This window comes from Tupaia chinensis, unplaced genomic scaffold, assembly GCF_000334495.1.
Source record: "Tupaia chinensis unplaced genomic scaffold, TupChi_1.0 Scaffold149501_1, whole genome shotgun sequence".
Lineage (NCBI taxonomy): Eukaryota > Metazoa > Chordata > Mammalia > Scandentia > Tupaiidae > Tupaia > Tupaia belangeri.
The window spans coordinates 39,824-92,707 of record NW_006209345.1 but is presented as its reverse complement, the minus strand read 5'-3'; the positions used below and the strand labels follow the sequence as shown (position 1 = coordinate 92,707).

Genomic DNA, 52,884 nt, shown 5'->3' with positions numbered 1-52,884 from the left:
TCCCCCGCCACCGGAGGTTATAGCGGAGGCAGAGGAAGGCGTGCCCCAGTTCTAACCGGGTGTGGTTGAAAGTGCACTGGCCTCAGGGTCACAGGCTGTGTCTGGGGGAGGCTGTTGCAAGCAACGGGCACAGGACCTGGCTGGCTTAGGCCTCAAGGGACCCGTTGGGAGGGTTCAGGGTTCCTCGCAGCCCTGAGGAAGCGTGTAAGGGGAGGGCGGGAAGGCTGGGGCCAGGCGGTTCTAAGCCGGAGGTGAAGACGCGGAGCTCAGGACAGCTCGTTCCAGTGGCTTGTAGGCTGTGGGGTCTGGTTCTCAGAGAGCCTCAGTTTTCTCATCAGTCCAGGGGATCTTCACCTTGGGGACGCTCGCCTCGCGAGATTCTTGTGAGAATGAAAGCAGGCGCTGAATGTCACAGGCTCTAAGCCACGGGAGATCTTTACAAATGTCAGGCTCTCCGTCTGGAAGCTGGGGCTGCTGGGTCTTAGTCCTTCTGATCCAGCTGAGGGATTCAGGTAGCCAGGTTACCCTGTGCTGAGTTTCCCTTTGCACAACCCTCAGGTCACTCAGCTGGGAGGGAGGCCCACTGTGCCCAACTCCTAACCCCAGTCCTGCACAAATGACTTAGGGGGAGCAGGGAGAGGGGGTGTCTTGTTACCAGAAGCAGATTCTGACCCAGTGCTGGTTCCCAGGGCCCCGAATGGGTCCTCTCACCTCCAAACTGGCTTAGCCAGGGAGCTGCCTGCAAACCCTGGCTCCCCATTGCTGCGGACCTTGACGAGCCTGGTTCCAGGCCTGTACCTCACAGGTGGTCGTACCCCGGGGGGCGCAGTGCTGAGCGTGTGGAGAGCACTGGGTTGGCTCACACCCTGGCTCCCCATTGCTGCGGACCTTGACGAGCCTGGTTCCAGGCCTGTACCTCACAGGTGGTCGTACCCCGGGGGGCGCAGTGCTGAGCTGGGCTGGCTCACACCGTTTCTGCCCTGTGCTGCCGCTCGGGGTCCTGCACAGACACAGGTTGGTGGTCACCTTAGGCTGTGGTCCCCTCCTCGGAGTTTCGGGGGCTGTGTGCGCCCCTGCCAACTGGGCTTTGGGACCTGGAGAACATGTTAGGTCTGTTCTGCAGTCCTGGGCAGGGAAGGCTGCGGGTGGCAATGGGAGGACTGCTAGTCCTCCGGGAACACCGGGACCAGGTGCTGGCCGCCAGATGCAGGCGGCACGCACGCATTACCTCCACCTGCAGTCCTGTAATCCCCGCCCTTCCCTGCGCCCCGCCTCACTCAGGGCCCACAGCCCAGCTTAGGCCTGGTGGCTGCAGGCAGTGCTCCAGCCCACCCCCATGCATGGACACATGCTGCATGCTTTGAGCAGACGTAGCAGCACATGGGGAGAACGGCACAAGGGTTCCTAAGAACCCTTGCTCTTCTCACTCGCCCCTGCAGATTCTGAGATTATTGACTGTATTTTTCACTGAATAGTCGGGATATCCAGCTGACTTGTGGCCTTGTCCCCCCACCTCCACCATCCCCATTGGGCCAAAGGGCCCCACGATCGTTCACTACTGCTGCAACTGCCCTGGCCCCACAGGCAGAGCCGCGGTTCCTAATGTTTCTCACACCCTGGACTCACCATTTAAGGTGCCAAGGCTGCCCAGGGAAGTTAACACAGAATTCTCCCTAAATGGAGCCTGCCGGTGCTGAGACAAGAACAAGACTGTCTTCCTTACACCTTTTCTCTTTTAAAATAAAAACAGATGTGTTACCACTCATTTTATCTGACGGAGGACAGGAATCGTTTTTCTGTAGTGCGTGGCCTCGATCACCAAAAACAAACGTTTCGTATAGTTTTACCAAAATGTGAAGATGCTCGGTACTGCTTTTATAGACATTACCAACTAGGGCCACTGGGGGGCGACGCAACACAGAGTCTGAAAGCCTGGGACTCCATCAAAATGTCTTTTCTCTTTTTCCATGAAAATTCTCCAGCATGTTTTCTATTTTAATTAGACAAAAATACTGAAAGTGATACAGTAGAGAGCACTTTTAATGGAAAATTAATTGATAACACAATATTATTTCAATTTTCTTTTTATTTTTTAACTTAAACGACTGTGTCTATTCCACAGTCTTTATGATGAGAAAGGCTCCAGAATCATATCTAGATTTTCTCAACATTTCATGTCTCGAATCTTTTTTTTTTTCTTTACGTTGTGCATTGATATGGGCTTCTCAGTTCAGAAAACAAGGCACTAGAACTAGTTTATCAGCTACATTAATACATTGAAGATATATTTATCCTTTCATTAAATATACAGCATTTGAATACAATATGGTTTTATGCAGATCAGGTTCAAAACACCCAAGGCACACACTTTATGTTTTTCCTTTTTTTTCTTTTCCGTATTTATTTGAAGGCTCATATTAAAATTTCAGAATTGCTATGGACAGAGTTCCAGAGTCGAAGCCATGGACAGTGATGGTTGTAATTTTTAAACATAAAACGGTAAAGACTGGGCAATGTAGAAACATGTCATAGGAACATTAAACGAAATCACTGATACAGCGTGGATAAAAACGATCCGCTCTGCCGAAGTCTGAGAGACAACGTTTGGAAATGATCCAATCCCCCACAAAGCACGGGCAGTCCCGAATGCATGCAGCTGCTGTGGTCACCCAGCCACAGTGGCACTGTCACCTCCTCGTGTATACATGGGTATCTACAGACACATTCCAGTTCACCGGTTATCAGAATGCCTCGAATCAAGTTCAAGTGAAAGAAAAACCTTCCAATAAAATTGTTTCTCCCCCTAATAAAACCATTCATGTAGGACAGTCTAGAAAAAACCATCGGACAGTGAAGTGGGGAGGAGTGCCAAGGTTTGGGAGAAACTGCTGGACCGTGAGGCAGGAGGGCGTACGGGAGGGTCAACTACAAAACATATGCGGATTTGCTTTTTCCTGAACGTGGAGACACAGTGGCTGCTGTTCAAATGGAAAATGTGCCAAAAAGAGAAGAAACTTCAGGAACTAAGGACAAGTTTTCACTTAGGAGGCCCAAGAAGGGGTTCAGTGTTAAGTTTCCCTAAAGCCAAGGTACAGCCAATGTCTTCCTGGCTCCCTTTTGCTCCAAGCCTGAGCCCATCACTAATCCAAACCATCCTTAGGCTGATGCCAATCAGAGAGGCTGCCCGGCTGTGAACTCCCATGGCTTATGCTGGAAAATAACCAGCCGGGGTGTGTGTGTACAGGGATAAGAGGTGGTCTGTGCTCCCAGGAGAAAGGTCCAGATCAGGCTTAGCCTCCAAGGTACCCTTGCTGCCACCCCAGAAAGAAAAGAACAGCCCAGCCTCAGCTCCGTGCTTGCAGGAGCACACATCAAAGCCCGTTTTTGACATTTTACAAAATTCGGAAATAATATGCGTGTTTCCATTTAGACATTGAGAATACTTTAAGGACATGGGACAAAGGCAAACTAGTTCAACACAAAGAGCATTTTTACTCTTCTAGGAAAAGATATTATCTGGTCGATTTGGTAGAGGTAAAGCTGGCCTACGATGTTTCAAATAACCTACATTAGATTGCAAGTTTGGCAACATTTTGTTTAATTCAGTTTTCACTGTTTGCAATCAAAACCACAACCTTAGTGCAATAGTATATTTATTATTATTTTTTTTTTACAGTAATTTTGGTTGCCATACAAGAGATTTAAGGATTGGGAGAAAGTGCAAATTACAGGAGCTTATTATTATTTTTTGTTTGTTTTTGTGTGTTTTTTTTTGTTTGCTTTGTTTTGTTTTTAATAAAGTCTAAAAAGAATAAAAGCACAAAAGTAACAGCAACATAGATAGTGTGAACGCGTGTTGTTACACAAACTATAGAGTGAAACACATCAGTATTTAAAAAAAAATAGTTAATGGGAAAATCAATATTTGTGGCCACGCACAAGTCATTGCCAGATCGACTGGGTCATGTTTGCTTGTTTAATAACTCAGAAGAAAAAAAAAAAGTCACCATTTTATTAACTAAAGTACCACAAATAATTCACTTTGTGATATGTAAAGTTCAGCAAATCAACAGTCACATTGAGTCCTTTTTATAAGAATTAACTTAAAATGTGCACAGACACCCTGGGGAAGGTATCTTGGCAGGTTTACATAATTTACACCTTGAAAGGTTTTGGTTTTGTATACACAATATTACAGAAACTGGGCATGTAAATGCAGTTTATTTAAATTACAGTATATAACAAAAGTTGATCTTAAAACCTGGAATAATATTAACATGGTTTTTTTATGAGCAGTTTAACATTTGTTTCACCATTAAAGAGGGTCATGGAATAGGGCCTGGTCCTGACAATGTCCCAAAGGGGGAGAACAGTGGGTGACTATTCGCGGGAGGAACTATTGCTTTCTGTAGCAAAATGATCAAATCGAGTTAGAGACCGATTCATCTTGGCAACAGGGGTTTACTGGGGTGGTCAGTGCAGGTTCTGCTAGGTCCTGTTTGTGCAGTAAGACAGTGTCGAAATAAACTACGTCCTCAGCTCTGGAGTCTTTCAGGAAGCTGGCCTCTGGTTAGTGGCATGTGGCTTGAAAGGGAGTAACAGGCGGCTCTCACTGACTGGCTGCCACAGTTCAGTAAACCCAAAGCCACTAAGTTGCCACTGGTCCCGTCCACCATCTCCTGTCCATGGCATTTGCCTGGCATTGAACACAGAGGCGATACCAACCACAGGCAAAGGAGAAGAGAGCCATGGCCAAGTGGAATACTCACTGAGCCTCTCAATGTCACCTGATGGAAGACAGATTAATGGCTGAATCACCTTTTTTTTTGGGGGGGGGAAGAAGTATTGGTCACCCTCAGCAGGCCACCTACAGTATCTTGGCTTGAAAAATGTCTCCAGAGTAAGTTCACCTCACGATGGAAAAAACCGAAAGGACACGGGAATAAAGCGCCTTCATATCCAATTGCTTTCTCCTCAGACTGGGTTCTAAAGACTGACCTGCAAGAGGCGTGCAATAGAATGAGGTCCTAAGACTCCGTTTCCAAATCAGAGGTGTGTGGCTGGAAATGCATGCCTCTGTGTGTGCGTGCGTGCGTGCGTGCGTGCGTGCGTGTGTGGCTTTTGTTTTTGGAGAAACTGCTGCATTGTGAATTGTAACCACTTTTGAAGAAATAATTACCCTTCAATGACGAAATTCTAGCAAAGATAGAAAATATAACACAGCTCTGCTGGTTCAGATGCATCCAAGTAAGGTTGATTTTAAAAAGGTCATACTTTTATAATTATTCCACAGAAATAGTATTATTAAATCACAAAAGTTTTTTTTTTTTTCTTTAACTTTCTAGCACGGAAGTGGCACAAAGGCTGCCCAGTAGACCAGCCACTTTTGTTTTTTTCTTAAAATATTGTGCTTATAAACTATCTGTACAACTATTTAAACTTGCAGTAAAGAAAGAGATTTTAAATTGCTAAATGTTACGTGTTCATTCTAGAGCTGTTCCAGACCTAATCAGACACTTGGTCGTGAGCATAAAGAAAACGAAAAAAAAAAAAAAAAAAGATGTTTTATAATTAGAGATGGGCTGGGCTAGTTCTGAAATCATAATAAAACCAAAAAGCCTGACATTTGCGTACCCTTCCAAATGCGGGAGAGTGTACTGGAAGCCTGACTGGGTGTTTTGCGGCCCATGTGAGATTGGTGACCTCCCTTGGAAATCAGAGGTATTGTCACAGGGGAGGAGGGACTCCAGGAACCAGAAAGGGGCAGGGCTCAAAGCCTTGCCGGTGAGACAAGACCAGCAGCCTCGGAGACCTCCTTGCCTTCCTTTCTTCACTGATCTGTCACCCTTATCCCCAGCCCACCCTCTGTTCTCAACCCTGCGTTCTGTCTACACTCCACACCACTGGGTCCTCTAAGAACCTGTTGCACTGTTAAGACAAGCTGGTGGGATTCCTGGACTCCCTAGAGAAAGGGGAAAAGCCCCCAAGTACCATCTTCCCTGGCCTCCAGGAGCAAAAGGGCTGTCTCTTTAGAGACGCTCACCCCAGGCTGGGCTCCGAATGAGGTCGCCGTGCCCCGCCCAGCTCCTGTGAAGACACCGTCTCACTCGGTGGCAGCACACGGCCACCGTGAACCATGCATCTTGTCCTTCACGTCATAGTGGATGCTCACCTGCTCTGCCCGTTGCAGAGCTCAGCACACCTTCAGTGAAAAGGAATTCTGAGAGGCAGAGAACCCCTTTCTCTCCACCCCGGATAGGTACTCCTGGCAGACAACGCTCTTGTCCTTGAGACCCTGGATACAGGCAGCTGCACGCTTGGCTGCTTCCCTTGGCCAGGTCTCCCCTCCTCCTTGGAATCGTGACTTTGTGCTTTGACTAACTCCATGTGACATCTGTTTGGCCACCTTGGAATTATGCTAATAGATTTGCAGAAATAAAGAAAGAAAGCTAAGCAAAGCCGAGCACGATCCTATGCAAACTCCCACCGCTGCCAGGAACCTCGTGGCCAAAGGGCCACGGATGCACATCACAAGAGGAGCCGGGGTAGGGACTCTGTATAGGAAAAAAAAATTTCTCTACCTTTCAGGCCCGAGAAGGGGCACAGGACTGACACGCCCGGGAGCATCTCACTGCAAGCAAAGGACAGGAGAGAGGAGCGGTGAGCATCAGGTGTCCTCTGGGAGGCCACAGGACTGAGGAAGGGCCTCCGGCTGGGCCTGGGGTGGCGAGAGCTGCCCGGAAAGCAGAAGAGGGAGGCCTCAGGAGGTATCTGGAGTATACTGGTGTCTGCCTACAAGAGCAAGGATCCCGTTTGAAATGGACGGGGAGCCTCTCAGACCCAGCGGAGTGAGGTCACCTGCATGCGGGGAGACAGGCTGGGGATCTCTTTCCATGTTAGAAAAACTCTCCCCTTGTCCCGTTTGACAGAAACTACCCAACAAACCCATGGAGAGAGCTGGGGGGGGGGCTTCAAGGCCTTTGCTCAGCCACATCGAGGACATACTCAGCGTTTCTTTGGGTACCAGGAGACAAACCCATGGAATGGGGTTGGCGCTCACAGGCGTGGCTTGGCCATCCACTCATGTCCGTATCAGCCCATCTCTATTATAACAAGAAGTCTATGGAGGGAGAGCAGCCATCCTTATCTGTCTAGCAGCTGTTTCAAAGCCCTTTCTATGTTCATTCTGTGCCCGACTCGAGTCACCCCAAGATCGATCAGGTCTTCCTTCTGGAGGTTTGGTAAGTGGCTGCCGTCGATCTCATTGTCCATGAAGGTCTCTTTGTGTTCACCCAAGTTTAGACTTTCCAGCCAATCTGCCACGTCTGGTTTAGTCCACAGGTGGACAGGTTTAGTTGTAAAAGGCTTATTTGAGATTGGCTGTTGCAGTATCGAGGGGGATGGTGACCTGCTGCGTCCCGCTGGGTTCAAGCCAAACAGGTCCCCAGAAGGGGGCTGGCTTGGAAGGCTAAAGACATCTGAGAGAGTGGGAGAAGGAGATGCGGCGGCAGCGGGCAGAGGGGCGGGCAGGATCTCTTTGTTCATCTCTGTGGGCGAGACCACAGGGCTGGGGGCACGTCTTGTTCCCGAGGTCCTACTTTCATAGTCGGGGGGCCGGCTCTGCAGGGTGATGGGCTGGGAGGTGCCGGGACGAACAGTGAAGGTGACTGTCGTGCTCCGTGTACCTGAGACGCTGCTCATGACCTCCGGGCTTCTGAAACAGCAACAACAGAGACAACCGTCACAAGTGGGTCCCCACATCAAACCAGCACGATGCCGGCCCCCAAGGAGGGTAGGGAGACACCCAAACCACACCAGAGTGTCCAGTGTGGCGCTGGCAGTGAGCAAATGATTTGCCATGCCAGGGTGGGCAGAGGGGCGAGAAGAGCAGGAGGCAGAGGGTCCAGAGGAGACCCCAAAGCACAGCAAGCCAGACCACTCACCTAAACCCCGGGGGGAGGAGCTGGATGGTCGGCCTCTGCCGGGCAGGGGCGAGGGGCAGTGGGGCTGGCCAGTGAGGCTCTTCTAAGGGCCTGTCCCGAGTAGGATGTGCCTGGTGACCTCACCAGCACTTGAGGTGACAGGCCTCCATGCCAGGAGGAGGGAGACCCTCTCTCTCAATTGCCGAGCATGGCTCTGGCTTATTGGGCTTGAATGAACAAGCACAGGGCAGGACAGTCCCCGGGCTGCCCTGGTTCAATCAGGGGCATGCGAGGCTCAAGGCCATCCACAAACCCGCAGAGTGAGGGCTATCAGTCACTGTGTGCTGAGCATGCTTCGAGGGGCTGCTTCACAGGCGATGCCCCCTGCCAACGCTGACCAGGCTGCTTTGATGCAGGATGACTTTGGGGTGCTCCTGTGTTTTTCTTTCTGGTCCCTTTCTGTGAGACATCCTAGTAGGATCAGTACTCTTTACCAAAAAGCAGAAGTGTGAGAGGAGCCCTTTTCTCCCAGGGGTGGCCATGGGTGTCCTCGGGAGTCCCTTGTGCCCCGTGGCTATGGCTGGGCAGATGAAAGGCTTGGAGCTGGAGTGGGGACAGACTCCATTCTTGTAGGTCCAGTCTTTCCTGGCCCCAGCGAGGTGGCTGGAGGACTCCCATGGTCAGGTCACATCTCAGTGCCAAGAAGTCCCCAGCCCTCACACTCGCCCCTACCATGGAGGAGGTCATCTTACACGCCACCCCTCACTAGTTCTGGCCAAGGCTCACAGAAGACTTTTCACCACACCCAGTGGGAACACAGCCCCTCTGGGCCCTGGTTCCTGCTCCGCTGTCCCCGCCCCTACCCTGGGAAAGCCACAGCCACCGGGGAGAAGTGCAAGGAGGTGTGTGTCTCTTGGCTTGCCACCTCCTTCACATGAGTGTTGATAGACCTCTGACCCCTTCTGGAAAGCTCCATCCCACCTAGGTCTGTCCTCAGGATCTGGACCAGAAAGTGCCTGCTGGGGTCCTGCTTGCTGACCACCAGCCCAGGTGTGTTTTAGCCTGTGAGGTACAGCAGGCCCCTCTCCCTCCTAGTGGAGGGAGGTCCTGGGTGGACTGCTCTGGAGGGCATGAGGGCAGTGCAGGTGTGACATCTGGGCTGTGGATGATGACAGACTGTCACAGTGACTCAGGGAAAGCACCATGGATGGAAGGAGGGAGCTTCCAACAGCTGAGGAGCTGCCACTGTGGGGAAGGCTTCTCGGAGGACAAGACCCTGGAGTCCTAGCACTTCTGCTGTGGCCACCTGCCAGCCTGCCTCTTGGTGGTCTTTGGAAATGGAGAGCTGGACAGTTAGAGCAGCATTCCTCACAGAAGAGCCCGTAGACCCTTGGTAAATGTCACCCAGAAAAGGGGTGGGACACCAGGGTTCCTGGGCTCATTGCAAATCTATAGAGCAGGGTTGCAGGGATGGAGACCGGGTGTCTGCAAATGAGCCAACTCCCCCCGATATTCTGATAGACTTAGGACTTCAGAAACCACTTGGCTGGGCCCTGGGTTCCTTCCAGGGTGTGCCTAAAAGCTAATGGGGCAGAACCTGCATAGGAGCTAAGCCCGGCCTGGCCTGTCTGTCTTTCTTCTGTCTCTGGTCTTTCTCCTTCGTTTTGCTGTTTCTCTGCATGATGTGTATTTAGGTAAAACCGTAAGTGGTTCCCTCGGTGCTCCCGGGCCTTAGAACACTTCCCCACTTGACGTTAACCATTGTTACTCAAGTGTAGAAAATCCCTCGGGAAGGAAGGGGCAGATCTGAAAAGGGATTTGTGCGGTAGGCTCAAGCTTTGATCATGTCATGGGGTGGTGTGTTTCCAGGGGCCACCATCCACCCTGAGTGCTTGCACGGTTTCCTGGGGGGGCAGTGCTGGGGACCCAGAGCAGGATTTGTGACAACAGGGCATCCCCACCTAGAACCTGCCTCCCATGATGAGTGGTACTGGTTATGCCGGCCGGAACGGTGCAGTCCCAGGTGAGACTTGGAGGACTCCCCAGCAACTGCCGACTTAGCTACTCAAGCCAAGAAATGGGAGTCCGGCTGGGCTTCACATCCAGGCCGGAGGGGCCTGCGCCCTCCAGCATCCAGACTTAGGCTATCGAGACAGAGGTGGGTTGTGCATATACAGGAAGAGCCGGCAGGTTCCCTGTCTGGCTCGAGAGGAATGGAAAGACCGACCTCAGGTCCTGCCTGAGTGAAGGCTGGGGCTGTGGGGACTGCTGTCCTGCAGGACGGCCTGTCACTGCACGGCGCTCGCCACCACGAGCCACTTCCATCTGTTTGGAACAAGCCTTCCAGAGGGCTTTCTCTGCTGCTGACTCTGCCGGGATCTTGGCCATCACAGAGCACAGCTGGGAGTTGGCTTGCCACTCATGAAACTCGGTAAAGCAGAGGCAAGTTAGTCCCCCAAAGTGACAGCAGTGACTTTAAACTAGGCAGTGTCTAATGGGGTACTGCCAACCCAGAGGATGGGCACCCACGCTGCCTCCCTGAGGAAATACCCCAATGTCCCCAGGTAGCTGGGGTTAGCGTCTGCCTTTCTAGGGAGAGGCTCTGCAGACATCTGCGTTGGTGGCCAGGAAGTGAAGAGCAGGCTCTCCGACACCGACACCGGGCAGCGAGAGCGAGAGACAGCGGCACACAGCAGAGCAGGCGGCATTGCTGCCGGCGGCACTTACTTCCGATCAGCATGACCCTCTTCTGTTAACACCATCATGGGAGCAAATGCAAATGACAAAACGGAATGACTTGAGACAACACTGCAACATTAATTAGGAAGAAAGAAAATAACAAGAAGCTGCTTTTGACGGATGCGATGAAAGCCGGGGTACAGACACTGGCTGAAAATCTGTCCAAGCCGGTCCCCTTCTGGCAGTCCCCATAACTGCCTGGAATTTTGAAAGCGGATACACATATCACGTTCATAGTTAGCAACAGCACATTCCAACCTTGCCTTCTTTGGCTTAGGAAAAATGGAAATCACTCATAAGGTAGAAGAAGATCCAGAGAAAAGTTTTGTTAAGAAAGGACACGGCGACATCAGAAAGACATCAGACTCTGCTCGAAGCCCTCAGAGAACCAGCTTCCTGCTAATTCCCTCACTCGGGTTCCTGGCTCTCCTGCAGCTTAGGAAGGATAAGTCAACGTTCCTTGTGGGGAAGGTCACCCTTGCGCCTCAGGGGCGAGACTTTATGTCACTTCTATACCATGAGATAAAGAGCCCAACTGTTAATAACAGGGTGTGGGATCTGTCCATGTGCTGGTGGCCTGCATAGGCCCCTACCTGACATCTCTACAGAAGGGAGTACCCAGAGCCTTGGCGCAGCTCGACTCCCTCTCCGTTAATCACACCGATAATAGGCACTGGCTCCTCCCCGTTGCACAGATCGTTATGTTGCTAGGCAACTGCTGGGTTCCTGAGCGCAACATACAGGGATCCATTGCCCTGATTTAGAACACAGACACACACAGTCACACACACAGACCCTCTCCTGGATTATCATTCTCTGGCCTGCCTTCTAAACTCATACAGAAACATGAGAATTAAAAAAAAAAATCACAGGTTAACGGAGACACCCAGAGATGTGCAGATTTCATCCGTCAGTACAAGTTCATTGGGTGGGAAGTCAACGTGTGCAAATTCCAGTCGGCTCAGGAACAGCATGTGAAGGTCATGGCTGCTCGGTGGGGACAGTTAGGTATGCCCCTCCCCTCCTGTCCTTCACGAGCTGCCGGCCCAGCACGCCCAGTCACGCCTTTGCATTTTATTGTCGTGTTTTACTTGCATGCAAAATGGCTCTTACGTCTAAACCGCTCTCACTTTTTTTTTTTTTTTCGCTATAGGGCACATGCGCTCGCCTGACAAAAAGAGACAGACAGAGAGACAGAAAGTGAAAAATCACCGACAGAGAGACAGAAAGTGAAAAATCACCCCAGGGTGGATGGCCATGCCGCAATCCCTTCTCCTCCATTCTCCTCTCGGGATCTTGGGCACGTGTGCACATGCACCCGGCATGAGTTTTAAGCCACCGGGTCTGGGACTCGAACCGTGGTACATGGGAGTCCAGCGACATAGCTGTTATGCTAACTGCTGATCCCTTCACTTATTTTTAAAGACACAGTTTCGCTGTGTCAAGATCCTCGTGCCGCAGCCTCCTAGCTGGAACTACGGGCATGTTCCATCACACCAGCCTGTGGGTTTGGACCAGGAATGGAACCGAGGCCTCCCGTGTGGTCCCAGCATTTTAGCAGGGAGTGCCACCAGGTTGGGCTGAAACTGCTCTCCTATTAGGTTATTCTGTCTTAGAGACTCGCTAACGGGGGTATGATGGAGATGGAGGACTGGGGGACACCGAGTCGTGAATCAGTCTGCCCCAGACCCGATGTGTTGGGACTGCAGTCAGCACCTCTCAGAATCACGTTCCCTATCATGCCTTGTCTCAGCAGCTGGGATACGTGAACGCTTCCGTGTACTCAGACCACACGCTCACCCTGGGCTCAGCACTGAGAGGGGGCTCTGGGCTGTCTTCAGTTTTCTGGACTTGAGGTAATAAATAATTGTTGGGTGAATGGTTGGTGGATATTATAACCCATTTCCCAGATCAGGAAGTTAAGAGACTTGACCAAGGTTCGCATGCCTGGCCTGGAGTGGGGTGGCTGCCTTCGGTTCAGTGGTCATTCACCAAGGGTGCTAAGCACATAAAAAAAGGCATCCCACTTTGAGGGAGAAGATGAGATGGACTTTCCAAATGGCCCTCACATCTAAAATGGGGAGTAAGGGTCAGACCTGAGAACTGCCATTGGGTGAGTAAGGATTCGGTGTTCTCACGGGAGAAGAGCAACCCCCTTCAAGTACCTGTCCTGAAGAAAACACTCCAGAAACCAAGTCCGCAGTTCCTCTAGAGCTCCTGTTCACCTCATTATCTACAATTTTGTTCACTGACATTACCTTAACGTTTCAATCGGTGCCGTGAGATGGTAAAACCACCCTGGCGGTGCTCAGCTTATGAAAATGCCATTAAGCAGCTTCTATTATGGAGTCAGTTTTGAAGTCTGTGCTCTGGGACCAGCTGGGCAAAGATAATTTTTTTAACAGCCCAAATTGATTTATAATCAAGAGGCTCTCAGGCTAGTACTACCGAGAGCTGGTACAGGGCTGGAGGCGCTGGCGAGGGGAGACAGGCACTGCAAGTTAGAGGGTGTGGGGGGCTGCAGGAGGCCACAGGGGGCTTGAGAGCTGGCCCAGCCACACGCAGCCCAGCCCCTACACAGGGCGTCTGGGACCTGGAGTTGCACAGGACAGATCACCTCCCTGTCCATTTGTGTGATCTCAAGGTTCCTCTGGATCCACCCCGGAGGGCTGGCTACTTAAAGGGTACCCTGGGGGTCCTGGCATTTGCCATATCCTCTAGTGGAACAGCCATAAGGGGACCCTGCCCAAGCATACACTCAGTGCTTTGTTCCTCCCACACACAGAATCCAAGTGAAGCTTTTTCCATGGACGTGTTGATAAAGAACAACAGATTAAGCTTGCTTTACAAACGATGCCTGGTAGGACTAGCAGATGGTGTAGTGGTCCACTGGACTCCATGTAGTTGACCACAGTTTAAGTCCTGGACCTGGCGGCTTAAAACTCTCCCCAAGTGCATGTGTGTGCGTGTCCAAAATCTCTAGAGGAGAAGAGGGGAGAAGGGACTGTGACATGGCCATCCCTCCTGCGGGATGATTTCTTGCTTTCTGTCTCTCTCTGGCAAGCACACATGCCCTATAGCAAAAAATCTCAACAAAGCAAAAACAGATGCCTGGTATTTGTCAGATAAATAATTGTTGGGTGAATGGTTGGTGGATATTATAACCCATTTCCCAGATCAGGAAGTTAAGAGACTTGACCAAGGTTCGCATGCCTGGCCTGGAGTGGGGTGGCTGCCTTCGGTTCAGTGGTCATTCACCAAGGGTGCTAAGCACATAAAAAAAGGCATCCCACTTTGAGGGAGAAGATGAGATGGACTTTCCAAATGGCCCTCACATCTAAAATGGGGAGTAAGGGTCAGACCTGAGAACTGCCATTGGGTGAGTAAGGATTCGGTGTTCTCACGGGAGAAGAGCAACCCCCTTCAAGTACCTGTCCTGAAGAAAACACTCCAGAAACCAAGTCCGCAGTTCCTCTAGAGCTCCTGTTCACCTCATTATCTACAATTTTGTTCACTGACATTACCTTAACGTTTCAATCGGTGCCGTGAGATGGTAAAACCACCCTGGCGGTGCTCAGCTTATGAAAATGCCATTAAGCAGCTTCTATTATGGAGTCAGTTTTGAAGTCTGTGCTCTGGGACCAGCTGGGCAAAGATAATTTTTTTAACAGCCCAAATTGATTTATAATCAAGAGGCTCTCAGGCTAGTACTACCGAGAGCTGGTACAGGGCTGGAGGCGCTGGCGAGGGGAGACAGGCACTGCAAGTTAGAGGGTGTGGGGGGCTGCAGGAGGCCACAGGGGGCTTGAGAGCTGGCCCAGCCACACGCAGCCCAGCCCCTACACAGGGCGTCTGGGACCTGGAGTTGCACAGGACAGATCACCTCCCTGTCCATTTGTGTGATCTCAAGGTTCCTCTGGATCCACCCCGGAGGGCTGGCTACTTAAAGGGTACCCTGGGGGTCCTGGCATTTGCCATATCCTCTAGTGGAACAGCCATAAGGGGACCCTGCCCAAGCATACACTCAGTGCTTTGTTCCTCCCACACACAGAATCCAAGTGAAGCTTTTTCCATGGACGTGTTGATAAAGAACAACAGATTAAGCTTGCTTTACAAACGATGCCTGGTAGGACTAGCAGATGGTGTAGTGGTCCACTGGACTCCATGTAGTTGACCACAGTTTAAGTCCTGGACCTGGCGGCTTAAAACTCTCCCCAAGTGCATGTGTGTGCGTGTCCAAAATCTCTAGAGGAGAAGAGGGGAGAAGGGACTGTGACATGGCCATCCCTCCTGCGGGATGATTTCTCGCTTTCTGTCTCTCTCTGGCAAGCACACATGCCCTATAGCAAAAAATCTCAACAAAGCAAAAACAGATGCCTGGTATTTGTCAGTTATGCCTCTTTAAAGCTACGAGGGGAGGGGAAACCCTGGGCCATAACTAGTTTGTTTTGGGTTGAAGCATCTAAGTCAGGCAAACCATGCTCTGGTTTTCTGGGTTCCTTAGGCACTTATCTCTCAAATCGACCTGCTTGCCTCAGAGTACAGGCCTCCTGCCTTGAGCCTGGGCCCCCACAGCAGTCTCCCTGTCTCACCACATGATGGGCCTGACCATGCTGAGCCTTTGCTTAAGACCTGTCCTTCACAGCTGTCATCATTTGGAATTCAAACCAGCTCTTCCCCATGGCCCGCAAGAGCCCCCTCTGCTCTGACTCTGCTTGGCCCTCATCAGACCATGGTTTCTGCTGCACGGCAGGCACCTGCAGGCTTCTGAGCTTTGCATCTGCCATGCCTAGGATGCTCTGCACCTGGTTTTCTGCACAGCTGGCTCCTTTTTGTAGTTTGAGCTGTTCAAATGTCACTTTCTTCCAGAGTGACATTCTCCTTCTCGCACGGGGCTACTCTGAAGTGTTAGCATGCCTTAGTTCCTTTGCAGTATTTGCTGCACTTTGGGCTTTAGTTATTGCCCATTTCCCTCGCAAGAGTTCAAGCTCCCCAAGGGAAGAGAAGCTTTGGATGTTTCTTGTTCTGGGTGAAATCCTGGGCTGAGCACGGTGCCTGGCACATCAGAGGCAATCAATAACTATTTGTGGAATGAATGGTCAATAACAGCATCTGCTGCTCAGCTTAGGAGGGGCCTGGTGCACTTGTCGGTGTATTCTTCTTGTCACTTCCAGCCTCAGGCCTGGACCTGGGCACATACAAAGCAGCAGCTAGGAGAACTTGGGAGACCATGGGGCCAGGCTGTGGCTCCAAGCCAAAGGACTGTGTCCAGGTGCTCTCCCAGGCTGCAGCTGGGGAGCTTGCTCACACCTGGCTACCTGACTTCGACCAAGACATCCAAGTGCGCTGCTCCTTGGTTCACGGCCTGGTGAGAACAGCCCTGGTGAGAACACCCCTGGTGCGCCGCACCTCCATCACTGAAAACCAGTGCCTCTGTGGGTCACTAAAGGTCTTTGAAAAGCTGAGAATGCAGTGCAAGTGAAAGACACAGTGGGTGGCGATAAGGCTGCACACCCATCCGAGCTTCAGAACCACAGGGCTGTCGCTGGCACCAGCGTTGAGTTTCTGGGGAAGGGCGGGGGCTGCAGAAGGCCCAGGCTCCTTTGCTCATGGGGTGGGGAAGCTTATGGGTTAGCTGCTGCTGCTTTGGGATTCTTTGGGAGAGAACCAGCAGCTCTTCATGGAGACTCAGTTTCTTCCTAAGTCACAGCTTCCTCCACTTCAATCTGGTTTGAGACCCTTTTCATGTGAGATTTCTTCCTGGATAATCAGGCCGGGTGGTATGGGAACACTTTTCCCAGAATGGCCTCGGAGCCATTCTCTATGGGTGTTTTGCTAAGGCCCGAGAAAGGCCTCTAACATCATGTACTGAAGAAAAGGACTTGGGACCAGCAGTTAGCGTGATGGCTATGGCACTGGACTCCCATGTAGTCGACCGTGGTTCGCGTCCCAGACCCAGTGGCTTAAAACTCATGCTGGGCGCGTGTGCGTGCATGCCCAAGATCCCGAGAGGAGAATGGAGGAGAAGGGATTGAGGTGTGGCCATCCCTCCTGGGGGGTGATTTCTCGCTTTCTATCTCTCTGTCTCTCTCTGTCTGTCTGGCGAGTGCACGCGCCCTATAGCAAAAACCTCTCAAAAAAAAAAAGAAAAGAAAAGGACTTGATCTCTTTCTTTCTACGATGTATGCGTAATCAAGATGGCTCCAAACTTCGTCACTTTGATTTTAAGGAACAGCTTTTAGCTTCTGAAACTCATTCTTGGCTCAAGTGAAGTCACAGAGGGCCAAGAAAGCAAGGGTGTAGTCATTTAATTTTCGACTTGTTTCGACTTCTATCCTGGCTTCCAGCAAGCAGGAGTGTCACTGCAGAGTGGTTAAGAAGCAACCCAGGGGTGAAAGTAGCTTTAAGAGGGTCAAGTTCAGTTGGGGTTTCTGCCTGCTTAGTGAATGAACAATTATGGAATGATTTGAAGAACCTGACCCTTCCCTGGGCCATCCAGACTCATCTCGATGGAAACGGGATGTCTGTACCACTGCTTGTCTGTCATTTCAAAAGTGTGGCTGGTTTCCAGTTTTCTCTAGAAAACTTAATTTCTTCTTTCTCATTGAGAATTCCCTTCATCCAATTTCGTGCCTCGTTTTGTCCAGGGTCAGTCATTGCTCTTAATATGTAGATACATTTAAAAGTTCTGGTGAGACATCCAGGCAGGTGAGCCCTGGCTGAGGTACACTAAGCCCGTCTCCGACCAGCCAGTTAGCAGCAGCAGGTGGCCAGGGAGCCCCTAGCACTGAGCTTGGCCCAGGGGGCACTCAGCATGGCGCGAGAACAGCCTCACCCTCAGTAATCCCAGGGCAGACCTTAGTTAGGTGAGTGGCCCTTTCTTTCAAAATAAGGCCTGGCTCCAGCCAGAGGGCAGGGAGTCTGGGACTGCACCTGCCAGTGAAGCAGCCTTGGTGGGGTCACTTTGCTGCTCTGGCCTTCAGTTTCCTTGACCACATGGTAGACATAACTAGGCCCCACGTCAGCAGTACCTGTGGAATAAGATGCCTGGCGCCTGGCGGGTACTTATTGGGCACGGGCTCACACTCCTATTATAAATGAACAATATGTGATAGACCAGCCAGGGGGTGCCATCTCTGGCAACCGAGCAGGGTCAGAGGTGGTCACATAGCTGCTTTCCATAAGGATTTGGCGGGCAGGGCTGCACTGAAGGGTGCAGGGCAGGGAACCCCTAGAGGCACATGTGGCTTGGAATGCTGCTGTCCAGCGAGGGCCCCAGGAGCTCCTCCTGTGACCATGACGGAAAGAGCAAGTGACGCAGCTGCTTCTCTGAGAGTGGCCTCCCTGGGTGAGGTCCCCAGGAGCCATGGCTCTGGGCAGGCTGCCCACTGGCCTGGACAGTGACTCCATTTCTCTAGGCCCGAGTTCTTCCACTCCAGTCCCTTCCTCCCCATGGACACTGCTAGTGAGGGGAAGCGACAGGCAGAAAATCTGAGCCTGGGTCCAGCCTCCACCTCCTACTGACTGAGCACGTGGACACACCACTTAGCCTCCCTGAAAAGTGGGTGTAATTAACGCCCTCCCCCTAGTTGTCATCAAGATCATTCAACCATGACAATGTTTTGTAGAAGTGAAACACTGAGGCAGGGGTTATTAACTGTGGTTACTTTCACCTAACATAATGGCTAAACTACTGTATTCTCCCGTAATAGGAAAGGGTGCAAAACCAGTCCATTTTTAAGATTTCCTTAAGACTTCTCAGTATATAATATTTGTAAGTATATATATACAAAGGTCCATCAGAAATGGGACATTTTTTGGGGAGAGATTTTTGCTATAGAATGCATGTACTCACCAGAGAGACAGAAAGCAAGAAATTCACCCTCCTACACACACAGGGATGGCCATGCCACAATCCCTTCTCCTTCATTCTCCTCTAGGGATTTTGGGCATGCACACACATGTGCCCAGTGTGAGTTTCAAGCCACCAGGTCTGGGACTTGAACCATGGTCAGCCATGTGGGAGTCCAGCAATGTAACCCTTACGCCATCTGCTGGTCCTAGAAATGGGACATTTGAAAAAACTGTTGCTCCCCTTGGAGGTGCTAAGTGGACAGCACCATGAGTGGTGGATGCCCTGTGGTACAGCAGTGGCTTGGACATGCTTTGCTCTGCCAAGGCCAACCGATCAATATTCCTCTGAAGAGTAATGGGAGCCATCGAGTAATTTATTTACATCTCACTGAAAGATAACTGGGGAAATTGTGGCTCTCAGCCGGCCTCTCAAGCCCCAAGTGTGGTGTGATATCCCTGACTAATGGACTGAGTTGGTTGAATCAAAGGCCTGCCCAGCTGGCGTATGAGGAAGGACTTCATTAGTCAAAATGGCGGACCCAAGATTAAACAGCAGTGGGAGGAGTGAAGGACTGCGGCCTGGGGATAGCAGAGTGGCGCACGTCCTGTGGGAAGAAAACCCAGACCAAGTGTGAGCGCAGGAGCTAGCAGGGCTTGGGTGAGACCTCTCTGGAAGTTCTAGGCAGACATCTGAGAGGCCATTTAGAACACGACCCATCTCAGAGCATCCGAGTTGGGTTAGAAATGACTCACTTAGGGACCAGCAGATGGCGTTAACGGTTACACTGCTGGACTCCCATGTAGTTGACCGCAGTTCGAGTCTCGGATTCGGTAGCTTAAAACTCAAGCCAGGTGCTTGTGTATGTGTGCCCAAAATCTCGAGAGGAGAGTGGAGGAGAAGGGATTGCGGCATGATCATCCCCTCTCGGGGGTGTCTCTGTCTCTCTGGCAAGCACACATGTCCTATAGCAAAAAAATCTCTCCAAAAAAAAAAAAAAAAAAACAAAAAAAGAGAAGAAAGAAAAGAAATGACTCACTTGGTCTATCTTGAGTTCCAACAGAAATAACCTCACCTCTGTGTGGTGAATGAATGGCCGACTATGAACGGCTGACTCGAGGACAATTAGACATTCTTCCTCCATGACATCTGCCCCTTGGGATAGGATGCAAGGGCAGGGAGGAATGCATTTTGCTCGAATTCACCAGAAAAGTCATTACCCAGTACCCTCCCTAGCCCTCAAATCAGCGAAGGGGAAGGAGGAGAGCCAACACACGTGCGTTCACGGTGGAGGGTGTGGCAACTCTCCTCCAACCAATACGAAGCTCGGTGTGGACTTGGGGAGGCCTAGGTGTCTTTTAGGTGGTCCTGGCAAAGGTCTGGAGTGCACAGGAGAGCACAGAGCATCTCTTGGGTTATGAGTCCTTGGGAGGGAGTGCCATCCTATCCTGCCAGGGTGGGTGTCGTCCTTCCTCCGCTGCGCCGGGGTCCAGGAGGATGTGGTACAGGAGTGGAGTGACTGCGAACCAGGTGTAGCCTGCAGAAGGCTTCATGGGTCTGCCTCTTCACGAGCACCTGGGCCGCTCCCCAAGGGCTTTTCCTGGCCAGCACCGGCCAGTGTGCACGTTGGGCAGTGCGCGCCCAAGCTAACCGTGGGACTTACCTTGGAATGAGGCTGGCAGACTTGGCTCCTGTTGGCGAATCCAGTCCTTCCCCCGGCTTGGCCGATTTCTCTCGGTTCATTTGCTGCAGGATTGAGTTCAATTCACTAATAACATTTGCCTTGGGGCCTGAGAGAATTGGGCTTTTGACCTCTGTGATGTCACCCCACAACTTGGAGGTCCTTGGCTGGATGACTTTCGCCATCCCAGGCTGGGCACTGCCCGGCGGGGGCGGGGGTGCGGGTGGGGGGATGACAAAGCTATCTACGTCCTCTTCCACGAGCGCATCTTGATAAAGTGCATTGCTTTTGTGTATTATGGGCTTCATTTTTGGCTTAGGAGGTACTGGGGGTTTGTCAACCATAAATGCTTGCCCATCTGCATAGACTGTGCAGGTGTCCATGGTCTCCGCACCTTCGGAAGACAGGGTGGAGATGCTGGACACTGTGGAGATAGTGCTGGTCGTCTCGAGATGGTGGTCACTGCTGCTCCGACTGTCCACCTCCTCGATCCCAGAGTCGGCGACAGCGTCCAAGCTTTCGGGGGGTGGCAGAAAGGAGGCAGGCAGACAGTTCGAAAGACCCGCTGGCTTCTTGCTATCTGCAGAGTGAGTTGGCTGGCTGGAGTTCAACGCAGGGGGCTGGGGGGTGTCATTTTTTTTCTGCTTGACCAAGTCTGAGAGAGCAGGGACGGACGCAGCGCGGTCATCGGGGATATCAAAACTATTTGCAAATTCCAGGGGAGGAGGCAATGGCTCTGTAAAAATAAAATCCTCATCCAGATCTACGGATGCCAGAGGGGGAGGAGGGATGCGGAATGGCAAAATCACCGCCTCCTCCATGGAGCCCGCCGCCACGATGGTTCTGACGGGCGTGGTGGCGGGCTCGGGGGCAGCGGAGATCTGTAAAGCACCTTCGGTTTCGGAGACACCTTCCGGCACCTCGGTCGGCGAGTTGTCCAGCGTCATCTCCACGTCCGCTTTCTCATCCTCCTCCTCCAGGGAGTCATCCGACTTGGCGGCGTCCACGGTGTGTACCATCAGCAGGCCCGCCGACTTCTGCTGGGACGTGTCCATGATGTTGATGAGCATGTTCTTCTTGTCGTCGCCTTTCCGGTCCTTGCCCAGGTCAGTCTCGTACTTATTCTCTGTCTCCTGCCGCCTCAGGGGCCCCCGGGTATTCTGCCTGGTGACGGGAGGGAAGCCTGCTTCCACGCTGGGCCGCATTTTGGTATCAATATAAAGAGGTTTGTTGAGGTCGGCCTTGGGGGCCTCCCCCTTGGATCCCTGCTGGGACTCCTTCATGGCTCGGTCCCTTGCGGAGAGTGCCAAGGCCAGCGGCGAGCTGGGATCCAGCAGCCTGCCTGTGAGTGGGTGGACATAATTCTCAGGGCTGGCTGCATTGCTGCTCTTGGGGGGCGCTCCTGGGCTGCCCTCGGACCCCTTGGCTTTGGACGTGGAATTCAGTGGCCTCCCAGCCTCACCCTGAGCACCGGCCTCCACACCACTCACAAAGTGGTTCTCGGGCTCCCTGGGTGCTGCCCCTGGCGTGGGGGACGGCAGCTGCTCGGCGCCATCCTCCTCGCCAAAGCCGCCGTCCTCTGCGAACGTGGAGGGCCGCATCCTGGGGGCGGGCGGCCCTAGACCGACATCCTCATCGCCTAGGTCTGTGGAGAGGAAGGCTGGCGAGTTCCTCCTGGCTTCCAGTCGCTTCTCCCGGTCGCGGACGGCTCCGGCAATGGCGGCGGCAAAGGGGCTGCTGACGGTCAGGCTGTCTTCAGGCCGCAGCTGGCCAGGTGGCTCAGGGGCCTGAGGGTCGACCTCCATGCTGCTGCCCTGGCTGCTCTTGCCGCTGCTGCTGGTGGAGGGCTCCTTCACGATGATGGTGGGGATGGGGATGGAGCACGTCTTCTCGGGGCTGTCCTCCACGTTGGACTGCTTCACCAGCATCCCCTTCCGCCGGGCGGGCTTGGCCGGCACGTAGACGGCTTTGCTCGCGATCTTGCCCACCTCCGAGTACGGGTTCTCCGGCATCTGGCCCCTCTTGTTGCGGAAATTGGCCTGGGGAGCGGCGGTCCGCGCGTAGAGGTCGTCGGAGTCCAGGGAGTAGCGGTCTAGCTCTCGCCTGTAGTACATGCCCTTTTCCCTCATCATGGTGGCCACCGTGTCGGATCTGGTGGCTGGCGACACCTTGGCGGCCGAATTCTGATTGAACGCAGGCTTGATGGTCCCATAGACTCTTGGAGTCGGGGACTTGGGGCAGTTGTAAGCCGTGGGGGAAGGAGGTGGTGGAGATGGGGGCACAGACTGCGGTGGGGGAGGGATGTCCTCGGAGGTGTCCGGCATGGACAGGCTTCTGGTGAACTTCAGCATTGGAGGGGCCAGAAATTGGCGCTCTTCCTCTGTGATTCCTAGGGTAGAGCACAGGCGTGTTCAGTTTAAACCCCAACAGCACTGGACGCTGCTAAGTTCCTAGGATGACTTGAAACACCACATCTTTGCAAACTCACAGACTCAGACAGAACACACGTCATGAAACACAGCACAAGCCACAATGCCAGGGGGCTGCCTTGGCCCATTCTGAGCCAAAGGAAAAAGAAGCAGAAGGAGGAATGGGGATGCAGTGAGCACGCAGAGATGTCCGAACAGGGCACGTGCCGTGGCGCCGAGCCGCGTGGGGCCAGGGCGGCCAGGCCCGACACTAAGTGTGCACTTTCTCCGGCGTGTGTGTGCGTGCCAGTGCCCAGGCGGGGGCGGACTAGATCAGGAGCGGGATCCGTGCCAATGGGACTTCTTAGGGTCTGTGGCCCTGGGGCTATTACTGGCCTGTCTGAAGTTAGAGCATGGGGGCCGCAGGTGTGGGTGCTGCTGCAGTAGCTTACATGGCACAGACAGTGTGCAGAGTGAAGGACTGGACCACCGTCAAGGACAGCTGTGTTGTTGGTGTCCCTGCCACCTTTAAGCAGGGCTGTCTGCCCACCGTGGCCTGTATGTGCTGTGAGGCTGTGTCACCACCATGGTCTCCTACAGTGACATGAGCCTTTGTTGTCTGACTTTTTTAGTTATGTTGAGAGCTCTCTGTGTTGAGCACCCTGGGCCCTCAGGAGGGGGACTGTGAGGTGGCTGGCTCAGAGGAAAGGCTCTTTGGCTTCTGAAATGGGCCTTTGAGGGGAGGGAGCCCAGATCCCTTCTGTAACCAAACACCCCAACTCAGCCAGAAGCAGGACCCTGAGCGAGCACTCCGCCGTCGGCCTCAGCTGACGGCATCTAGAAGCCCTGCTGGGCCCAGGTTCCTGCAGGAGGGCCGAGCGGTGTAGCGGGCTGCTGTGATCGTGGTAGCTGGGGTCCAAATTCAGCTGACTTGGCACCAAGTCAGGTGGTTCCATGACTTGACCCATGAAAGCACATGGATGTTGGATGCGGGAAGGCCTTCGATGGCCAGCAGTGTAGCCTGGGCGTGACACCTGATACGACTTTGCAGACTGTTCCACAGTTCACAACACGAACACATCCACAGAGTGCACTCCGGGAAGGGGAAGCAACACACACACACGTCGACAGACACGGAGGACTGGGGTCTCATGTCGGGGGCATGCAGGGTTTTCAAAGAGGTAGCAAAATGAATAACTGGAAATCAAAAAAATTCCTAGGACACACTACAGTAATTTGTTCCAAAGAAAACTTCCATTTGATAAGGGTATTCCAAATTGAACAGACTCCTTGTGGGAGAATATTTTGGCATCGCAAAGATAGGTCACTAAAGGCATTCTTCAGCGACCACGTGCTACGCGTTGGTTTGTCTGATAGTTACGTTCCCAAGGAGTAACAATTTAAGAATACACCTTATAAAGTAAATTGGGTTACATTCAAATTACAGATTCCAAACTGTAAGGATTCACTAACCTGATAGAAAGATTCTGCTGTCTGACAGGAGGAAATCAATTGTTATTAACCAGTAAAAAGAGCCTGTGATAAAACACAGCGAAGATGCCACTGTGCCCTGAGCTCGCTGGTCACGGGTGAGTTCTATGAACAGTTGACGTCACCTTCACGGTCATCTATTCAGTTGTTGCTTACTGTCATCCACCTCAAGCTAGTAGTAAACAAGCCACTCATTCAAATAGCACCGCTCAGAGGCATTTCCAGAACCAGAGACCAGCGTTCCCTTGCGGCAGGGCGGGCCAGGGCTGCCCAGGGCAGCTGCCGCAAACACTCTTTACTTTAGATGGCAGAGGTTCACCAGTGTCCGCCAGTGGCCCAGCTGCCATGAGAATCTACCTGGCACAGAGTGCTAGATGATGTCACAAAGGGACTGTCTCAAAGAGTCGTGTTCACCTTTGCCTGTGGCAGAGCCAGTAGGGATAGCCGAGATGTTAACCAAGAAGGTGAGCAGTTTTCTACAGCACAGCACATCATGTCATGAGCATTGGAAAACCTGACCCAGCCACCCTTAGAAGTGTGTCCGTTGAGCTCATCCAGCAGTGTTTGTCAACGCAGGGAACCCACTCGACTTGCCCGCTCTGGGCTGTGCAGGGTGAGGAGTTGAGCCGCTGGCCCGGACCACCCGCTGTCCATCCTCCACCTTCCTTCCCGGCAGTACCCCCACCCTACTGCTATTAGTACATATAACTTGGCTTGCAGGGTTGAGGAAACCACCCAGGATTTTGTATCCCATGGAATAGAAAGTTCCAAATGGCCAGCGGTTCACATGGTCACCTGGCAGGTGAAGCCAGCGACTTGCGCTCTGGCAGGGCAGTGCTAGGACATGATGACCAGACCTCCCGAGGGGCTCTGAGGGGCATTCGAAGCCAAGGGGCAACTTCTGCAGGTGAGGGTCACGTTTCTTACCTATCGATTTCTGCCTTCGCATCGTACCTCGAGGGATGCCCAGAAACGGGCCTTTTGGGCTCCCAGGAACAGTGGGGGTCATCACCGCAATCCCTTGGCGCTCGTACACGGACTGCAAATCAGAGAGCCTAGGTGAGACGTGGCCCTGGCCCCTCCCATGACAGCAGGGCCCAGAAGGTGACAGGAAGCTCCAGTCACAGTCGGCTTCCACCACTGTGGCTTCTTGGGGCCGTTTCTGGGAATGATCTCAAGTCTCCAGTGAGTGAGGTGGATGAGACAGCAGCACCGAGGACCCAGGAGGTGCCCGTCTGCTCCTTCCCCGTTAGCTCTCGATGGTGTGGGCCTCTGGCCCTAATGAGATGCCAGACACCCGATGCTGTGAAACCATGGTCTGCCGGGACACCATTCACCAGAGCAGCTGGATAGACAGGTCTCTGGCCCGTTCTAGAGAATGGGCCAGGACAGATGTTGCTTGGGGATCAGAGTGGTGGGCAGTAGGCTCTGACCCAGTTCACCCTGTGCTCCCCACATGCTGTGTGATCTTGGCCCAAGTCCTCCAGCTGCAGGCTCCATTTTCCTTCTCCATCAATGGGCTACTAGCACCGGCCCCACAGTGTGTATCAAGGTAAACCAGATGTGGGCACCAGTAGGTGAGTGTGGCGCGTGGAGAGCTGGAGTGTGCTGTGGATGTCCCCGGAGCACAGTGCTAGGTCTGCAGTGGTTGGGCTGTCCCCACTTCCTCCCTTCTCTGGCCTGTTTTAAGAGGATCCCAGAGCATACCTCTTCCATCCTGGAAATAGAGTTCCTGCCCAACCCTTTGTCTGCTCCAAGCTGCTGCTTTATCTGCAAAGCTGAGATTCCTGGCCACCCATGCTGGAGCACGGGGCAGGGGCTCAGGGAAAGCGAGAGATGTAAACGCTCGGTAGAAACAGTTTGTGTGCAAGCTCTCTGACCCCAGCAGGGAGAGGCAGTCTCACCTGGGCCCTGAAGCCTCTGAAGCTGGGTAAGGGAGGGCCTGGCTCTTTGGAAAGGCAAGGGCAGCCGTCGCACAAAGCTGGTCAGGGATTGGGGACCATCCAGGATGGAAGAGGTGAGGGGCGGTGTCCTAAGGATGGTGCTGGAAGTGCTCTGGTGTGAAGAGCAGGCACAGGTGGTGCCTGGAGAATGGCGAGAAGCAGCTGAGGGGCCCTTGCCAGGCCTCTGCCCCCGCCTTTCTTTAGGGTAGACAGGTGCCACGGTCCCTTCTGTCTAAAGGGGACTCCTAAGACTACTCTCTTCCACCTGCTCATGGATCCTTAGCTGAGCAGAGCCAGTTTTTTCAAGGGCTGAGGCTGAGGCTGTGTAAGTGGGTAGTAAGGCCAGGACTCCAGCTTGTGCTTCCGACCCAGGGTACCCCTGCCATGGTCACTTGGATTTAGGCTCTGTGTCTAGACCAAGCAGAACATGAGCCTCAACTGGGGAAATAGCTGTCCCCACTCATGCCAAGTCCTGCTGCTGGCTCCCTGGGCCACGCTAGACCCCTGTCTGTGTCCCCAGGGCCCACCACTTACATTCATGTCCGAGACAGCCGGGAAGCACCGGCTAGTGGGCCGCTGCTTGATGGTCGCCACCCTGGACTCCACAGCCATGTTCTCAGCGGTTCGGGAAGGCTTGGAGGCTGGGACTATCTCCTCGGGTTTATCTGCAACAGAACCAGAAGGGTTGGAACAGCCCTGGCATAGTCAGGGGAGGGAGGGTTTCACTAGGAAAGGCACAAGTGCAGCTGCTGCCGCCACCGGCATCTGTGACCGTGCAGGTGTGTTGCCACGTGGGGAGCATGCGCGCGTTTGCTGCATGCATTCCCGCCGGAGCCCATCCTGCGCCCCAGACCTCGTCAGTCTTCAGAGGGTGCACACAACACAGACCGGGTGACGTGCCCTCCTCCTTAGAAGTGAGCAGCCCGCGGAGGGTCCTGAACCCTCTTAGAGAGTTTTTTTTTTTTTGCTATAGGGTACATGTGCTCTCTGTAGACACAGAAAGCCAGAAATCACCCAAGGGGGGATGGCCATACCGCAATCCCTTCTCCTCCATTCTCATCTCAGGATTTTGGGCACATACGCACATATGCCCTGTGTCTGGGACTCGAACCATGGTTAACCACGTGGGAGTCCAGTGACGTAACCACTCCCCTACCTGCTGGTCCTGGTCCTGAATTCTTTAGGTGGTTTCTTTAGTGGAATCACTTTTTCTAATGGGACTTATTCCTGGCACTGTTAACTAAACTGATTCGGAATTTTATTGTTTTAAGATACTCAGACATGTGTTTCCTTTGTAGCCAAATGCAGTTGCCAAGACACAACCAACCAGCACCTATAGGTCGGGTCTTCTCAGGCCTTAGACACCAGGGCCAGGATGCTCAGGAGACTCCTGGGAGCCCAAGCAGGTGCTGCTCAGGGTGGGGTCCATCTACCCCCAAACTAGGACATTCCTGTTTCTTTTTGGAAAGAGCCAAGGGTTAAAAGTGATAAGTGATCCTTCGAGATGAAATGTATTTAAAAAATGGAAATGTAAAACATTTAAAGTTTGAAAATCTGAAAATAGAAGCACAGCCTGAAAGTCTCCTAATGCCATGCTCAGAAGTCTGGGAGACCTAGGCCAGGGGCAGGGGCCTTTCTAGGCCTTTAGTGTGTGGGGCCCCAGCTCGGTAGAGTCCAGCCTGTGCATTTTGGAAAGGGTGCCCGCCTACCCCCATGTGCTTCCTGCGAGAGCCGCCAGGGTGGGGTGAGCCAGTGTGGAGAAGCCTGGAGAACGTGTCATCTGAGGCAGGCACTAGCCTTACCCCCTCCCACCCACCTTCTACAGGCTGCCGAGAACTTTCTACCTATGAGCTGAGACCTTCTAGGCAGCCCCAATTCTGTTCTTGGGGTCTGGTGGCTTTTTGTGAAGTGACCACCTTGGGAAAGGCCCAAGGCTCAGTCTTGAGCATAGGCTGCTAGAATCAGAGAGCAGACTGCAGCTGGGGAGGAAGGCCCGGTTTCAGACGCTGCCGAAGTCACCAGTAATGGAGGCTTGCCTAAAGGAGCTGACCCCTGGAAAAGCCCCCCAACAAAGGCCAGCAGGGGGCGGGGGGCAGCAGTGTGCAGATGGTGGGGTGACCCAGCTGGGTGCTTCAACCTCACAGAGCAGCCAGCACACTTGCAGCTCTGACCCCTATGGAAGTGTTCTTGCGGCCAACCCGGGACAAGGGCTCTGGACCAGGCTCAGCCCAACTGTAGCCTGTGGGCCAAGTCCTGCCTGATCTTATATAACCCTGGGCCTCAGGGTGGTTTTCCATTTCGAAAGAGTTGTAAGAAGAAGGGAAAGGAGAATGTGCAAGAGTGATAGCCTGCAGAGTCCACTTTGTGGACGGTGCCTGCTGACTCCTGGCTGGACTATTATTCCTTCCAGTTTACTAGCCAGGAAAATGCCGAGGGCTTGGGGCAGTGTGGAGGTCCTTAGTCCCATCCTTCCCCATGGGCCCTCATGAGACACATGAGCATCCACATTGTGGGGGCTCTGTCTCCGCTGCCCTTGTAGCTCATCTGGCCTATGGCTGCACCCTACCTCAGGCATCGTCTCCGGAGATTCTGGGACCCACGAGTTTACCCAGCTCATCTCTGACTTTACTGGGGCCACTGTGGAGGGCGTTTCTTTCCCCTCAGGGATGGTGGACACTGGTGAGCACCTACCCTTTACAGAGCAGATCAGGCTTGGTGAGAAATCCCAATTGCCTTGTTCACTTGGCAGCAGGGACACCCCTGCTGTGTCCTCAGCCCCCTGAGCTGTCATTCAAGGCCCCGTCTCCTACCTCAGCTCTGTCTCCCACTGGGGCCCATGCTCCTGTCTCTGCCGTTTCCTGCCTTTTCCCTTTGCTGGCCCTCCTGCCTTTCTGTGCCACTCCTGCCTGCCTTGATCCTAGCAGCTTTCCTCCTCCGAATGTGTCCCCTTCACAGTCTAGGCTGGGAGCTCTCTGTTTCCTCCTCCGACTAGTGTTGAACTCAAGCCTGTGCAGCCCCCTCCTTGCCTCTGCCACACCGCCAGGCCTGGGATCCCCTGCAGGTGGTGCCTGAGTGATGTGCATTGGCAGGCTGATGGATGCAGGGGTCTCTCCCAGTCTGTGCCTGGAAGCTTAGTCCCTTGGTGGTGGCTCTTCAGTTACTTTAACTGAGGAGTGGCCACTGGGGGTCCCAAGTGTTTTTCTCCAATGAAGTCAGAGTCGAGATCTCTTCTAGTGCCAGGGAGCCTCACATAGCAGTGCCCTCGAGCCCTTGGGGTGGGAGCACACCCACATACCACTCAGGGAACCACCAGCACTACCCTGCCCTCCTCTGACCCCTGCAGAGGGAAAGACCTGAGGGGACACTGCAGCCTGAGCCTTTGGGGACATGGCCCAGGAGGGCAGGCTGCCCAGATTGGGGAAAGGCAAACCAGAGTCCAACAAAACATCGGGGGAACATTTCAGAGGGGGGAGCTCTGGGAGCTCTCAGCAAGGACCACGCCGTTTCCAGTGCTGTGCGTGGGTGTAGGAAGGAAGGGTTTCCTCCTGGCTGCTCTGGTGAACCCAGGGCTTGTGCTTGGGCTGGGATCCAGCGAGTCAGGATGGGAGAGGTTCAGTAGAACCAGGGGACGACTATCCTGCTCTGACCTCTGGTCAGCAGCTAGACTGGGCTGAATGTCTGCTTTACCTTCAGTGGGATGTCAGACCCTTAAGCGGCAGCTGGCCATGTCTGGGCATGTGAAGGGCTGCGGGGCTCCAGGGGGATTTTAACTGTGTGATTATGGGTTAAATCAACTGAATCTTGGTAGGATCCTTTTTCTAGATGGGCCCTCCCAGGAGCCAGGAGTCTTTTTTTTTTTTTTCCCTTTGGTGTTAAACCCCAGAGCTCAGAGGCTGGTTTATCCCATCTGCAGCATGCTAGGTTCTGCTGTCTGGCTTCCCTGGAGCACCACTTAGAATCTTCCAGAATGAGCAGGCAGCAGACTGTGCTCCCAGGACCCAAGGACATGTGGCAGGCACCTTGAAACACCTTGAATGATGGGTGTGCGGAGAGTGGGGCAAAGGTCTCCCGGAGGTTGATGATCGCACTCCCTGACCTTAGAGGAGATTCCAGGGCCCTCTTGTTTTTCTTTCCATTGAGAACTTGGCTGCAGGGGAGGGATTGTTCTAATTTTGCAGAGAAAACAACTGAGGCTCTGAGATGCCTAAAGCTGCATACGTGAAGCTATGGGGCTGGTTGGGAGCTTGAGTGTGAGTTGGGGTCACTCGGCCCTCCCACCTGCCATCAGGACAGGGGTGCCCAGGCCTGGTGGGCCACGGTGGTGGAACATACATTTAGAAATGGTTAGAGATGCCATCAGAATGATCTGCCTCGTCCAGATAGCTGGAGGGGGCGGGGGTGACCAGAGAGTTGGGACATAGTTCAACCACGGTCACCACGGGGTGTCGTCACGGAACTGAAGGTGCATTCCCTGAAGCTGTGGCCACCTTAAACATGGACTTCCTGGTCTTCATTTTAAATGTTTCCCCTCCTCCTTTGCCCCCAACCCAAAGGTTCTTTCGGCAGTTTGCTGGGGTGCTGTGGTCAGGGGCTTCTCTTCTAAGTGTTAGTGTTGTTCGTGACAAGAGGGGCTGGGTCTTCGCTTGGCCTTTGGCTCTTGAATATGCTGACCAATGGGAATCTCCTGGCCTTTAAAGTCTTGTTCACCAGAACATGAAGGCTTTTAAGAAAAGCTGTTATGACTGTGGGTTCCTGCTTCTCATTCTAGGCCTGGAAGGATTATGCTTAATTTATAAAAGCCCGGAATTGGGTCTCTATTCAGGGACTCCGGATGAAGAGGATTAGTGAATTCAGCCCCCTGCAGCCTTAAAATGAAGTACTTAGTGCCTGAAAACAATCCCGCAGACAGATTTAAACACTGTCAAGTCTTAAAAAAACAATCTAGCAATGAGTTGATGAAAATGCTCCAGCAAGAACCCTGTATCTCAATTCTCGAAGCAAATGTACATTTCACTTCAGAAGACAGACAGACGTGGTACTAGAGCAGCTGTAAATTGCAGTGGGGAATTTGCATGCAGCCTCTTTTGTCATGGGACATGGCACCCACTCACCCTGCCTGTCACCAGAGTCCCCCAGCCCAGAGTACAGAAAACAACATGCCTGCACCCTCACACTGAAGAAGCCCTGCTGCTCTCTGAGCTCAGTGTCGCGTGTCGCTGACCTTGTAGGAAGAGCCTCCAAACTGTGGTGTGGAACAACTCCAGGGGCCACGCCAATGACCACGGACGGGGAGGCCACGACAGGAGTGTTGTGTGGTTCCCCAAGTAGAAAACATGAGCCCCACTCAAGCCACACAAGCTCCAGTATCTAGTGTTCAAGTTCTCTACCTGTGGCCACATGGGCGCCCAGGAGCCAGGCCCTAGTTCAAGTGGGGTGTCAGCTGTTTCTTGCCTACTCCTTGGACCCCTCCTGGGGAGAGCATGCCGGACAGGACACTCTGGGCCAGACATGCGCTGCTCTGACTCCAGCTTTCCTGTCATGAAATGCTCATGTCATGCCTGGTACCATGCCGGCTCTCAGCCACAGCTCTCCCCCGTGGTGGCCTGCACTGGTGACTCTGCTCTCCTCTCTGGAGGCGCAGCTCCGCCGTGCCATCCCAGAGTGAGACAGCACGAGGCAGGGCTTCTCAGCAACACCACTTCCCAAAAGAAAATGGTATCCCGACACCAGATGTTACGGGTCAGAAGCCATGTGTTAGAAGCAGCGACAGTTGCCAGAGGTTCACCTCTCAGTTTAACCCTCCCTGCTGGGAGTTAGGGAGCAGAAGTGTGGCTTTGGGTCCTGGTGGACTGGTCCTGGCCTGCAGGCTCCAGTGAATCACACACTGCCCAAGGGGTAGGCTCTACGGGTACAGCCAGAGATGCCAGCGGGGGAAGTTATGGGGCACCCTGTAAGCCGGGGCTGGACTCCCATCCAACACCCCTGCACCACCACCTGGCCTCACCTGGGGCACTGTGGCTCACGAGCATGGTTCATGGCAGTCTTGTTCCTCCTGGGGCCTGTGTCAGCATGGTGTCTGGGGGCTAAGCAGGTGCTTGGTAAACACTCCAGGGCTAAACAAGGGTCTTAGAGGTAAAAAACCCAGGATCATGAAAAGGTTGTAGCTGCAGGGGTTGAGCTAAGATTGGAGGCTGTTTTATTACCCTACAAGTCTCCTAGGGCTGCTGAAACCAGTCATCACAAACCTGTCTCAACACAATAGAGATTTAGCCCCTCACAGTTCTGGTGGCTGGAAGTCCAAGAGCAAGGTGCTGGGCTCCTTGTGAAGGCTCTGGGGGGACACCTCCATGCCTCCAGTGGTTGCTGGCAGTCCTTGGTATTCTTGGCTTATTCCTTCTTTATAAGGAACCAGTCAGGGGATTGAGGCCTGTGCTAACCCAGCATGACCTCATCTTGATTCCAACCACTAAGACCCTATTTCTAGGTAGGGGCTCATTCACAGGGCCTGGGGGTACACACTTCAACTCAGTTCAATTGAAAAAGCCTGGTTTTTCTCATATTCCACATGGCCTCTCTGGACCTATCTGGACTAGCTTAATGAGGCTAGTCTGGTCCTCCCAAGGAGGCTGGCAGGGATGGCACAGGGGGTCTGGAGTGTTCACTGTGCATTGATCTGCTGTGCCACACACGCCTCATGGGTCCCTTCCTGGTGTTGTTCTCGTGGCCCCGTGAGTTGTCAGGGGCTGCCCTGGCTGGAGGCAGAGCTGCCGCTGCCCATACTGAGTGCTGAGTGGCTCAGAGCAAGGGCCTCCCTCAGGCCCCACTGGCCCAGCTGCATCACCGCACAGCAGCGGGTTGGGCTGCGGCTGCTAGGCCCTTTGGGATCTGTTTGCCCACACCTCTAACCTCCTGTTCAGCTACCCTCTTCTCGAATTTGAAGCCAGGTTTCTCTGCCATTCAATGGGAAGGGGCTCCACTTCCCAGTACTCCTGCCTATCCTCTGGGCCTCTCCTTCCCAGGGCATGCAGGCTATGACTTCTGTTCTCTGCTCTTCCACTGCAGTCCAGGGGAGGTGCCTCTCATGGGGAAGGGTGGTGCAGATAGGGCTAGGGTCCGGGCAGGCCACAGGCTCCCAGCCAGCCCCAAGTTCTGAGCTGTTCTTGTTGACTACGGGCTCTCCTTGAGCAGCTCTGTCATGGCAACTGGGTTGCTGGGAGCCCACGGTGGGGGCCTCCTTTGGGAAGGTGCGATCGATAGAGGGCTGTTCGGGTGAGCTGGGATTGCAGGGCGTTCATATGGAGATGTAAATCCATGACTCTCAGAAAGGGCATTCTTCATCCTGGGCATCTGCATTCTAGAAGCAGTCATGGAGCCTGGAAAGCCTGCAGGGAGTTTCCTGGGCAGCCAGGGGCTGGAAGTAGGCTGTGAGGACTGGGACAGTCGGGAGGGGAAGGGGGCAGTGGCGATTCTGCCTCCTGCCCTGAGATGATGCTGCTCCTGCTGGTGTTTGGGCCACTAAGGTTATGCAGAGGGGTGTCCTCTCAGCACCCAGGAAGAGTGGTTCTGATCAGGAGAGCTGCTTTCTTAATCATCGGGGTGGCTTCTCTAGAGCCAGGATGTGGAAGGAAGGGCAGAGTCCATCCAGGGCCCGCTGTCAGGCAGGCACTTGTGAGCTTGGGTCTGGGCAGCTGGCAGCCAGGGGGAGGGGTGGTGAGGAGAGGGGTGTGGCTAAAGGGCCTACCTAGCTCCCTCCTTCCTCCCAGCTCGAGGCGCACCTTCTCGTAGCCTGGGGCGGCCTCTCAGGCAGTGGGGCTTTCTGGACTTTATAGGAAGGGAACCCTTTGCCTGCTGCAAAGGGGACTAAGGGTCAGGAATGCAGCCAGGGGGTCCTCTTGTCACATTGCCCCAACCAGACAGCTCCATGTGACTCAGTCCCTCATGAGGCCTTGCAGACAGGGCTCAGTGGTGCCCACCAGGTTGTCGCCTTTGGTGAGTGACCAGGGGTCCCAGGGGCTTCGTGATCGAGACAACGTAGACACAGCTCCGAGTAGAACTACTGAACACACTGGGGGAATCACACACAGAAGCAAAGCAGACGCAAGAGGCCCAAATGGGGCATGTTCCAGGGCTAGCGCCCCTCGGCAGGACCCCAAGATGGAGAAGACAACACGAGGCTCACGGCACAGTCTAGACGTCACGTGACGGTCACAAAGGGGATTCCTCTTCGACTGGGTGTGATGGGCAAGGGGACTCAGACAGACACTTGCTCTTCCCTTACCCTTCTTCTTCCGGACTGAGGCTTGCAAACAGAAAGTGGATTGCTGTGAGCCGGGGGGTGCAGTGCCCAACCACAGACTATACTTGGGGCCTCACTTGGCTTAGGGTGGCCTTAGGGAATGGGCAGGCGGGAGAGCAGGGGCCTCTGGAGCCCCACAGACCTGGCTGCACTGTTTACTGAGTGGCTTCCCCAGAAACCTGGGGGCTAACGTGACACTGCAAAGATGCTCTCCTCCTCAATGAGCATGCCTCAACCCCACCTGCATCCTGCTGAGCTCTGCAGGGCAAAGGCCACGGTGGGGCCACCCAAGGCTCTGCTCAAGAAACCCCAAAACTCCCCTCCATCTCCTGAATGGGCTGATGTTTGCTGGAGCCCCCACCCTGCCCCGTAAAGATGTATCACTTGCTGGTTTTTCTCAGGTGAGCCCCAGATGGGCCTCCTTGGAGAGCAAGCTGGGTACCTGTCATCCTGTTTTGGATAGGAGTGCAAAGACTCACCGAGCACTTGGAGACAGTGGATTGTATCAGAACTGATAAGGCATGGCCAAGGTGTGGGGCAGGAGGGGTGCGGTGGGGACACTGCTGGCTCTGGGCAGCAGCACAGTGGCCAGAGGGCAGCAGGTTAGAGGAGCATCCCTCCAATGTGGTGTAGACACCTTGCAATCCCTTCTCCAATTCTCCATCCTGCCAGGATTTGGGGCATGCACATGCACCTGGCTATTCAAGCAGCTGAGGCCGAACCATGGCTGGCCACGTGGACGCCCTTAGGCACGAGGCTACGGGGAAGCCCTGGGCTGCTGTTTTCTAGAGGACCAGGGCCACACGCAGTGTGTTGGCAGGGAAGGACCTCTTGTGGACAGTGCCCTGCCCTGCTAGAGCCCTCCCAGAGGAGCAGCCTCCCATTCGGAGAGGCGAGGAAGGGGCTGTTCTGCTCCATGCTTAATTCCAAGGGGTGGAAACCAAGGACCTCCATTGATGGCTGGGGTCAGGTGGGAGTGATGGTCAGCCAAGACATCAGAGACAGGGGCTCAACTTTTAGCCCAGAGACAGCTGGGCCTGTTTCTATGCCCACTTGCTCTGGGTGGAGCCAGCATCTCCCCCTCCTCACCATCTCTGAGCCACCCTCGTCCCAAAGGTGTCTCGGAGTCTATAGTGACTCTCAGGATGGCGTCATACAGCATCTGGGAGAGTCACAGCTGACTGGAGCCAAAGTCATCTCTTTAACAGCTGCCACATGCCCACAGGCTTAATGGTTCCTCTTGTCCAGTCTACAAAATGGGATCACATGGCCAGAACCTGTTTCTTGCAGACCTCATAAGAAGGTGCTAGATGCAGACCACACAGACCTGCCAGGCCGACCACTATCCATGCCAACCCCTGGGGTGTGGGAGTTGGAGCCAAAAGTGTCAGGAAGCAGCTCTCCCAGGTGGGGTGCCCTAGACAGCAGGGGGAGCTGCTGAGGGGACCCCGTGGGGCTGCTTACCTTTATCCACTAGTGAGAGGCCCAAAAATTCAAAACAAAACAATGTTAGATGAACAGAAAAGAGTACCATGACCCCACAAGGCTCGCAAAGGAGACACCAAATGTGGGAGCTGGCTGAGCATGCAGGGGCATTTCCAGACACCCTGCTGGGGACAGGAGGGGTGCTCGGGTCATTAAAGGGGACAAGCAAGCGAGCACAGGGACATGCACAGGCTGGGGCCTCTTGGAGGGCGGTGTAGGGGCATGGGCGTTAGCTGCAGCAGGGCCGGGGCAGGCCAGATGGTGACTTACCGAGCTCCTCCAGCTCCGAGGTCATCGACTTGGAACGCAGGGTGAGGGCTGTAGTTGGTGCTCGCTTTGGAGGTGGGGGAGCTTGACGGCAGATGGAGAGAGAGAGGTGTGAGCCCGGCCCACATGCCCACCCCATGCTTCCAGGCATGACTATGCTTCCAGGCACGGGAGTAGCCTGAGGGGCAGCCCTTGCACCTGCAATTTTCTTTGTGGTTTTCTGTGGTGGAAGGCTGACATGTGGGGATACCAGACACATCCTCTGTGACCTGTGGGTGGGTCATGTAGCAGGGTGTGTCTGCAGGCTCTATGGAACCACGATGGTTAGGGACCATGTAGGTGTGCTTAGGAAGGAACAGGACAGCCTGCACCTGTGCGCTCCTCGCCTGCCAGCTGGCCTGGGACTCCGCCCTCTAGCGGGGCTGAGGGGGAAGCACAGAAGAATCTGTGGGGAAGGCTTGTCTGGCTTTGCCTGCAAGATACTTAACCCATACACTATGGGGCCCTCTTGGATGGTGCCGGCAGCCTCTGGGCTTTTTACCTGTCGCCCCTAGGCTGGGCATGGGGACAGCACCTTGCAGAGTAGATTCTTTTGCACTCCCGAGCCTCACCCTGTTACAGCAGGGACACAGTCCTGGAGAAAAGCCAGGGGAACTACCCTTTTGCTGACTGAGGAGCCTGGATAAGCTTCAAGCAGCTTTCTGGGCAGGACTGAGGTTGTTCCATCCTCCCTCACCGTCACTCTGCAGCCTCATCTGTTCAAGGTTGGGCCCCCTTCCTCTGGGCAGCCTGCCCTGGCTGCTCTCCCTTGCTGGCCCCCACTGTCTATGGTGGGACTGCCTGGACTCCCCTCAGCTCCAGTGTCTGCCAGCTGTGGTCTTCCTTGGAAAGGAGAGTGGCCCTGAGTCAATGTCATAGGTCCTAGTGGCACGTTCCAGCCTGGTCCCTGTGCTTGGGCTCTCAGGAGGGCGTGCACCATCCGAGAGAAGCTCCGCGCACCACTCACCCTGCAGCTGCCCTGGCAGGGCGTGAGCCCCAGCTCTCGCGGGACACTCACCTTTCTTCCTGGCGGTATCGTCCGGGTCCAGATTCCTGGTCACCGTGACCACCTTAAGGACGAGGTGATTTCCTCCCTGGCGGATCATGTTCACCACCTGCCTGTGGCCGACTTTGACCACGTTCTCATTGTTAACCTGCAGGGAGAGATGCAGTGTCAGCGGCACCGCGAGAGCAGTGGGGAGACCAGGAAGGCACCAGGAGACCTGCAGGGTTTTGGAGGCAAAGGTAGTTTTGGGAAAACCAGAATGAATGCCACCATGGCTGTGGCCAGGGAGGCTAGGGGAGCCTAGAGAAAGGTGTGGCTGGGCCTCCAGCAGCTGGCACCTGTCACCTGACACATGCGGCCTCCAACGTATGTCCTGCAGCTGCAGTAGGGCAGAGTTTGACCCTGAGCCCGCTCAGGTGCTCACTCGGGCAGGCCCAGAGCAATGTTCACCCCTCAGTAAAGAGCAGACAGTCCAAGCCCACCAGGAGAGTTCCACAGTTGGGGCTGCAGTGCCACCCGCTTTCCGTGGTCACAGTGAGGGGAAGCTTAATTGCTTCTCACACATTTTGGGAACACATCACGCTGATCTAGCTCATTTCCTTGAGGGTGTTGGGGGTGCTCCCCAGAAGCTTGGCTCGGCAAAGCAATAAGGGCCATGCTGGGACAGCTGCCCGCATTCCTGGGACATCGGGTTGAGATTCAGGACCCCTACCGTGGGCACTGCCCTGCTGGTCAGGAGCCCTCTGCCCCATTGGTCATCATGGTGGCAACAACCGGACAACCTGGCAGGGAAGCAGGACTGGAGTGGCAGCCAAGGCAGAGGCGGGGCTGGACCCAGTGTTGGTATTTCCTCAGGCAGAGCTCAGCAGGAGGGCTTCCTCTGCCACGTTCCCTCTCCCCCCAGAAGACCAGCGAGAGAGGGGACTGGGCGCGCACCTGGGCTCCACCCTCCAGCCCTGGCCACAACACACAGCCCTGGCCACAACACACACGATCGATCAATCGATCCAGCTAGTGGTTTTCGAGCTTCGCAGAGGGAGTGCCCCGCCCCCACCCTGCCCACGGAGCCAAACCTTGACGGGAGGGCCCTGGCTCCTGTCAGCCTGCCGCTCTGGGCTGGGAGCACATTTCAGAGCCCGCCTTGTCCATCTCACAGCTACGTCATGCACCACCTTTGGAAAGGAAGACCACCCAATGGTGATGACAGATATGCTCTGGAATCCTGGGTGATCACCAGCCACCATTTTGCTGTACTTCTTTCTTCTGCTCTGGATTCTTTAAAACTTAAAGGATCTAGGGACCACCAGTTGGTGTAATGGCTATGTCGCTGGACTCCCATGTAGTCAACTGCAGTTCGAGTCCTAGACCCGGTGGCTTAAACTCACACCGGGCGCGTGTGCGTACATGCCCAAGATCCCGAGAGGAGAATGGAGGAGAAGGGATTGCGGCGTGACCATCCCCCCTGGGGGGTGATTTCTCGCTTTCTGTCTCTATGTCTCTCTCCCTCTTTCAGGCGAGTGTACGCGCCCAAGAGCAAAAACCTCTCCAAAAACAAAAACAAAACCCGAAAGAATCTAGAATATGCTCATACAGAAAAGTTGAAGCCTAAGTTTATTACCTGGTGAGTTTCCAAGCAATCTAACACCCATGTAACCAGACCCGGATGAGAAGCACGTGGCTTTCAGCTCCCCGTACTGACGCCAGGCATGGGATGTGCCAGTTCCCATCACCTCAGAGATGGCTGAAGTGGCCCCTCCAGGTGGAAAATGGTCTGGCCCTGCAGTGGCTGCCTTGCGGTCTGCCATTGGGGACCGGCTCTGTGTCAGCACTGACTCTCCTGGTCCTGGGAGCACCCTGTCCTGGGCACCCAGGCCTGAATATGGAGTCTCAGCGGCAGGACCATCCTAGGAGTGGCTCTCAGAGAGAAACTTGCCTAACTCAGGGTGGTCACCAGGACCTCTGTGAAACGAGTTCCTCGGTGTATTTCGGAAACCAGATAGGAACTGAAGAACCAACAGGAGAGAGCATGGGAGAGTTCTCCGAGGGAGGAGAGGCCCCTGACTGCTCTCACCTGTGCTGCGCCAGCTGAGAGATGCAAGCCGTGGACTGCCCTGCTCTACTCCCTCTGCTAAGCACACGGGAGTGCCTGTCGCTCAGAAATTCGTTCTTTCTCTCTGGGCACACACTAAAATTTGGGAGGTGCAGGGTTTTCAGGCAGGTGACCTGTCCCGGCTGCCTGGAGCCTGTGTCCCCATGAGTCAGCCGACACACACATGAACACCCGGAAACCTTCAGGTGGGCTGAGTACCCAGTGAGGGGCAAGAGCAGGCACCTGTGCCAGAGTGGGCCGGGCTGCACAGGGGGAGAGAGCCTGGGCAGAGCGCGAGGCAGGGGCAGCACAAAAGGCCGAGGGTTCCGGGGCCTAATTCCCTGCAGTTAGGTTTGGGGGCTGGAAAGTGGAGGTCTAGTCTAGTTCATGGTTTAGGATGACGGAGCACTCTGAATTGAGACAGGCTGGGTGGGAGCAGAGGGGACCGGTGAGGTGGGGACAACACCTAGTCAGGGATGATGGTGCAGAGGCCTGGGAGGCAGCAAGGCCAAGATGAGGTCTCTGGCAGAGGGAGCAGAGGTGTGCTGGCTTCTGGGGGTGGGAGAGGGATGAGGGAGTGAAGGGGGAGCGGTGGGTGCAGGACGGCCGTCCTTGAGTCTGGGTGAGCTGCTGGTAGACGTGGAGGCCCTCTGCAGCCATGCCGCCCCTCGTTGGCAGTTTTGTGTCTGAGATGTCCCGGCCTATCCTTTGCGTTCCCACCTAAGCTCATGCCTCGATGCCACCTTGTGGGCAGGACTCTGTCCCATGCCTCCCCATCCCCCGCCGACTGCAGCAGATGCCAGGAGCTGCTCAGAGGGCGCAGAGACATGAGGCTCCGATGGGATGCCACCTGCCTCCTCTGGAAACCGGATGACGAGCAGGCTAGAGTAGCTCAGCGGGGCACCCGGCCCATCTGCCTCGGCTGACACACACAGCTGACCCCGCTCTCCCTCCTCCTGCCTGTTGCCATTAGGACGGAGTGCTAAGTCAGCTGGGAGTCAGCTCTTGGGCAACCCTGAAGTCTAAGCTGGGTCTTCTCTGGTCATAAGCACCACGTTGGTTGGAGCCCAGAGCCACCTCTGATGCCTGTTACTCACGCAGCGCCCCCTGGAGGCTCGTCCATGCCTCTCAGGCAAGGCTCATCCTCCTCTCAGGCAAGGGCATCGTCCGGGGAGCCTCTTTGGACCTGGCAGCACGGCTGTGGGACCCAGAGGCAGAGGACGATAAGTCCTGGCTGTGTCCTCCCTGCTGGGGGCCCTTGGAAAGACACCCATCCCTCCTAGGGAGGGTTCTCAGTAAGTGGGTGTGGGCTGTCTGCTGTAGCCACATGTGGGGTGCCAGCACACACACCCCAAACCATCCACACTCCTCAGTGTTCCCCTTGGTCCCTAGCCTGGTAAGTCTGATGCTGCCAAGGGCCCCATCTTGCCTGCACAGCTTCAGCTCAGTGGTCACAATTTAAAACCACCAGACTTTTACACAGAACACCCAGAATTTTAGTCCCCACTGACACGTCAGAGAACCTGGCATGGACAGATCTGGGCCCTCCACGCCCCCATGGCAGTGTGAGCTGGAGGCCGAGCAGCCTCCTTTGAGCCGGTGCCCGCAGCCTCCACCACACAAATGCCTCTACCGCCAGGGCCAGCCTGAACTCTGCACATTGCTGCGCTCACGGCCCATCCAGGTGATGCTCGTGAAATGGGTTTCGGTCTACCTTGGAATCCACAGGTGAGAACACACCTCCCCTATCAGCCGTGGCTGACACACAGAAGTTGACCCTGCCCAAACGGACTTGGGTCACCCCCTCCCCAGGGCTGCCGTCAGGGTAGTGCCACACCCTGGAGCCCGCCAGAGCATCGTCTTTGTACCCCAGACGCACTTGTCCTGGATAGAACTGTTTCCTCCCAAAGTCCTATGTTGACGTCCTAATTCCAGTACCTCAAACTGTGACCTGATTTAGGGAGAGGGTCTTTGCACATGCAGACGAGGAGAGATGAGGTCATCAGGGAAGGCCCTAACCCGGTACGACTGCCATCCTTATAAAGAGTGCAACTTTGGACACGGGAAGCCCTGTGAAGATGACGGCCGAGGTCAGAGTGGTGCTTCTTCAAGCCAAGGCACTGTGAAGGTGGCCAGCAAATCACCAGCAGCTAGAAGAGGGGCCTGGCACCAGCCCTGCCTCAGGCGTGGAAGGAACCCACCCTGCTGACCCATCGACCTGGGACTTCCAGCCTCCAGGCGTGTGTGTCTGTGCCAGTCATGGAAGCCACCGCCTGTGGCCCTTGGTGCAGCACCCATGCCCTACTCACTGAGGGTCTGCCCTCCACACTGAGGGTCTCACCCCCACTTCAGCCCTTTGCTGCAGCCCCTGACACCTGGCCCACCTGGCCGGTCTAGCATGGTCGGACAAGACCCCAGGACCACCCTGATGCAGACACTGGTAGGGTCTGAGCCTTCTGTCCTGACCCCTTGGCCTCCTCTAGCGCCCAGTGTGGGGACAGCACTCACCCTGTGAGGATCTGCCACACCTGCAGCTCTCGTCTGGGGCTTCTGTGCAGGCGCCCCAAGTATGGTGAGCCTTGGGTTTTGTGTTTCAGCCTTGGTTTAGTCATGGAATCCCTGCTGCTTTCCTGCACAAACCACCACTCTTGGTCCCTTCGATCTACTGCTCTTTTTGCCTGATACCCCTACCCACCTCGCTGGCCACAGCTTGAAGCTGGGCACTCACAATGGATGAACAATGCATGTACCCCCAAAATCCACGTGTTGAAACCTTTACCTCCATTGTGGACTTACAGCTTTTAGAACTGCCAGAAGCTCCAGCCCATCCTGTTTTAGCAGCTAAGACAGAACTCAAGCCAGAGGTACATCTACTCACCCAGGCTCTTGGCCATAGGCCTTCCCTCAGGGGCTTAGGGACTGATCTCTTACCCCAGCCTCTGCAGGTGTGTGTGTGTGTGTATTTCTCCCTGCTTGGTGAGGAACTGTCTTGGCCAACAGAGGATCTGGGAGCGACTGGTTTGTATTAAAGGGGAGCCTGGGAGGAAGGGGACAGAGGAGCAGACCTTGGGGCCACAGTGTCTCCAGACAGTGCAGAGAAGGTAGAAGCAGCCCTGGCTGGCAAAGGACCTCCTTGGAGGGGTTGTGAGTGGGTGCTTGGGGGCAGATGAGCATTGCCACTGGAAAATGGCTACAGGAACCCAGGACCCACTCCCAGCAGTATTTGTACAGAACTTTGGCTCCCCTCCTGTACCCCACAAAGGTCCTATCAGAAATCATTGCCTATAATGGGGTTCTCACTGGACACAGAGATGTGGGTCCCTGAGGAAAGACTGTCTTTTCCTAGGAGCTGTCTTTCCAGGCAGCTCCTACTGGACTTAGCTCTCTCTAAGGTCTCTGGGTGCTGGTCTGAAGGGCTGAGAGAGCCCCTCTACAGGAAGAGAATGTCCCCCCAGGGCAGGACACTGGGCAGGGGACGTGTTGACATCTTCTTCCACCTTTTGGTGGGGAATGTCTTTGCCTCAGATGAGTCATGGCATGGTCAGCCCCAAAGGCAACTGAGTCCTTCCCCCTCCCTGGACTGGGAACTCCCAGCTGCCCTTCTCCCCTTTTTGGGTGAAGAAGAGCCTGACACCATCCCTGAACAGAGGACTGGTTTCTTAAGCTATACTGCCACATGAAGTTCTGACCTTGTCATCCTGCACTCCTGACATTCTTCCCCATCCACCTGCCCCTCAGCCATGGTGGTCTTACTCCCATCCTGCTTTACAAAATAAATGAGCTTTGGATGGAGTCCTTCCTAAGAAAGCAAGATATGTACCAAGGTCAGAGCCATGGGCGGTGTTTTGGGCTTCTGCAGATCAGCTGTCGTCGTGCAGGTGATTTCTAAAAGGAGGCACAATGAGCCAACTGGAGGGTACCACAGTGCCTATAAATATACTCCTATGAAAAAGGCTGCCAAAGTCACAAAAGGACTGGCAATACCACTCTCCCTGGAATTAACTGATGAGACCAGCACTGAACAAAGGATGAGAAGATTCAGCTACATTCTCCTTCCTGGTATAGCAGAAGAGGAGTAAAAAGCTTTAGAATTTTAGAATCTCCCAACCTTTAAACAAACCTAAAATCAGTTTGCCCTGCAATGGGGCTTTAGATCCACTTACAGTCCTCAAAACAGATGCTACAAATTGCTCATGTAGTGACAGCAACTCCAGAGCAGGTGAAGAGCTTGCTGTTTCTGCATATGCTCAGGTTGGCATCTTGAACTTTCATGGGGTTTTAGTGCCCCTTAGAAAACCTGGACCTGCAATTTTGGCATGTTGCCACCAGGGGGAGGTACGTGTGTGCTTTGATCATGCTCCACATTTACATAAGACTCAGACTAGTATTGAGGATTCTGGGGATTACCACCTTGGAATACAGAGAAACTGTTCACAAGTTGTAGATCCAATTTACAACAAGAAGCAGCAACATGTCTTTCCATGCACCATCATTACATATAGTCATGGAGATATTTATGGAGAGAATGAATCATAGCTACATCCAGGTAGATGGCAAAAACCCAAGCCTGGCACACAGCCATGGCTCATGAAACTTCTGTGAAGAATGAGAATACATGCCTTCCTTTGTACATCATTGTCTTCCACTTAACTTGTTATTTAAAATATCAAAGTTGTGTATGCATATCCTTTAAAGAGACAAGTATTCTACAAGTCTTGTTACAACAGAATCCCACTACCCAGCTTCACTCCTCACTCCCAAAGCTCTAGGTGATTCTATGTCTGCCACTCCAGCTATAAACACCTGCCTATTGTTGCTACTCCATGTTTACAGTTTAGATGTTATCTGCGAACCCACAGCTATGGAAAACAATGATTTAGGTCAGAGTTTCAGAGTTTCTCAATAGCAGCGCTATTGTGATTTTGAATAAACTAATTCTTTGTTGTGAGTGTGCATTGTAGGATGTTAACGGAGTCCCTAAATTCATTTTTTCTTTTCTTTTCTTTTTTTTTGAGAGGTTTTTGCTATAGAGCACATGCGCTCACCAGACAGAGAGAGAGAGACAGAGAGACAGAAAGCAAGAAAGTGCCCTCAAAGGGATGGCCATGCCACAGTCCCTTCTCCTCCATTCTCCTCTTGGGATCCTGGGCATGCACACATACGTGCCCAGCATGAGTTTAAGCCACTGGGTCTGGGGCAGAGTCCCAAAATTCTACCCACCAGAAGCAGGCAACAGCCCACCCCTGAATGTGACATCCCGGAATGTTGAATGTTTTTAGACATTGCCAGATGTCATATGAAAGGCCAAAGACATCCTCAACTAAAAAACATTGAGACCAGCAGTTAGCATAATGGCTATGTTGCTGGACTCCCATGTAGTCAACCGCGGTTCGCGTCCCAGACCCGGTGGCTTAAAACTCATGCTGGGCATGTGTGTGTGCGTGCCCAAGATCCTGAGAGGAGAATAGAGACGAAGGGATTGCGGCGTGGCCATCCCCCCTGGGGGGTGATTTTTCGCTTTATGTGTCTCTGTCTCTCTCTCTCTGTCTGGTGAGCACACGTGCCCTATAGCAAAAATCTCTAAAAACAACAACAACAAAAAAACCATTCACTTACCTTTATTTCTTTATCTTACCTCCATCATCCTAATTTTCTAGTACCATATATTTATATCAAAATTTTAACTGGATCAGCACTCGATTCATGACTATGTAATATTGATTCATACCTAAACTATACAGTATGCTATGATTACTTGGTCTATTCCTGCACATTTTGTTTTTCCTAGCACAAAATAATATTGCTTAGTGCTTTAATTTTCTATGTGCTTAACATAATTCAAATCCAAACATTTCCCTAATTATGTAAATCTCTTTTCAAAATCATCAGATACATTAGGTATTTAAGTTTGTCATCTTGAAGAAATCTCTACTGAATCCCGAGCAATTGGAATTTCTAAGCCTGCCGTCTCCATTAGTGTCATTCTCAAGATTCCTTTGATTCTTCCTTGTGTTGGTGATCTCAAATCCCAGACTCCATGTATGTATTCAATTACTTGGTTTAAAATCTAATTTTTAGTAGAGGACATTCTCCTGTAGATTTCCAATGAAAGGAGTTTGGGGATACTATTTTTTGAGACATTGCCTATTTGAAAATGTTTTTACCAGTATACTAAGTGAAGTTTGGCTGGGTATAAAATTTAGATGGAAGTAAGGCAAAGTAAGCTCCTAAGACTAACTCTTCTGCAAGTAGCTGTTATAAATCTGGAAAAAAAAAAATACAGTTCTTACCTTTCAAACCCAAATAAACAAAAGTAAATTTCTGAAACCTTTGTAGAGCAAACAAAGGAGTTGGAATTTGGATGGTAGTTGAAACTTGGAAGCTTTATGGTCAAGAACACAGTGTGGCATTAGTCATCTGCAACTCCGATAGAAAGCTGCAGCTTTCTGGCTTGGAAAAATCAAAGAGCAGAGCACATGGTGGTCACAGCTGCCAAAGTGGAGGGGAGATGCCCAGAAAATAAAGTGACAGAAGAGAGTAGTTTCATGATCTGTCTATAAACTTTCCAAGTCCCTGGTTGACATCTGATCTGTACATGCACAGGGTAGACCTCAAAGCAGCTTGCAGATAAGGTTAAAGCACCTTAACTGAAATTTGAACTGCAGCCTACACAGGGTTTGTAATCTAATTTTAAAATAAGGCAAAACAAAGGACTGTAACAGAATCAAGAGTTGCCACACATATTTGTGTATACTTCAGACTTATTTGACAAACCCAGAGATGACCCAGATTTTGGAATTATCACACAATTAAAGCAGCTATTATAATAGTACTCAGAAGAAAATATACTCATAGTGAGCAAAATATAGGAAATCTCAGCAAATAAAAAAAAGTTAAATTGAAATATTACAACTGATAAATTTAAAATGCACCGGAGGGCCTTAATAACAGAATGCTAATGATAGAATGAAGTCAGTGAAGCTGATGTTCAATGGAACTTATCCAGTATGAACAGAGAAAGAAAAAGTGAAGGGAGTCTTCAGACATTGAGAGAAAATATCAAAAGGTCTGACATCAAGGTAATTAGAGTCCTAGGGAAGAAGGGAAAAAAGTTAAGAGTCACAACAAAGAGAAAAATGGGACAGAAAAAGTATTTTAAAAAATAATTTAGATGATGGGAACCAGCAGTTAGCGTAATGGCTATGTCGCTGGACTCCCACGTAGTCGACCGCGGTTCGTGTCCCGGACCCGGTGGCTTAAAACTCACGCCGGGCGCATGTGCGTGCGTGCCCAAGATCCCGAGAGGAGAATGGAGGAGAAGGGATTGCGGCGTGACCATCCCCTCTGGGGGGTGATTTCTCGCTTTCTGTCTCTATGTCTCTCTCTGTCTGTCTGGCGAGCGCACGCGCCCTACAGTGAAAATCTCTCCAAAAAAAAAAATAATTTAGATGAGTGACATAAATTTACAGGTTCAAGAAGCACAGTGAATCCCAAATGGGATAAATATACAGAAAATCATGCCTAGGCACGTTATAGTCAATCTGCTGAAAGTCAGAGATAAGGTGGAAGTCCTTTTTTAAGAGCTTCATTTATGATAGTCTATTGATAGGGGGGAGAGGGAGGGAGGGAGGGAGGGAGAGAGAGAGGGAGGGAGGGAGGGAGGGAGGGAGAGAGAGAGAGAGAGAGAGAGAGAGAGACCAACCTTTGACAGTGTCTCTACATGCTGTGGTTCCCTTTTCCTGGTCCCTGAACCCCCAGCTCTTCATAATTTGGGGCACATGCACACGCACCCAGTGTTTTTTCAAGCCTATTCTGGGACATGAACCTGCAGTGTGCCTTGTGGCTTCTAGCACTGCAGTTCAGTTCATTACTCACTGTACCACAAGGTTAGGCCCAAGATCAAAATCTTAAAGCAGCCAGAGAAGAATGACACATTACTTACAGAAGAACATGATTTGAATGACTACAGACTTTACATCAGAATCTATGAAGAGAAGAAGACAGTAGAACAACATCTTAACATGTGAAAGTAAAATAAAATATTATCTACTAGAACTCTTTACCTGGTGAAAATATTTTTAAAGATGGAAGGCAAAACATGAGAGGTCTTCAGAAAGTTCAGGAAAAAAATGCATATTATTCCAAACCTATGCGTGGATTTCAAAAATTTTGCGCCCAAATAAACATGTACTTTAATCCCATCTTTCCATGAATTTTTTGATGTCCCCTGTAAAGACCTTCACAGATAAAATGAAAACCAAAGTATTTGTTGCTAGCAGACCTTCACTTAAGAAAAAATACTCAAGGAAGTTCCTCAAGCTGAAGATGACAGTAAATCTTTGCAAGGCGTGCAGGGTATTGGAAATGGTAAATATCTGGGTAAAATATAAAATGCTTGGGACCAGCAGTTAGCATAATGGCTCTGTCACTGGACTCCCACATAGTCGACCACGATTTGAGTCCCAGACCCAGTGGCTTAAACTCCCAGTGGGCATTTGTGTGTGCGTGCCCAAGATCCCTAGAGGAGAATGGAAGAGAAGGGATTACAGCATGGCCATCCCCCCGGGGGTGATTTCTCGCTTTCTGTCTCTCCATCTCTCTCTGTCTTTCTGGCGAGCACATGCGCCCTATAGCAGAAACCTCTAAAAAAAAAAAAGCTATTTTCCTCTCTTATTTAAAAAACAGATATGGGGTCTAGCAAGGGGCATGGTGAGTGGGATGCTGGACTCCCACATGGCTGACCAAGTCTTGGACCTGGTGGCTTGCTTTCAAACTTTTCCTCTCTCTCTTTCTCTCTGTCTCTCTGGTGAGCACACGTATCCTATAACACATTTAAAAAATGATAAATAAAACGGAATCTTAAAAAAGATAGGATTGAAACAAAAAATAGCTCTGGGGGGCTTTATAAGTGTGTAGATGTAATACATATGACAGTTATAGAACACAGGAAGGCAGGAGTGAACAGATTCTGCTGCCAGGCTTTTTATATTTTACATGGAATATGCAATATAAACTCTAAGATAAAAAATGTAGGCTGTATATTATAATCCTAGAGTCACCACTAAAAGAAGGTAGAGTTACAGCTAGCTGCCAATAAATGAAATGAAATTCAAAGAATAATGAAATAATCCCAAATAAGGCAGAACATGGGAAGAAAGAGGTAAACACAGGAGAGACGCAGAAGGCAAACCCGTGAGCCAAGCCTGAACAGCTCTATTACTTACTAAATGTTCATGGAAGGAAACTTGAAGTAAGCAGATTTTATAAAAACGGATTAAAAAGAAAGGCCTAAATACGCTGTATATACATATTAAATACAAAGATACTGACAGGATGAAAGTCAGAGTAAATGGAAAAGATAGCCCATGAGGGGAATGGCCGTTAGTATCAGGCAAAAAAGATTTCAACCACTAGAGAAACAGTTTGGCCAATGTTACACACAGTTACCATATGACCCGGAAATTCTACTCCTAGTTCTACACCCAAGAGTATTGAAGACATATGTCCATACAAAATCCTGTACACGGGAGTCAGCAGCGTTATCATGGTAACCAAAAGGTGGGGGTGGGGAAGGACGATTGTTAGGCATGAGATTTTCTTTTTGGGGTGATGTAATGTTCTAAAATTTGATTGTGCTACTGGTTACACACTGTGAATGAACTAAAATTCACTGGAGTGTGCCCATTAAGAGGTTGACTTATTTTATTTTTTTTTTAATAATGATTTTTACCAGAGCCTGCATGTGCTTGCTGCAGAGAAACAGAGAAGTGAGCGGGAAGGTGAGAAATCAATCCCCAGGAGGGGGGGTGGCCACACTACGTCCATTAATCTTCCTGTGATCTGGGGCATGCATTCACATGTGCCTGGTGTGATTTTTGGGCCACCAGGTCCAGGGCTTGAACCATAGTTGGCCATGTGGGAGTCTAGTGCCTTAATCACCATGCCATCTGCTGACCCCTAGAAAGTTTTCTTATTTACTGAACATTTTCATTCTTTCTTTGTGTAGATCTTCTGGATTAGTCTTCTAATTCTGTTACCTTTTCAATTTTCCATATTTTTCTGGAAGGTTATTTTTTCTTTTTAAGAATTATTTGTTTACTTAATTCTTTTTTTAAGAATTATTTAACTTTATTTATTTGTTTGTTTATTTATTTAAATTTGACCAGAGAGAGGGGGAGAGAGAGAGAGAGAGAGAGAGGGAGAGAGAAAGAGTGAGTAAGTTGCCAGGTCTGGTACTCAAACTATTGTTGACCACGTGGGAGTCCAGCACCCTTAACCACCATGCCACCTGCTGGCCCCTTATTTACTTAATTCTAGTTGTTATAATTATTTTTTAATTTGATCAGGTAGAGAGAGAGCGAGAGAAAGGGAAAATGAGAAAGTAAGCCACCAGGTCTGGGACTTGAACCAGGTCAGGCATGTGGAAATCCAGCGCCTTTATCCACCATGCCACTTGCCAGCTCCTGGAAAGTTATTTTCAGTTTTATCTTTCAATTCAGCTATCACTTACTCTTATATTTATTTTTATTTATTAATTTTTAAAATTGCTAGAAGACACACATGCTTGTCAGAGAGAGACAGAAAGAGAGGAGGAGAGAGCACCTCCTTGGGGGATGGACCAACCCATAATCCCTTCTCTTCCATTTCTCCTTTTGGGATTTGGGTACACACACACACACACACACACACACACACATACACACACACACCTGACATCTGGTGTATTCCTCAGTTGCTGGGTCTGGGACTTGAACTGCCCAGTTGGCAATGTGGGATCCAGCCACCTTATCCACCTTAACACTGGCTGGCCCATGTATTTCAAATTTCTAGAATTCTTATTTTGTTGCTTGAATGTTCCTTTTTTTTTTTAAGTATTTTTTTTTTCCTATTTCAAGAATGCAGTGTCTTCTTTGATCTCACTGAGCATATTAATAGTATATTTTCTTAATCTTATTTTCCCTGTGGAATGTTTGGCAAGTTTTTTTTTATACAATTTGTGTGTTTTAGTTCTGTCCTTCATACCTTTCATCAGCTGTTTGGTGCAACCTTGGCAGGTAGCTTATAGTTTAAGGGTGGCCCCTAAAAAGCTGATTTTTTTCTTTTTTTGAGAGAGATATTTTGCTATAGGGTACATGCACTTGCCAGTGAGACAAAGACAGAAAGCAAGAAATCACCCCCTGGTGGGGGAATGGCCATGCTCCAATCTCTTCTCCTCTATTCTTCTCTCGGGGTTTTGGGACACATGCACGTGCGTCTGGTGTGAGTTTCAAGCCACTGGGTATGGGACTTGAACTGTGGATGGCTATGTGGGAGTCCAGCACCTTAACCACTACACCACCTGCTGCCCCCTAGACAGCTGATTTTGATCACAGCCCAGTTATTTTGTGCATACCAACAAACGGATGCTAAGTTTTATATGGAAAGGTAAAAGACTCAAAATAGCCACCAACATAATACTGAAGAAGCAGGACAAAGTCAGAGGGCTGACACTACACGACTTCAAGACTTTCACTACACAGCCATGGTAATTAAGGCAGCACGGCATTGGTGAAAGAATACAAATAGATCATGGAGCAGAATAGGAAACCCAGAAATAGACCCACACAAATATAGCCAACTGATCTTTGACAAAGGAGCAAAGGCAATTCAATGGAGAAGGATAGTCTTTTCAACAGACCATGGTGGAACAACTGGACACCCACATGTGAAAAACGAATCTAGACACAGGCCTTAAACCTTTTACAAAAAATTAACCCAAAATGGACTATGGCCCTAAATATAAAACATAAAACTAAAACTAGAAGAGAAAATTTAGGTGACCTTGAGTTTGGCAATGAATTCTGGGAAACATTACCAAAAGTACAACCTATGAAAGAGAAAATTGAGGGACCAGTAGATGGCGTCATGGTTATATTACTGGACTCCCACATAGCTGACTGCAGTTTGAGTCCCAGACCAGGTGGCTTAAAACTCATGCCGGGCGTGTGTGTGTGCATGCCCAAAATCCTGAGAAGAGGATGAAGGAGAAGGGATTGTGGTGTGGGCATCTCCCCTAGAGCGGTGATTTCTCACTCTCTGTCTCTCTGTCTCTCCAGCGAGCACATGCACCATATAGCAAAACTTCTCTAAAAAACAGAAAATGGATAGTTTGGACTTCATGAAGTTATTCACTACTCTGCAAAATACAATAGTAAGAGGATCGAAAGGTAATTCATTGGGAGAAAATCTTTGGAAGACACTTATCAAAGACTGGTCTTAAAAACTCACAATTTTTTAAAAATGTAATATCTGGTGTATTTATTTTAGTTTGCTAAAGGGTATGTGCACTACGAAGAGACAGAGAGAGTGAGGGAGAGTGAGAAATCACGCCCCTAGTGGGGATGGCCATACCGCAATCCCCTCTTCTTCATTCTCGCACTATTTTGAGCATGTACACACAAGCTCAGTTTGTTTTTCAAGCCATAAGGACTCGAACTGTGGAGTTGGCCATGTGGATCCAGCAGCCTTAAACTCCATGCCACCTGCTGGTCTGACAATTCTTTTTTTTTTTTTTTTTTTTTTGAGAGAGAGATTTTTGCTATAGGGAGCCTGTGCTAATCAGAGAGGCAGAAAGCAAGTAGTCACCCCCTGGGAGGATGGCTACCCTGTAATCCCTTCTTGTCCATTCTCCTTCTGGGATGTTGGGCATGGATGCACATGCGCCCAGCATGTGTTTTAAGCTACATGGGAGTCCAGCGACGTAACCATTACCTCATCTGCTGGCCTTAGTTTGGTGGTTTCTTATAAAACTAACCATACTCTTAACATACCAGCAATTGCACTCCTTGGTATTCACCCAACTAAGCTAGAAAACTTAGGTTCACACACAAAAACCTGCGCGGTGATATTTATAGCAACTTTATTCAAATTTGTCAAAGCTTGAAAGCAACCAAGATAACCTTCCATAGATGAATGAATACAGAAACTGTATGTTGGACAATGGAGTATTATCCCGTGATAAAAATAAATGAACTGCGAAGCCACAAAAAGACATGGGGGAGCCTTAAATTAATAGTATTTAGTGGAAAAGCTGATTTGAAATGGCTACATAATGTATGACTTCAACTACATGACATTCTGGAACAGGCAAGACCCTGGGGATAGTAACAGATGGTTGCAGGGGTGGGAGGAAGAAGAGAGGGAGAGACGGAGCACAGACGAGTTTTAGGGCTACAGTTACTCTGATTCTATCACGGTGGACAGAGGGCATTAACCATTAGTTAAATCCAGAGAATGTACAACACACGGAGAACCCTGACGTAGACTGTGGGCTTCAGTTAGCAATGTGGTATCGGTATTAGTTCATCAGCTGTAACAGGTGCATCCCACTACGACTCAAAGGGGAGATGGGGCCAGCCATGTGGCAAGGAAGTAACACAGTGCCCTGCAGTGGCCAGGCTACACAGGAAGATCCCTGGTTCCCAGCTCGAGGTTGCTCTGCGCAAGCCTAGCACATGCCTGCCCTTGATCCAGGCTGGCTCAGGCTAGGGGCGGGATCTTGGCATGAAGACCCTATTGGTGGTGTCTGCCCTTCCTGCTTCTCTTTGTCCCTGTCTCCATCTCTCACAGAAGAAATAAATAAAAACCTTGAAAAAATAAGGAAAAAAGGAGGTACTGTTAGCCTGGC

The 52,884-nt window shown here is 51.9% G+C and overlaps 1 protein-coding gene across 1 annotated transcript; it reads right to left on the bottom strand.

Annotated features, from left to right (window-relative positions):
• Positions 1-3,975: 3,975 nt before the first annotated feature.
• SHANK2 (SH3 and multiple ankyrin repeat domains 2) lies at positions 3,976-38,934 on the bottom strand. The gene is made up of 10 exons (XM_006171348.3): positions 38,860-38,934; positions 37,142-37,277; positions 36,088-36,168; positions 35,797-35,805; positions 34,315-34,335; positions 26,571-26,701; positions 25,048-25,132; positions 24,076-24,096; positions 20,177-22,583; positions 3,976-7,714 (listed from the first exon to the last, which is right to left on the bottom strand). The coding sequence occupies exons 1-10, from the start codon at positions 38,932-38,934 to the stop codon at positions 7,144-7,146; spliced, it is 3,537 nt and encodes a 1,178-aa protein (XP_006171410.1). The 3' UTR covers positions 3,976-7,143.
• Between the last annotated feature and the right edge of the window lie 13,950 nt (positions 38,935-52,884).

Excerpts from the sequence above, each read along its gene's own strand:
- SHANK2 (XM_006171348.3), bottom strand. The coding sequence starts at position 38,934 with ATGGCAGACCGCAAGGCAGCCACTGCAGGGCCAGACCATTTTCCACCT. Across the intron at positions 37,278-38,859 it reads CCACTTCAGCCATCTCTGAG|GTTAACAATGAGAACGTGGT; the intron begins GTGATGGGAACT and ends CTCTCCCTGCAG. Across the intron at positions 25,133-26,570 it reads CGGCTGTCTCGGACATGAAT|TCCGTGTACGAGCGCCAAGG; the intron begins GTAAGTGGTGGG and ends TCTGATTTGCAG.